General features: G+C 47.9%; 2 protein-coding genes across 2 annotated transcripts; one reads left to right on the top strand and one right to left on the bottom strand.

The window, feature by feature from the left end:
* The first annotated feature begins 36219 nt into the window (after nt 1–36219).
* On the top strand, nt 36220–53476 carry LOC100279764 (uncharacterized). The gene is made up of 7 exons (NM_001357197.1): nt 36220–36571; nt 37952–38049; nt 48313–49354; nt 49938–50447; nt 51141–51329; nt 51404–51537; nt 53051–53476. The coding sequence occupies exons 1-7, from the start codon at nt 36371–36373 to the stop codon at nt 53211–53213; spliced, it is 2337 nt and encodes a 778-aa protein (NP_001344126.1). The 5' UTR covers nt 36220–36370; the 3' UTR covers nt 53214–53476.
* Nucleotides 53477–57805: 4329 nt separating this feature from the next.
* Nucleotides 57806–58704, bottom strand: LOC100383748 (uncharacterized). Its single transcript, NM_001176384.1, has one exon. It carries the CDS (start codon nt 58532–58534, stop codon nt 58109–58111), a length of 426 nt encoding a protein of 141 aa, NP_001169855.1. The 5' UTR covers nt 58535–58704; the 3' UTR covers nt 57806–58108.
* Between the last annotated feature and the right edge of the window lie 13385 nt (nt 58705–72089).

Raw genomic sequence — 72089 nt, 5'->3', positions numbered from 1 at the left:
CAAACGACTTGGAGGATCACATAGCACTGTTGCTTCAAAGATGGAGGGCAAAGGGAGGGCTGTCCGGACTCCTCCCTAGTTAGCCGACCATCTAGCAGCCATTTGGCCTGCCACATCATACACTTTCAAATGACTTAACTCACTTACCGACCTTGTGAAGATATAAATGCCCCTGACTTTGGTAGGCTATAAATAGCCCTCCGGTGCTCATTTGAAGAGCGTGGAAATGTAGTGAAGCTACCCTTTGTATCAAGGTGGAGTAAAGAGGATAGTGAAGGAGTTGGAATTCTCTTGGTTTTCTATTCATAAAACTTGTATTCTCTAAGGATTGTTATTTAACTCTAGGCTTGAGTAAATATCCTTGTTATTCTATTACTTGCATATTATACTTGTCTTTCTTTCATACTTAGTTATTTTGCTTGGTTGATTATGGGACCCCAAGTGCATGCGCTTATAATTAAGTTGTACAAGTGCTTGCGTGTTATTCTGACTCGCAACCAGAGTAGTTGTGAAACCTTTGCTTAAACATGATGTTTATGCAAAACTTATTCTGTTTGACTTGGACTTTCTTGTGAGCTTCCCTACTGAAAGGGAAATGTGCCCTTGGGCCATTTCTAAGTATTTTGGTGATTGAGTGCCAACGCAAGTGATTTTTGTGTTGATCTATGCAATATGGTGGACAAAGTGCAAATCATGTCAAAAGGTATGTTTCTAGACTTAGTACATTGTTTTATGGACTAATGTATTGTGTCTAAGTGTTAGAAACAGGAAAGATTGAATTAGAAATGAGATGGCTCTGTCAGCTCGGTCTGGGTGCACAGGACTGTCCGGTGGTGCACCGGACAGTGTCCGGTGCGCCAGGCTGGCTCAGGCGAACTGGCCGCTCTCGGGAAGAATTTAATAGCATACGGCTATAATTCACCGGACTGTCCGGTGTGCATCGGACTGTCCGGTGAGCCAACGGTCAGCCGGGCTAACGGTCGGCTGCGCGATCCGCGCGGGACACGTGGCCGAGCCAACGGTCGGGAGGGGGCACCGGACTGTCCGGTGTGCACCGGACAGTGTCCGGTGCGCCAACGGCTCCAAGGCTGCCAACGGTCGGCTTCGCCAAATAAGGAAGGATATCCGCACCGGACTGTCCGGTGCGCCAGGCGACAGAAGGCAAGAATTGCCTTCCCGGATTGCTCTCAACGGCTCCTAGCTGCCTTGGGGCTATAAAAGGGACCCCTAGGCGCATGGTGGAGAACACTAAGCATCCCTTGAGCATTCTTGATCACTCACACTCCATTCTTGCGCACTTGTTCAACCTTCTAGTGATTTAAGCTCTGTTCTAGTGTGCTAGTCTTTTGAGCTTAAGTCTGGGTCTTGTGTGTGCGTATTTGCTGTGATCTTTGTGTCTTGTGTGAGTTGCTAATCCCTCCCTTACTCCGTGCTTCTCTGTGAACTTCAAGTGTAAGGGCGAGAGACTCCAAGTTGTGGAGATTCCTCGCAAACGGGATCAAGAAAAGCAAAGCAAAACACCATGGTATTCAAGTGGGTCTTTAGACCGCTTGAGAGGGGTTGATTGCAACCCTCGTCCGTTGGGACGCCACAACGTGGAGTAGGCAAGCGTTGGTCTTGGCCGAACCACGGGATAAACCACTGTGCCATCTCTGTGATTGATCTCTTGTGGTTACTGTGTTTTGTTGAGACTCCTCTCTAGCCACTTGGCGATTATTGTGCCAACGCCTAACCAAATTTTTGTGGCTTAAGTTTAAAGTTTTACAGGATCACCTATTCACCCCCCCTCTAGGTGCTCTCAATTGGTATCAGAGCCGTTCTCTTCAAGTAAGGGACTAATCGCCCGAAGAGATGGATCCTAAGGGCAAGGGGATCGTGATCAATGATAAGGAGAAGGAGTCCTTCGTCAACGAGCCAAAAGATGACAAGCCTACCGACTCAGGCTCGGGCCACAAACGAAGAGATGGGAAGAAGAAGAAGACAAGGCGCATCAAGGAGATCGTCTACTACGACGATAGCGATGAGTCCTATTCTTCCCAAAAGGACAACGACGACAACGACTACGACAAAAGAAAGACGGTTAACTCAAACTTTTCTTTCGATTATTCGCGTATCCCGCATAGCTCAAATGCACATTTGCTTTCCATCCCTCTTGGCAAACCTCCACACTTTGATGGGGAGGACTACGGATTTTGGAGTCACAAAATGCGTAGTCACATGTTCTCTCTCCATCCAAGCATATGGGAGATTGTTGAGAATGGAATGAAATTTGATAGCTCGGATAGTCCTATATTTATTAATGAACATATTCATAAAAATGCACAAGCTACTACTGTGTTGTTAGACTCTTTGTGCAGGGACGAGTACCATAAAGTGAGCGGCTTGGACAATGCCAAGCAGATCTGGGACACCCTCAAGATCTCTCATGAGGGGAATGACGTCACCTTGCTCACCAAGATAGAATTGGTGGAGGGCGAGCTTGGAAGATTCGCGATGATAAGGGGCGAGGAACCAACCCAAACATACAACCGGCTCAAGACCCTCATCAACAAAATAAGGAGCTACGGAAGCACGCGATGGACGGACCATGACGTCGTCCGCCTAATGCTAAGGTCCTTTACTGTCTTTGATCCACATCTGGTGAACAATATTCGTGAAAATCCCAGGTACACCAAGATGTCGCCCGAAGAAGTCCTTGGAAAATTCGTAAGCGGGCGAATGATGATCAAGGAGGCGAGGTACGTGGACGACGCGTTGAACGGTCCAATCCATGAGCCTCAACCCATTGCTCTCAAGGCAACAAGGAGCAAGGAGGCGCTACCTAGCAAGGTGGCGCAAGTTGAGGCGACCGGGCTCAATGATGAAGAGATGGCCCTCATCATCAAGCGCTTCAAGACGGCGCTAAAGGGTCGCAAGGAACAGCCAAGCAAGACCAAAACAAAAGGGAAACACTCATGCTTCAAATGTGGTAAGATTGGTCATTTTATTGCTAACTGTCCCGATAATGAAAGTGACCAGGAACAAGGGAGCAAGAGGGAGAAAAAGAAGGTATACAAGAAGGCTAAGGGCGAGGCACACCTTGGCAAGGAGTGGGACTCAGATTGTTCGTCATCTGACTCCGAAAATGAAGGACTCGCCGCCACCGCCTTCAACAAGTCATCTCTCTTCCCTAACGAACGTCACACATGCCTCATGGCAAGGGAGAAGAAGGTTTATGCATCCGGGGGTTCAAGCTGGATTATCGACAGCGGATGCACAAACATATGACGGGGGAGAAGAAAATGTTCACCTCCTACGTCAAAAACAAGGATTCCCAAGATTCAATAATATTCGGTGACGGGAATCAAGGCAAGGTAAAAGGGTTAGGTAAAATTGCTATTTCATCCGAGCACTCTATATCTAATGTGTTTTTAGTTGAGTCTCTTGGATATAACTTATTATCCGTTAGTCAATTATGCAATATGGGATATAATTGTCTATTCACAAATGTAGTTGTGTCTGTCTTTAGAAGAAGTGATGGTTCATTGGCTTTTAAGGGTGTATTAGACGGCAAACTTTACTTAGTTGATTTTGCAAAAGAAGAGGCCGGTCTAGATGCATGCTTAATTGCTAAGACTAGCGTGGGCTGGCTGTGGCATCGCCGCTTAGCACATGTGGGGATGAAGAACCTTCATAAGCTTCTAAAGGGAGAACACGTGATAGGTTTAACTAATGTGCAATTCGAAAAAGATAGACCTTGTGCAGCTTGTCAAGCAGGCAAACAGGTGGGAGGCTCTCATCACACCAAAAATGTGATGACCACATCAAGACCCTTGGAGATGCTTCATATGGACCTCTTCGGACCCGTCGCCTATCTGAGTATAGGAGGAAGTAAGTATGGTCTTGTTATAGTTGATGATTTTTCCCGCTTCACTTGGGTATTCTTTTTGCAGGACAAATCTGAAACCCAAGGGACCCTCAAACGCTTCCTCAGGAGAGCTCAAAATGAGTTTGAGCTCAAGGTGAAGAAGATAAGGAGCGACAACGGGTCCGAGTTCAAGAACCTTCAAGTGGAGGAGTTCCTTGAGGATGAAGGGATCAAGCACGAGTTCTCCGCTCCCTACACACCACAACAAAATGGTGTGGTAGAGAGGAAGAACAGGACGCTCATCGATATGGCAAGGACTATGCTTGGAGAGTTCAAGACCCCCGAGCGCTTTTGGTCGGAAGCCGTGAACACGGCTTGCCACGCCATCAACCGGGTCTATCTTCACCGCCTCCTCAAGAAGACTTCGTATGAGCTGCTAACTGGTAACAAACCCAATGTGTCTTATTTTCGTGTATTTGGGAGCAAGTGTTATATTCTTGTAAAGAAAGGTAGAACTTCTAAATTTGCTCCCAAAGCTGTGGAAGGGTTTTTATTAGGTTATGATTCAAATACAAAGGCGTATAGGGTCTTCAACAAATCATCGGGTTTGGTTGAAGTCTCTAGCGACGTTGTATTTGATGAGACTAATGACTCTCCAAGAGAGCAAGTTGTTGATCTTGATGATGTAGATGAAGAAGACGTTCCAACGGCCGCAATGCGCACTATGGCGATTGGCGATGTGCGACCACAGGAACAATTGGAGCAAGATCAACCTTCTTCCTCAACAATGGTGCATCCCCCAACTCAAGACGATGAACAGGTTCATCAGAAGGAGGCGTGTGATCAAGGGGGAGCACAAGATGATCATGTGATGGAGAAAGAAGCACAACCGGCACCTCCAACCCAAGTTCGAGCGACGATTCAAAGGGATCATCCCATCGACCAAATTTTGGGTGATATTAGCAAGGGAGTAACTACTCGCTCTAGATCAGTTAATTTTTGTGAGCATTACTCCTTTGTCTCTTCTATTGAGCCTTTCAGGGTAGAAGAGGCCTTGCTAGATCCGGACTGGGTGTTGGCCATGCAGGAGGAGCTAAACAACTTCAAGCGTAATGAAGTTTGGACACTGGTGCCTCGTCCCAAGCAAAATGTTGTGGGAACCAAGTGGGTGTTCTGCAACAAACAGGACGAGCACGGGGTGGTGACAAGGAACAAGGCTCGACTTGTGGCAAAAGGTTATGCCCAAGTCGCAGGTTTGGACTTTGAGGAGACTTTCGCTCCTGTGGCTAGGCTAGAATCAATTCGTATTTTGCTAGCATATGCCACTCACCATTCTTTCAGGTTGTACCAAATGGATGTTAAGAGCGCTTTCCTCAACGGGCCGATCAAGGAGGAGGTGTACGTGGAGCAACCCCCTGGCTTCGAGGATGAACGGTTCCCCGACCACGTGTGTAAGCTCTCTAAGGCGCTCTATGGACTTAAGCAAGCCCCAAGAGCATGGTATGAATGCCTTAGAGACTTTTTAATTGCCAATGCTTTTAAGGTTGGGAAAGCCGATCCAACTCTTTTTACTAAGACTTGTGATGGTGATCTGTTTGTGTGCCAAATTTATGTCGATGACATAATATTTGGTTCTACTAATCAAAAGTCTTGTGAAGAGTTTAGCAGGGTGATGACGCAGAAATTCGAGATGTCAATGATGGGCGAGTTGAACTACTTCCTTGGGTTCCAAGTGAAGCAACTCAAGGACGGCACCTTCATCTCCCAAACGAAGTACACGCAAGACTTGCTAAAGCGGTTTGGGATGAAGGACGCCAAGCCCGCAAAGACACCGATGGGAACCGACGGACACACTGACCTCAACAAAGGAGGTAAGTCCGTTGATCAAAAGGCATACCGGTCAATGATAGGTTCTTTGCTTTATTTATGTGCTAGTAGACCGGATATTATGCTTAGCGTATGCATGTGTGCTAGATTTCAATCCGATCCAAGGGAGTGTCACCTAGTGGCTGTGAAGCGAATTCTTAGATATTTAGTCGCTACGCCTTGCTTCGGGATCTGGTATCCAAAGGGTCTAACTTTGACTTGATTGGATATTCAGATTCCGACTATGCTGGATGTAAGGTCGATAGGAAGAGTACATCGGGGACGTGCCAATTCTTAGGAAGGTCCCTGGTGTCATGGAATTCTAAGAAACAAACTTCTGTTGCCCTATCCACCGCTGAGGCCGAGTACGTTGCCGCAGGACAGTGTTGCGCGCAACTACTTTGGATGAGGCAAACCCTCCGGGACTTTGGCTACAATCTGAGCAAAGTCCCACTCCTATGTGATAATGAGAGTGCTATCCGAATAGCGGAAAATCCTGTTGAGCACAGCCGCACAAAGCACATTGACATCCGGCATCACTTTTTTAGAGACCACCAGCAAAAGGGAGATATCGAAGTGTTTCATGTTAGCACCGAAAACCAGCTAGCCGATATCTTTACCAAGCCTTTAGATGAGAAGACCTTTTGCAGGCTGCGTAGTGAGCTAAATGTCCTAGATTCGCGGAACTTGGATTGATTTATAGCATACATGTGTTTATGCCTTTGATCATGTTCCTTATGCATTTTATTGCTTACTTGTGGTGCCCAAGTTGTACAAACACTCCCCGGACCTCACAAGTCCTTGTGCGAGTGATGCACATATTTAGGGGGGGTTGTGTTACAACTTGACCCTTTGAGACTAACCTTGTGCTTGAGTTTGCTTGATTTAGTCTCAAAAGAGGTTTGAAAGGGAAAAGGTGGACTTGAATCATGAAAGACTTCCACTGCACTCCGATGAGAGGGTAACTTATTCCAAGTTCATCTCATGTATTCCTATTGCCTTTGTATTCTTAGTTGAAGATTTTGGTGAGGCAATGGGGTTAAATGGCCAAGGTTGATCCCGTTTTGGTGCTTGATGCCAAAGGGGGAGAAAATAAAGGCCAAAGCAATAAATGGATCAGCTACCACTTGAGAGTTTTTTTTTTGAAAAATAAATAGTAGAATAGAGCTTTTGGTTTGTCAAAACTCTTTTATTGTCAAAAGTTGGCTTCTTGTGGGGAGAAGTGTTGATTATGGGAAAAAGGGGAGTTTTTAAAATCTTGAATCAATTTCTCTTGGAATGACTCTCTTTAAGTCTTAACATGTGTGTTTGACTTAGAGATAGAAATTTGAGTTTGATTTGCAAAAACAAACCAAGTGGTGGCAAAGAGTGATCCATATATGCCAAATATGAATCAAAACAATTTTGAGTTCTCATTTGCATTGATATTGCACTTGTTCTAGTTGCTTTATGTTGTGTTGGCATAAATCACCAAAAAGGGGGAGATTGAAAGAGAAATGTGCCCTTGGGCCATTTCTAAGTATTTTGGTGATTGAGTGCCAACGCAAGTGATTTTTGTGTTGATCTATGCAATATGGTGGACAAAGTGCAAATCATGTCAAAAGGTATGTTTCTAGACTTAGTACATTGTTTTATGGACTAATGTTTTGTGTCTAAGTGTTGGAAACAGGAAAGATTGAATTGAAAATGAGATGGCTCTGTCAGCTCGGTCTGGGTGCACCGGACAGTGTCCGGTGGTGCACCGGACAGTGTCCGGTGCGCCAGGCTGGCTCAGGCGAACTGGCCGCTCTCGGGAAGAATTTAACGGAGTACGGCTATAATTCACCGGACTGTCCGGTGTGCATCGGACTGTCCGGTGAGCCAATGGTCAGCCGGGCTAACGGTCGGCTGCACGATCCGCGCGGGACACGTGGCCGAGCCAACGGTCGGGAGGGGGCACCGGACTGTCCGGTGTGCACCGGACAATGTCCGGTGTGCCAACGGCTCCAAGGCTGCCAACGGTCGGCTTCACCAAATAAGGAAGGATATCCGCACCGGACAGTGTCCGGTGGTGCACCAGACTGTCCGGTGCGCCAGGCGACAAAAGGCAAGAATTGCCTTCCCGAATTGCTCTCAACGGCTCCTAGCTGCCTTGGGGCTATAAAAGGGACCCCTAGGCGCATGGTGGAGAACACTAAGCATCCCTTGAGCATTCTTGATCACTCACACTCCATTCTTGCGCACCTGTTCAACCTTCTAGTGATTTAAGCTCTGTTCTAGTGTGCTAGTCTTTTGAGCTTAAGTCTGGGTCTTGTGTGTGCGTATTTGCTGTGATCTTTGTGTCTTGTGTGAGTTGTTAATCCCTACCTTACTACGTGCTTCTCTGTGAACTTCAAGTGTAAGGGCGAGAGACTCCAAGTTGTGGAGATTCCTCGCAAACGGGATTAAGAAAAGCAAAGCAAAACACCGTGGTATTCAAGTGGGTCTTTAGACCGCTTGAGAGGGGTTGATTGCAACCCTCGTCCGTTGGGACGCCACAACGTGGAGTAGGCAAGCGTTGGTCTTGGCCGAACCACGGGATAAACCACTGTGCCATCTCTGTGATTGATCTCTTGTGGTTACTGTGTTTTGTTGAGACTCCTCTCTAGCCACTTGGCGATTATTGTGCTAACGCCTAACCAAGTTTTTGTGGCTTGAGTTTAAAGTTTTACAGGGTCACCTATTCACCCCCCTCTAGGTGCTCTCACCTACGACTTAGACAAACATAGTTATCACATAATCAAATTGACTAAGTATAGGAAACTCACCTTTTATTCATAGTTTATCTAGTATTTGAGTTATGCCTTAACCTAAGCCAAAATGCACTTTTCTCATATAGTTGAGTTAGACATCAAACTAAAGTGCATGCAAGAAACATTGTAATAGGCATATGTAACTTATCTAAAGGTTCAAACCTTAAAGTTTTACCATTTTACCCGAAGTTGCACTTTCTAGCTTCTTTTGAGCTTTTTGTACTTAGAACCTTCAAATTGTATATAAGTGAACCTGCTCTCATACACTTAGCAAATAAGTTAGTCCATGATGGTGTGTTAGACATTCAATCATCAAAACATGTAGAAATGGTTAACTAGTACATTTCCCTTTCACCTATTCACCACAACAAAATGGGGGTGGGTGGCGGAAAGGAAGAACAAAACTCTACTTGATATAACAAAGATCATGCTTGATGAGTACAAGACCTCCGATCGGTTTTGGGTAGAAGTGGTTAACAACGTTTGCCATGTCATCAACTGATTGTATCTACATCATCTTCTCAAGAAGACTCCATCTGAGCTCCTAACTGGTAACAAACCCAATATTTCATATTTTGTAGTCTTTGAAAGTAAATGCATTACTTTGGTAAAAGATGTAGAAATTTAAATTTTGCTCCTAAAGCTGTATAAGGGCTTTTTCTTGGTAATGATTCAAACACAAAATCATATCAAGTCTTCAACAAAGCCACTGGTTGTACTGAAGTTTCATGTGATGTTGTATTTGATGAGACTAATGGCTCTCAAGTAGAAAATTGATCTTGATGAACTAGATGATGAAGATGCTCCATGCACTGCATTGAGGAACATGTCTACTGAAGATGTGTGTCCATAGGAGCCAACTCAAGAACAAGATCAACAGTCCTCCACAAGAGCATCACCCCGCTGATTTAAAGTTATTTTATGCTTAATTAGGTTGGTATACACATATACTTAGTAATTAGGTGTTTGCTAATAAAACTTGACCAACTAAAATGCTAACCACATTAAACCTTAGCATATCCTTGTTAGACTTGTATTTTTCACCTCACTTGTTGAGTACCATGTACTCATCCTTGCTTATATTATTGACCAGAAGGATGTGAAGACGATGATTATATTGATGAATTTCATGGCTTCTGAAGCTAGCGTTACCCTCGACCATCTTCCTTTAAGAGATTACTCAAGTTCTGCTATGATATTATAAGCTACTGTTTTAAGATATTTAAGTCCATTCTAAGTGTAATCTTTATTTACAATTTTTAGTATTGACTTTTGATATATTACATTTATGATGTCAGCATACATGCGAAAATGGATCCCGACACACATATGCTATGAATTCAGTTTTGTTCCTAAAACAGAGTGTGGTAGAACTGATATCATAGTTTTTCTCACCATATGCTGATATAGTTAGAAATATAAAGCCAAATCTCTTCTCAAAACATGTCCTATTTTCTCTTATAAAACCTACTTTATACAATATAGTCTCTCTTATCTCAGCTCTTATAGGTCTATCAAGAGAACAACCCACATGAGTTCCCGATGACGCATTAGTATAAAAAATATTTGATAGTTTTTAGATAAATAAATTTAAACCATATGTTGATAGAATAGTTAGAAATAGAAAGCCAAATCTCTTCTCAAAACATGTCCTATTTTCTCTTATAAAATCTACTTTATACAATATAGTCTCTCTTATCTCAGCTCTTATATGCCAATTTGTTTAGTCACTATTACTACTACACCTTTGAAGCGTGAGTTGCTTCATGCGTCACCTCCCCCAGTAAGGGGCCGCGAATAAATTTCCCCTCCCCTCGCAATGGGGTGTAGAGGCTGCTCGCTCAATATAAATCACTTGGCTTCTACCATTACAACTCATGTTTGTTTATGTTATATGAAGAAGCAATATTGTATATATACACATATATCAATAATTTAAAATTAAAATGTATAATTATGTTTGAAGAAATATTCCATTTAAGTAAGATTTACCTATATTTTAAAATGGTTTGAGTCGGGTGCAGGCAAATAGAAACAAACCCGATGGCCCATTTCCAAAGTCATGTGTAAAAGGTAAAGGCCTGGGCAGAAACTTAAGTTAAAGTTTAGTAGATGTCATATTAAATGTTTTAATGTTTATTATGAGTATTAAATATAATAGAATTATAAAACTAATTAAGACTAAACGCGGAAACAAATTTATTAAACCTAATTAATCAATAATTAGCAAATATTTAATTAATCAATAATTAGCGAATATTTAATTAGCGAATGTTTTAACTCCCAAGGTGAATGGCTAGGGATTCACTACTAAGCCTTTACAAAGATTCCCTAAGGTTGTAGCCGCCCATTAGGTTTTCTAAATGTATTGCACTCCTCCCCAAGGGGCAATCACCCTCGGTAGAGCGAGCCGCATACACCGAGCCCCATTGACGGCACGACGGCGAAGCAAACTATACCTCAGTTCCTCTAATTAATTAGCTAAGGGTGTCCCATACCACCCTCATGGTTGCACTGTTTTCCCGGGCGGTCATCCAACGAACAGGTCCTTACGGAGAGGCACTCGAGAAACCGCTCGAGCCCCCTAAAGTATCACCAGTCCAACATCATAATCATAATGACAACATCGTATCATAAGTGTTCACAGCATGTTCATTGATTAAAGTAAAGCAATATCATGAATCTAACCACAGTAACCTGAAAGGTAATCAAGGACAAGGTAAATACAAAGCTAGTCACTCCTTAGGTTGATCATGGTATGCGGGTTGATGAATTATAAAGTAAATGGGACATAATAGGTCAGAGGACACTTGCCTTCACCAAACAGATGCTCAGGGTCTTTAACATGGTAGAACTCAAAGAACCTGATCACTTGGTCGCCGAAGCCTGACCGTCGATTCCTCGAAGCTCGGAAACGAATCGCGATCTATTCGCGATGTATAGCGAATACAAACAGGCACAAACAAACATATATATATATATATATATATATATATATATATATATATATATATATATATATATATATATATATATATATATATATATATATATATGCATAAGAACATTACACCATTTAAATAAAAATATAATAAAACATGCAGAACGAAATAGGTTTGTCTTGTTATTTAGTTCTCATATATGTAAATAGTTTTTAAATTACACTATATTTAAAATTCTAACTAGCATCCAAACATTCGATGCAATAGGAACTAAATTTTAGTTTTGAAAGTCGCCTAGAGGGGGGTGAATAGGGCGAATCTGAAATTTATAAACTTAAGCACAACTACAAGTCGAGTTAGCGTTAAAAATATAAACGAGTCCGAGAGAGAGGGCGGAAAACAAATCGCAAGCAAATGAAGAGTATGACACAAGGATTTGTTTTACCGAGGTTCGGTTCTTGCAAACCTACTCCCCGTTGAGGTGGTCACAAAGACCGGGTCTCTTTCAACCCTTTTCCTCTCTCAAACGGTCACTTAGACCGAGTGAGCTTCTCTTCTCAATCAAACGGGACACAAAGTCCCCGCAAGGAACACCACACAATTGGTGTCTCTTGCCTCGATTACAATTGAGTTGATGACAAGAAGAATGAGAAAGAAAATAAGCAATCCAAGCGCAAGAGCTCAAATGAACACAAATATCACTCTCTCACTAGTCACTATTGGTTGGAGTTGTCTTTCGACTTGGGAGAGGATTTGATCTCTTTGGAGTGTCTTGTATTGAATGCTATAGCTCTTGTAAGGTGTTGGAAGTTGGAAAACTTGGATGCAATGAATGGTGGGGTGGTTGGGGTATTTATAGCCCCAACCACCAAAAGTGGTCGTTGGGAGGCTGTCTGTCGCATGTGCACCGGACAGTCCGGTGCACCACCGGACACTGTCCGGTGCGCCAGCCACGTCAGCCGGCCGTTGGGTTCTAACCGTTGGAGCTCTGACAGGTGGGGCCTCTGGGTTGTCCGGTGGTGCACCGGACAGGTCCTGTAGACTGTCCGGTGCGCCTTCTACGCGTGCTCTGTCCTCTGCGCGCGCAGGCGCGCATTAAATGCGTTACAGTCGACCGTTGGCGCGAAGTAGCCGTTGCTCCGCTGGCACACCGGACAGTCCGGTGTGACACCGGACACTGTCTGGTGCTTCACCGGACAGTCCGGTGAATTATAGCGGAGCGGCCTCCCATTTTCCCGAAGGTAGCGAGTTCGGCGCCAAGTTCCCTGGTGCACCGGACACTGTCCGGTGGCACACCGGACAGTCCGGTGCGCCATACCATGGTGCCTTTGGGATGTCTTTTAGGTCTCTTTATTTGAACCCATCTTTGGTCTTTTATTGTCTTGTTATGAACCTTTGGCACCTATAAAACTTATAGACTAGAGCAAACTAGTTAGTCCAATTATTTGTGTTGGGCAATTCAACCACCAAAATCAATTTAGGAAAAGGTGTAAGCCTATTTCCCTTTCAATCTCCCCCTTTTTGGTGATTGATGCCAACACAAATCAAAGCAAATATAGAAGTGCATAATTGAACTAGTTTGCATAATGTAAGTGCAAAGGGTACTAGGAACTGAACCAATAAATGTTCTCATAAGATATGCATGGATTGTTTCCTTATTTTTAGCATTTTGGACCACGCTTGCACCACAGTTTTGTTTTTGTAAATTCTTTTCAAAGTCCTTTTGCAAACAGTCAAAGGTAAGTGAATAAGATTTTGAGAAGCATTCTCAAGATTTGAAATTTTCTCCCCCTATTTCAAATGCTTTTCCTTTGACTAAACAAAACTCCCCCTCAATTAAATCCTCCTCTTAGTGTTCAAGAGGGTTTTAGATATTAGTTTTGAAGAGGGTGTTCCAATTTGAAATTCTATCAAAAATAAGATACCAATTGGAAACACAACATGAAAAATCACCATTATTTGAAAAATCAGTGGTGGTGCGGTCCTTTTGCTTTGGGCTAATACTTTCTCCCCCTTTGGCATGAATCGCCAAAAACAGATACTTGAGTGAAATATAAGCCCTTATACTACTTGCTCCCCCTTTGGTGAACAAAATATGAGTGAAGATTATACCAAGGTTGGAGAGCTGCTCGGAGCGACGGCGAAGGATGAGTAAATTGATGGAGTGGAGTGGAAGCCTTTGTCTTCGCCGAAGACTCCAATTCCCTTTCAATCTATGACTTAGCATGAAATGTACTTGAAAACACATTAGTCATAGCACATGAAAGAGATATGATCAAAGGTATAATTATGAGCTATGTGTGCAAAACATCAAAAGAAATTCCGAGAATCAAGAATATTTAGCTCATGCCTAAGTTTGTTAAAAGTTTGTTCATCTAATGGCTTGGTAAAGATATCGGCTAATTGTTCTTTGGTGTTAATATATGCAATCTCGATATCCCCTTTTGTTGGTGATCCCGTAAGAAATGATACCGAATGACTATGTGTTTAGTGCGGCTATGCTCAACGGGATTATCCGCCATGCGGATTGCACTCTCATTATCACATAGAAGAGGAACTTTGGTTAATTTGTAACCATAGTCCCTAAGGGTTTGCCTCATCCAAAGCAATTGCGCGCAACAATGGCCTGCGGCAATGTACTCGACCTCGGCGATAGAAATAGCGACGGAATTTTGCTTCTTTGAAGCCCAAGACACCAGAGACCTTCCCAAGAACTGGCAAGTCCCAGATGTGTTCTTTCTATTAATTTTACACCCCGCCCAATCGGTATCCGAATAACCAATTAAATCAAATGTGGATCCCCGAGGGTACCAAAGCCCAAACTTAGGAGTATAAACTAAATATCTCAAGATTCGTTTTACGGCCGTAAGGTGAGCTTCCTTAGGGTCGGCTTGGAATCTTGCACACATGCATACGGAAAGCATAATGTCTGGTCGTGAAGCACATAAATAGAGTAAAGAACATATCATCGACCGGTATACCTTTTGATCTACGGATTTACCTCCCGTGTCGAGGTCGAGATGCCCATTGGTTCCCATGGGTGTCTTGATGGGCTTGGCATCCTTCATCCCAAACTTGTTTAGAATGTCTTGAATATACTTCGTTTGGCTAATAATGAAGGTGCCCTCTTGGAGTTGCTTCACTTGAAATCCCAAGAAGTACTTCAACTCCCCCATCATAGACATCTCGAACTTTTGTGTCATGATCCTACTAAATTCCTCACATGTAGATTCGTTAGTAGACCCAAATATAATATCATCAACATAAATTTGGCATACAAACAAATCATTTGCAAGAGTTTTAGTAAATAAAGTAGGATCGACCTTTCCGACTTTGAAGCCATTGGTGATAAGAAAATCTCTTAGGCATTCATACCATGCTCTTGGGGCTTGCTTGAGCCCATAAAGCGCCTTAGAGAGTTTATATACGTGATTAGGATACTCACTATCTTCAAAGCCGGGAGGTTGCTCAACATAGACCTCCTCCTTGATTGGTCCATTGAGGAAGGCACTTTTCACGTCCATTTGGTAAAGCTTAAAGCCATGGTAAGTAGCATAGGCAAGTAAAATGCGAATTGATTCAAGCCTAGCTACGGGTGCATAGGTTTCACCGAAATCCAAACCTTCGACTTGTGAATATCCCTTGGCCACAAGTCAGGCTTTGTTCCTTGTCACCACACCATGCTCATCTTGCTTGTTGCGGAAGACCCACTTGGTTCCTACAACATTTTGGTTAGGACGTGGAACTAAATGTCATACCTCGTTCCTTGTGAAATTGTTGAGCTCCTCTTGCATCGCCACCACCCAATCCGAATCTTGTAGTGCTTCCTCTACCCTGTGTGGCTCAATAGAGGAAACAAAAGAGTAATGTTCACAAAAATGAGCAACACGAGATCGAGTAGTTACCTCCTTTTGAATATCGCCGAGAATGGTGTTCACGGGGTGATCTCGTTGGATTGCTTGGTGGACTCTTGGGTGTGGCGGTCATGGAAGTTGTTCATCTTCCTCATCTTGATCATGGGCATCTCCCCCTTGGTCATTGCTCTCCTCTTGTGGTGGCTCAACTTCTTGATCTTCTCCTTCATCATCTTGAGCCTCATCCTCATGTTGAGTTGGTGGAGATGCTTGCATGGAGGAAGATGGTTGATCTTGTGCTTGTGGTGACTCTTCGGATTCCTTAGGACACACATCCCCAATGGACATGTTCCTTAGCGCGACGCACGGAGCCTCTTCATTATCTAGCTCATCAAGATCAACTTGCTCTACTTGAGAGCCGTTAGTTTCATCAAACACAATGTCACTAGAAACTTCAACTAGCCCAGAGGAATTGTTAAAGACTCTATATGCCCTTGTGTTTGAATCATATCCTAGTAAAAAGCCTTCTACAACCTTAGGAGCAAATTTAGTTTTTTCTAGCTCTTTTAACAAGAATAAAACATTTGCTACCAAAGACTATAAAATATGAAACATTGGGCTTTTTACCGGTTAGGAGTTCGTATGATGTCTTCTTGAGGATTCGGTGTAGATATAACCGGTTGATGGCGTAGCAAGCGGTGTTGACTGCTTCGGCCCAAAACCGATCCGAAGTCTTGTACTCATCAAGCATGGTTCTTGCCATGTCCAATAGAGTTCTATTCTTCCTCTCCACTACACCATTTTGTTGTGGCGTGTAGGGAGAAGAGAACTCATGCTTGATGCCCTCCTCCTCAAGGAAGCCTTCGATTTGAGAGTTCTTGAACTCCGTCCTGTTGTCGCTTCTAATTTTCTTGATCCTTAAGCCGAACTCGTTTTGAGCCCGTCTCAAGAATCCCTTTAAGGTCTCTTGGGTATGAGATTTTTCCTGCAAAAAGAACACCCAAGTGAAGCGAGAATAATCATCCACAATAACTAGACAGTACTTACTCCCCCCGATGCTTATGTAAGCAATCATGCCAAATAGGTCCATGTGTAAGAGCTCAAGTGGCCTGTCAGTCGTCATAATGTTCTTGTGTGGATGATGAACACCGACTTGCTTCCCTGCCTGACATGCGCTACAAATCCCGTCTTTCTCAAAATGAACATTTGTTAGTCCCAAAATGTGTTCTCCCTTTAGAAGCTTGTGAAGATTCTTCATTCCAACATGTGCTAGTCGGCGATGCCAGAGCCAGCCCAAGTTAGTCTTAGCAATTAAGCAAGTGTCGAGTTCAGCTCTATCAAAATCTACTAAGTATAGCTGACCCTCTAACACTCCCTTAAATGCTATTGAATCATCACTTCTTCTAAAGACAGTAACACCTATATCCGTAAAAAGACAGTTGTAGCCCATTTTACAAAATTGCGAAACTGAAAACAAGTTATAATCTTACAAGAAAAACATTGGAAATGGAATGGTCAGGTGATATAGCAATTTTACCCAATCCTTTGACCAAACCTTGATTCCCATCCCCGAATGTGATCGCTCTTTGGGGATCTTGGTTTTTCTCGTAGGAGGAGAACATCTTATTCTCCCCTGTCATATGGTTTGTGCATCCGCTGTTGATGATCCAACTTGAGCCTCCGGATGCATAAACCTACAAAACAAATTTAGTTCTTGATTTTAGGTACCCAAACGGTTTTGGGTCCTTTGACATTAGATACAAGAACTTTGGGTACCCAAACACAAGTCTTTGATCCCTTGTGTTTGCCCCCAACATATTTGGCAACTACCTTGCCGGATTTGTTAGTCAAAACATAAGATGCATCAAAAGTTTTAAATGAAATGTTATAATCATTTGATGCAATAGGAGTTTTCTTCTTAGGCAATTTAGCACGGGTTGATTGCCTAGAGCTAGATGTCTCACCCTTATACATAAAAGCATGATTAGGGCCAGAGTGAGACTTCCTAGAGTGAATTCTCCTAATCTTGTGCTCAAGATAACCGACAGGGTACAAAATGTAACCCTCGTTATCCTGAGGCATAGGAGCCTTGCCCTTAACAAAATTAGACAATCTTTTAGGAGGGACATTAAGTTTGACAGTGTCTCCCTTTTGGAAGCCAATGTCATCCTTGATGCCAGGGCGTCTCCCACTATAGAGCATGCTTCTAGCAAATTTAAATTTTTCATTTTCTAAGTCATGCTCATTAATTTTTGTATTAAGTTGAGCTATGTGATCATTTTGTTTCTTAATTAAAGCTAGGTGATCATGAATAGTATCAACATTAATATCTCTACATCTAGTGCAAATGGAAACATGCTCAACGGTAGATGTAGAGGGTTTGCAAGATTTTAGTTCAACAATCTTAGCATGTAAAATGTTATTTTCATTTCTAAGATTGGAAATGGTAACATTGCAAACATCTAAGTCCTTAGCCTTAGCAATTAATTTTCCATTCTCATTTCTAAGGCTAGCAAGAGAGACATTCAATTCTTCAATATTAGCAAGTAAACTAGCATTATCATCTCTAAGATTGGGAATTGAAACATCACAAACATTTGAATCAACCTTAGCAATTATTTTAGCATTTTTTCATTTCTAAGGTTGGCAATAATATCATGGCAAGTACTTAGCTCACTAGATAGTTTTTCAGATTTTTCAACTTCTAGAGCGTAAGCATTTTTAACCTTAACATGCTTCTTGTTTTCTTTAATTAGGAAGTCCTCTTGAGAGTCCAAGAGTTCATCCTTCTCATGAATAGCACTAATTAATTCATTTATTTTTTCCTTTTGTTGCATGTTTAGGTTGGCAAAAAGGGTGCACAAATTATCCTCCTCGTCACAAGAGTTATCCTCATCACTAGAGGTTTCATATTTAGTGGAGGATCTTGATTTTACCTTCTTCCTTTTGCCATCCTTTGCCATGAGGCACTTGTGGCCGACGTTGGGGAAGAGGAGTCCCTTGGTGACGGCGATGTTGGCGGCGTCCTCGTCGGAGGAGGAGTCGGTGGAGCTCTCGTCGGAGTCCCACTCGCGGCACACATGGGCATCGCCGCCCTTCTTCTTGTGGTACCTCTTCTTTTCTCTCCTCTTGCCCTTCTTGTCGTCGCCCCTATCACTGGCACTTGATAATGGACATTTTGCTATAAAGTGACTGGGCTTACCACACTTGTAGCACACTTTCTTGGAGCGGGATTTGTAGTCCTTCCCCCTCCTTTGCTTGAGGATTTGGCGGAAGCTCTTGATGATGAGCGCCATCTCCTCATTGTCGAGCTTAGAGGCGTCGATGGGGTGTCTACTTTATGTAGACTCTTCCTTCTTATCCTCCGTCGCCTTGAATGCGACCGGTTGTGCTTCGGGCGTGGAGGGGCCATCTTGCTCGATGATTTTCTTTGAGCCTTTGATCATCAACTCAAAGCTCACAAATTTTCCTATTACTTCCTCGGGAGACATTAGTGTATATCTAGGATCACCAGGTATTAATTGAACTTGCGTAGGGTTAAGAAAGACGAGTGATCTAAGAATAACCTTGACCATTTCATGGTCATCCCATTTTTTACTCCCGAGGTTGCACACTTGGTTCACCAAGGTCTTGAGCCGGTTGTACATTTCTTGTGGCTCCTCCCCTTGGCGAAGTCGGAAGCGACCGAGCTCCCCCTCGATCGTCTCCCGCTTGGTGATCTTGGTCACCTCGTCTCCTTCGTGCGCGGTCTTTAGCACGTCCCAAATCTCCTTGGCGCTTTTCAATCCTTGCACTTTGTTATACTCCTCTCGACTTAGAGAGGTGAGGAGTATAGTGGTGGCTTGGGAGTTGAAGTGCACGATTTGGGCCACCTTGTCCTCATCATAATCTTCATCCCCTACGGATGGTACCTGTACACCAAACTCAACAACATCTCATATACTTTTGTGGAGTGAGGTTAGGTGATATCGCATCATATCACTCCACCTAGAATAATCTTCACCGTCAAACGTCGGTGGTTTGCCTAATGGGATGGAAAGTAATGGCGTATGTTTAGGAATGCGAGGATAGCGTAGGGGGATCTTACTATACTTCTTGCGCTCTTGGCGCTTAGAAGTGACAGACGCGGCGTTGGATCCGGATGTAGAGGGCGAGGAAGAGTCGGTCTCGTAGTAGACCACTTTCTTCATTTTCTTCTTCTTCTCGCTACTCTTGTGTGATTGAATGCGTGAAGGGGATCCATCCTTCTTGTTGTTGGCGGACTCCCTCGATGGAGCCTTCCCGTGGCTTGTAGCGGACTTCTCACCGCCGATCACCATCTTCTTGGCGTGATCTCCTGACATCACTTCGAGCGGTTAAGCTCTAATGAAGCACCGGCTCTGATACCAATTGAAAGTCGCCTAGAGGGGGGGTGAATAGGGCGAATCTGAAATTTATAAACTTAAGCACAACTACAAGCCGAGTTAGCGTTAGGAATATAAACGAGTCCGAGAGAGAGGACGAAAAACAAATCGCAAGCAAATGAAGAGTATGACACAAGGATTTGTTTTACCGAGGTTTGGTTCTTGCAAACCTACTCCCCGTTGAGGTGGTCACAAAGACCGGGTCTCTTTCAACCCTTTCCCTCTCTCAAACGGTCACTTAGACCGAGTGAGCTTCTCTTCTCAATCAAATGGGACACAAAGTCCCCGCAAGGACCACCACACAATTGGTGTCTCTTGCCTCGGTTACAATTGAGTTGATCACAAGAAGAATGAGAAAGAAAAGAAGCAATCCAAGCGCAAGAGCTCAAATGAACGCAAATATCACTCTCTCACTAGTCACTATTGGTTGGAGTTGTCTTTCGACTTGGGAGAGGATTTGATCTCTTTGGAGTGTCTTGTATTGAATGCTATAGCTCTTATAAGGTGTTGGAAGTTGGAAAACTTGGATGCAATGAATGGTGGGGTGGTTGGGGTATTTATAGCCCCAACCACCAAAAGTGGTCGTTGGGAGGCTGTTTGTCGCATGGCGCACCGGATAGTCCGGTGCACCACCGGACACTGTCCGGTGCGCCAGCCACGTCAGCCGGTCGTTGGGTTCTGACCGTTGGAGCTCTGACAGGTGGGGCCTCTGGGCTGTCCGGTGGCACACCGGACAGTCCGGTGCGCCAGACCATGGTGCCTTTGGGATGTCTTTTAGCTCTCTTTATTTGAACCCATCTTTGGTCTTTTTATTGGCTTGTTGTGAACCTTTGGCACCTGTAAAACTTATAGACTAGAGCAAACTAGTTAGTCCAATTATTTGTGTTGGGCAATTCAACCACCAAAATCAATTTAGGAAAAGGTGTAAGCCTATTTCCCTTTCAAGTTTGAAGAACAAAACACCCTTTTTTGAGAGGTTACAAGGACACCACACACTCAGACCACTACACACCACACCACAAGCGCACACACGCGTGTGCGTCTAGCCGTCCAGTACACATTAGGAATGGATTGAAAGGCCTAGGGCGGAAGCACTATTTACCGGTGCCCTTTTGGCACTGCGCTTAGAGCAACTCTAGTAGTTCTATAAAAAATTCTCTAAATCAATAATTTAGGTAGCTAAACTAAAAACTCATCTCCAATAGCTCTCTAAATAAACTTTCTAATTTAGCTACTTCTCATCTAACCTCATTTTCTTCCTACATTTAGAGCAACTCCAATAGTTCTCTAAACATTTCTCTAAATCTTAAATTTAAGAAGTGAACATAAAAATGTTTCTCCAATGGTTCTCTAAATAGACTTGCTAAATTTACTTAGTTGCTATTCAACTCTATTTACTCTCCACATTTAGTAACTCGGTAGAATCTCCCTAAATGCACTTGACGTCAATTTCTTCACGCTAGCGTGATTATTTTTTTGCTTTCCCACACAGTGAGGTAGCCAGGTATAGCACACTCTTTTTTCACTTTCTAGCATAATGAGGTAGCTAGGTCAAACACGTGTGCACACAAGTTTCTCCTTCACTATCGAACCCAACTTCCTCATAGGTTGCGCCACCGGACCACCACTCCTCCATAGTTCATATCGACCAGCCTTTTCTCTTCTGCCCTCACATCCTCTGGTCTCAACCTTATTGTCAGGCAGATCTCATAGGGGCAGGGCCGCTAAAGCTAGATTTAAAATCGAACTACTTCCTAAATATGAGTAACTATTGGAGAATATGTTATTTTTTTACTTCCAATAGCTATTTAGCAACTTGCTAAACATGATTTTAGCAAGCTATTTTTTAGAGAACTATTGGAGTTGCTCTAAGCAACCATTTACCAACTCCCTACACAAAAAAAACATGATGATAATTTTTGTGTTTTTGTGCATTTTTCCACTTTACAGTAAAGATATATTAATAGAGCTCATGTGTGGGACGGCGGCGACGTACAATTACGACAGGTAGTCAGCCAGAGATTAAAAAATTGCCATGCAATAGCCGCATGTCCACATGTTGAAAATAAATGAATAAAAAATTGCGGTAGTAAATCAAAAGACCAACACAACTTACCAAGTTGAATCTATCATCGATGATGGCACTTAAATTGGTGACATGTTAATTTTAACTTATTTAGAAAGTACTAACTCCGTTCTTAAATATTTGTCGTACTCTAATTTATTTTAACTAAAACACGACAAATAAAAAAGAACAGAGCGAGAAATATATAGAGAACTGTTGGAGAAGATTTGTTGTTTCCTATATTATTTGAAAACTTGCTAAATCTAGGATTTATATAGTAGAATTATATTGTCGGGGACCATAATTAGGGGTACCCTCAAGACTCCTAATTCTCAGCTGGTAACCCCCATCAGCACAAAGCTGCAAAGGCCTGATGGGTGCGACTAAGTCAGGGATCTGTCCATTCGAGGGACTCGATCACGCCTCGCCCGAGCCCAGCCTCGGGCAAGGGCAGCCGACCCCGCAGGATCTACGTCTCGCCCGAGGCCCCCCCCTCCAGCGACGAACATACTTCCGGCTCGCTCGAGGCCTAGTCTTCGCCAAGAAGCAACCCTCGCCAAATCGCCACGCCAACCGACCAAATCGCAGGGGCATTTAATGCAAAGGTGGCCTGACACCTTTATCCTGACGCGCGCCCTTCAGTCGATAGAGCCGAAGTGACCGCAGTCACTTCGCCGCTCCACTAACCGGCCTGACAGAAGGACAGCGTCGCCTGCGCCGCTCCGACTGCTATGCCACTCGATAGAGTGAGGCTGACAGGCAGCCAGGCCCGGCCTCAGGCACCATAGGAAACTCCGCTTCGCCCGACCCGGGGCTCGGACTCGGGCTCAGCCCCGGAAGACGGCGAACTCCGCTCCGCCCGACCCAGGGCTCGGACTCGGGCTCAGCCCCGGAAGACGGCGAACTCCGCTCCGCCCGACCCAGGACTCGGACTCGGGCTCAGCCTCGGAAGACGACGAACTCCGTTTCTCCCGACCCTAGGGCTCGGACTCAGCCCTGGCCTCAGCCGACGGTCTCCGCCTCGCCCGACCTAGAGGCTCGGACTCGACCTCGGCCTCGGAAGACAGACTCGACCTCGACCTCGGAGGAGCCTCCACATCGCCCAACCTAGGGCACGGACCTACCACGTCAACAGGAGGCGCCATCATTACCCTACCCCAAGCTGACTCAGGCTACGGGAAACAAGATCGGCGTCCCATCTGGCTCGCTCCGCCAGACAAGCAATGATGGCGCCCCGCACGCTCTATGACGATGGCGGCTCTCAGCCCCCTTACGAAAGCAAGAGGACGTCAGCAAGGACTCGACAGCTCCGACAGTTGTCCTTCCGCCAGGCTCCAGCGCTCCTCCGACGGCCACGACACCACACGAACCGGGTGCCAAAACCTCTCCGGCTGCCATGATGGCATGTACTTAGGGCGCTAGCTCTCCTCCGCTAGACACGTTAGCACTCTGCTACACCCCCCATTGTACACCTGGATCCTCTCCTTACGCCTATAAAAGGAAGGACCAGGGTCCTCTTACAGAGGGTTGGCCGCGCGGGAAAGAGAACGGGACAGGCGCTCGCGTGAGGCCGCTCGCTCCCTCCCGCGTGGACGCTTGTAACCCCCTACTGCAAGCGCACCCGACCTGAGCGCGAGACAAACACGGAGGCCACGGGATTTCCACCTCTCTCTCTCTCTCCGGCTGCCTTTTCCCCCCTTCGCGCTCCGTCTCGCGCCGACCCATCTGGGCTGGGGCACGCGGCGACAGTTTACTCGTCGGTCCAGGGACCCCCCGGTCTCGAAACGCTGACAGTTGGCGCGCCAGGTAGGGGCCTGCTGCGTGTTGACGAACAGCTTCCCGTCAAGCTCCAGATGGGCAGTATTCAGCAACCTTTCCAGCCCGAGACGGTGCTCCGTTTCGGGAGTCTTGAGTTCATGTCCTTCGACGGCAGCTACGACATGATACTCCTTCCCCCGTCGTGCGACAACGATAATGGCGGCCGACAGCCCGCCCGCCGGTGGTGGAATCGACGACGTCTTCCCCGCGCGGTGGAAGAACAACATTCGAGCTCACCCCGCCCTCTCCCCCGCCAACGGAGGAGGAGGCGAGGCAACCAAGGCCAGGCAGGAGGCAGCACCTCGTCGGCTGTCGAGCGAGTCGACGGCGCCGGCGCCCCAACGGGGGGCACGTCGGGCATCGACCTCGCGTCTGAGACGAAGACGAGCGTCGTCTCCCCGCAACACGCCAATCCCAAGCAAACGGACGACGCCAGCACGCTCACGAAGACTTGCTGGGCGTCACCCTCGTACCTGAGACGACGGTGCGGTCCGTCCCTGACGTGACTTCGTCACCGCCCGTCGACCAAGAGGTACCCACAGATTCCCATCTCACACCTTTTGGATTCAGCCTCGACCCGCCAAGCGACTTCGCTTTGGCGGGCGCTCTCGTAGAGGCGAGTCCAAAGCCTCTGGGGTATCGTATGCGGTTGCCCTGGGACCGGCTGACGGACGCCTCGACCTACGGGCCCTCGGGGTCTGAGAAAGACGACATGCCCGACTTCTGTTGGGATTTCTCCGGACTTCGTAACCCCAGTGCCATGGGGGACTTCATGACCGCATGCGACTACTGCCTTTCCGACTGTTCCGACGGTAGCCGCAGCCTCGGCGACGAGGATTGCGGCCCAAGTCGTGAATGTTTCCACGTCGATCTAGGGGGTCCCTCCGAAGGCAACCATCTTGGTATGCCGGAGAACGGTGATCTCCCTAGGCATGTGCCTCGCGTTGACATCCTACGGGAGCTAGCTGTGGTCCCCGTTCAGGCGGGGGGTCATGACCCACAGCTCGAGCAAATCCGCGGGGTGCAGGCCAGGCTCGACGAGGGAGCAGGAACACTTGAGCCGATTCGCCGGGACGTCGGGCAGGAATGGGCGGGCCAACCTCCGGCCGGGGAAGTGCGTCATCTACCCCAGGGCTTCCAGCACCGCATCGCCGACGATGTCAGGGTGAGGCCGCCACCCGCTTCCAGTGGAGTCGGCCAGAACCTGGCTGCAGCAACAATGCTTCTCCGCGCGATGCCAGAGCCATCAACCACCGAGGGCGGTGAATCTAGGGAGAGCTCAAGAAACTCCTGGAGGGCGCCGCGGTCCGACGGGCCGAAAGGTCCGCCTCCCGAAGGCAGGGGTACCCCTCGGAACATCGCGCCGCGACTTCCCGATTCATGCGGGAAGCCTCGGTCCACACCGGGCGCACGGGCAACACAGCGCCTACGGCCCCGGGTCGCCTCGGCAACGAGCACCATCACCGCGACCGTCGGGCCCACCTCAACGAGAGGGTGTGCCGAGGCTACCACCCCAGGCGTGGGGGACGCTATGACAGCGGGGAGGATCGGAGTCCCTCGCCCGAACCACCCGGTCCACAGGCTTTCAGCCGCGCCATACGACGGGCGCCGTTCCCGACCCGGTTCCGACCCCCGACTACTATCACAAAGTACTCGGGGGAGCTAGACGAGACCGGAACTGTGGCTCGCGGACTACCGGCTGGCCTGCCAACTGGGTGGAATGGACGATGACAACCTCATCATCCGCAACCTCCCCCTGTTCCTCTCCGACACCGCTCGCGCCTGGTTGGAGCACCTGCCTCCGGGGCAGATCTCCAACTGGGACGACCTGGTCCAAGCCTTCACTAGCAATTTCCAGGGCACGTACGTGCGCCCTGGGAACTCCTGGGACCTCCGAGGCTGCCGACAGCAGCCGGGAGAGTCTCTCCGGGACTACATCCGGCGATTCTCGAAGCAGCGTATCGAGCTGCCCAACATCACCGATTCGGATGTCATCGACGCGTTCCTCGCTGGCACCACTTACCGCGACCTGGTCAGCAAGATGGGTCGAAAGACCCCCACCAGGGCGAGCGAGCTGATGGACATCGCCACCAAGTTCGCCTCTGGCCAGGAGGCGGTTGAGGCTATCTACCGGAAGGACAAGCAGCCCCAGGGCCGCCCACCGGAAGATGCCCCCGAGGCATCAACTCAGCGCGACACCAAGAAGAAGGGCAAGAAGAAGTCGCAAGCGAAACGCGACGCCGCCGACGCGGACCTTGTCGCCGCCGCCGAGTACAAGAACCCTCGGAAACCCCCGGAGGTGCCAACCTCTTCGACAAGATGCTCAAGGAGTCGTGCCCCTATCATCAGGGGCCCGTCAAGCACACCCTTGAGGAGTGCGCCATGCTTCGGCGCCACTTCCACAGGGCCGGGCCACCCGCGGAGGGTGGCAGGGCTCGCGACGACGACAAGAAGGAAGATCACCAGGCAGGAGAGTTCCCCGAGGTCCGCGACTGCTTCATGATCTACGGTGGGCAAGCGGCGAACGCCTCGGCTCGGCACCGCAAGCAAGAGCGTCGGGAGGTCTGTTCGGTAAAGGTGGCGGCGCCAGTCTACCTAGACTGGTCCGACAAGCCCATCACCTTCGACCAAGCCGACCACCCCGACCACGTGCCGAGCCCGGGGAAATACCCGCTCGTAGTCGACCCCATCATCAGCGACGTCGGGCTCACCAAGGTCCTCATGGACGGAGGCAGCAGCCTCAACATCATCTACGCCGAGACCCTCGGGCTCCTGCGTGTTGATCTGTCCTCGATCCGGGTAGGCGCTGCGCCTTTCCACGGGATCATCCCCGGGAAGCGCGTCTAGCCCTTCGGACAACTCGACCTTTCCGCCTGCTTCGGAACACCCTCCAACTTCCGAAGGGAGACCCTCACGTTCGAGGTGGTCGGGCTCCGAGGAACCTACCACACAGTATTGGGGAGGCCATGCTACGCGAAGTTCATGGCCATCCCCAACTACACCTACCTCAAGCTCAAGATGCCGGGCCCCAACGGGGTCATCACCGTCGGCCCCACGTACCGTCACGCGTTCGAATGTGACGTGGAGTGCGTGGAGTACGCCGAGGCCCTCGCCGAATCCGAGGCCCTCATCGCCGACCTGGAGAGCCTCTCTAAGGAGGTGCCAGACGTGAAGCGCCACGCCGGCAACTTCGAGCCAGCGGAGACGGTTAAGTCCGTCCCCCTCGACCCCAGCAGCGACGCCTCCAAGCAGATCCGGATCGGCTCCGAGCTCGATCCCAAATAGGAAGCAGTGCTCGTCGACTTTCTCCGCGCAAACGCCGACGTTTTCGCGTGGAGTCCCTCGGACATGCCAGGCATACCGAGGGATGTCGCCAAGCACTCGCTGGATATCCGAGCTGGAGCCCGACCCGTGAAGCAGCCTCTGCGCCGATTCGACGAAGAAAAGCGCAGAGCCATAGGCGAGGAGATCCACAAGCTAATGGCGGCAGGGTTCATCAAAGAGGTATTCCATCCCGAATGGCTTGCCAACCCTGTGCTTGTGAGAAAGAAAGGAGGGAAATGGCGGATGTGTGTAGACTACACCGGTCTAAACAAAGCATGTCCGAAGGTTCCCTACCCTCTGCCTCGCATCGATCAAATCGTGGATTCCACTGCTGGGTGCAAAACCCTGTCTTTCCTCGATGCCTACTCAGGGTATCACCAAATCAGGATGAAAGAGTCCGACCAGCTCGCAACTTCTTTCATCACACCCTTCGGCATGTACTGCTATGTCACCATGCCGTTCGGCTTGAGGAATGCGGGTGCGACGTACCAGCGGTGCATGAACCATGTGTTCGGTGAACACATTGGCCGGACGGTCGAGGCCTACGTCGATGACATCATAGTCAAGACGAGGAAAGCCTCCGACCTCCTTTCCGACCTTGAAGTGACATTCCGATGTCTCAAGGCGAAAGGCGTGAAGCTCAATCCCGAAAAGTGTGTCTTCGGGGTACCCCGAGGCATGCTCTTGGGGTTCATCGTCTCCGAGCGGGGCATCGAAGCCAACCCGGAGAAGATCGCGGCCATCACCAGCATGGGGCCCATCAAGGACTTGAAAGGCGTACAGAGAGTCACGGGATGTCTTGCGGCTCTGAGCCGCTTCATCTCGCGCCTCGGCGAAAGAGGTCTGCCTTTGTACCGCCTCTTAAGGAAGGCCGAGTGCTTCACTTGGACCCCTGAGGCCGAGGAAGCCCTCGGGAACCTGAAGGCGCTCCTCACGAACGCGCCCATCTTGGTGCCCCTCGCTGCCGGAGAAGCCCTCTTGATCTACGTCGCCGACTCGCCGCGACCACTCAGGTGGTTAGCGTCGCGATTGTGGTTGAGAGACGAGAAGAGGGGCATGCATTGCCCGTCCAGAGGCCAATCTACTTCATCAGCGAGGTACTGTCCGAGACCAAGATCCGCTACCCACAAGTTCAGAAGCTGTTATACGCGGTGATCCTGACGCGGCGGAAGTTGCGACACTACTTCGAGTCTCATCCGGTAACTGTGGTGTCATCCTTCCCCCTGGGGGAGATCATCCAGTGCCGAGAGGCCTCGGGTAGAATCGCAAAGTGGGCGGTGGAAATCATGGGTGAAACAATCTCGTTCGCCCCTCGGAAGGCCATCAAGTCCCAGGTCTTGGCGGACTTCGTGGCTGAATGGGTCGACACCCAGCTCCCAACAGTTCCGATCCAGCCGGAACTCTAGACCATGTTCTTCGACGGGTCGCTGATGAAGACAGGAGCCGGCGCAGGCCTACTCTTCATCTCGCCCCTCGGGAAGCACCTACGCTACGTGCTACGCCTCCATTTCCCGGTGTCCAACAATGTGGCTGAGTACGAGGCTCTGGTCAATGGGTTGCGGATCGCCATCGAGCTAGGGGTCCGACGCCTCGACGCTCACGGTGACTCGCAGCTCGTCATCGACCAAGTCATGAAGAACTCCCACTGCCGCGACCCGAAGATGGAGGCCTACTGCGATGAGGTTCGGAACCTGGAAGACAAGTTCTACGGGCTCGAGCTCAACCACATCGCCCGGCGCTACAACGAGACTGCGGACGAGCTGGCTAAAATAGCCTCGGGGCGAACAACGGTTCCCCCGGACGTCTTCTCCCGAGACCTGCATCAACCCTCCGTCAAGATCGACGACACGCCCGAGCCCGAGGCACCCTCGGCCCAGCCCGAGGTACCCTCGGCTCGGCCCGAGGCACCCTCGGTTCAGCCCGAGGTACCCTCGGCCCCCGATGGTGAGGCACTGCGCGTCGAGGAGGAGCGAAGCGGGGTCACGCCTAATCGAAACTGGTAGACCCCGTACCTGCAATATCTCCACCGAGGAGAGCTACCCCTCGACCGAGCCGAAGCTCGACGGTTGGCGCGACGCGCCAAGTCGTTCGTCTCGCTGGGAGATGGGAAGGAGCTCTACCACCGCAGTCCCTCAGGCATCCTCCAGCGATGCATCCCCATAGCCGAAGGTCAGGAGCTCCTACGAGAGATACACTCGGGGGCTTGCGGTCATCACGCAGCACCTCGAGCCCTTGTTGGAAACGCCTTCCGACAAGGTTTCTACTGGCCGACGGCGGTGGCCGACGCCACTAGAATTGTCCGCACCTGCGAAGGGTGTCAGTTCCATGCAAGGCAGACCCACCTGCCCGCTCAGGCTCTACAGACGATACCCATCACCTGGCCTTTTGTTGTGTGGGGTCTAGACCTCGTCGGCCCCTTGCAGAAGGCACCCGGGGGCTACACGCACCTGTTGGTCGCCATCGACAAATTCTCCAAGTGGATCGAGGTCCGACCCCTAAACAGCATCAGGTCCGAACAGGCGGTGGCGTTCTTCACCAACATCATCCATCGTTTTGTGGTCCCGAACTCCATCATCACCGACAAAGGCACCCAGTTCACCGGCAGAAAGTTCCTGGACTTCTGCGAGGATCACCACATCCGGGTGGACTGGGCCGCCGTGGCTCACCCCATGACGAATGGGCAAGTAGAGCGTGCCAACGACATGATTCTACAAAGACTCAAGCCTCGGATCTACAACAACCTCAACAAGTTCGGCAAGCGATGGATGAAGGAACTCCCCTCGGTGGTCTGGAGTCTGAGGACAACGCCGAGCCGAGCCACAGGCTTCACGCCGTTCTTTCTACTCTATGGGGCCGAGGCCATCTTGCCCACAGACTTAGAATACGGTTCCTCGAGGACGAGGGCCTACGCCGACTAAAGCAACCAAGCTAGTCGAGAAGACTCGCTGGACCAGCTGGAAGAGGCTCGGGACATGGCCTTACTACACTCGACGCGGTACCAGCAGTCCCTGCGACGCTACCACGTGCCGAGGGGTCCGGTCCCGAGACCTCCAGGTGGGCGACCTGGTGCTTCGGCTGCGACAGGACGCCCGAGGGCGGCAAAAGCTCACGCCTCCCTAGGAAGGGTCGTTCGTCATCGCCAAAGTTCTGAAGCCCGGAACGTACAAGCTGCCCAACAGTCAAGGCGAGGTCTACAGCAACGCTTGGAACATCCAACAACTACGTCGCTTCTACCCTTAAGATGCTTTCAAGTTATTCGTATACCTCGTTCCCACGCAAAGTTTAGTCATCAAGGAAGGGTCAGCCTTGCCTCGGCAAAGCCCGACCCTCCCTCGGGGGCTAAAAGGGGGGAACCCCCTCTGCGTCGAAATTTTTCCTCAAAAAAGATCTTTTCTGCCAGAATGTCTTTCGTGCTTTTCGACTACTTCGAAAGTGGATCCTAAAAACGACAGAGTACACGTAAGAAGCCAAGGCTGACCGAGCCGAGGGACTCCTACGCCTCCGGGATATGGATACCTCACTCATCACCTTCTGCGATAAGTAACTCGCGTTCAGATAAGTGATTCTGCGGACCGAACAAGTCTTCACGCTCGAAAGCTCCTTTGCCGAAGCGATTCTTCGGGCCTTCTTCGGTGACAGAACCCCATGGACGGGCAAGAGCGCGCGTAAGCGGCAAGGCCGACCGAGCCGAGGGATTCCTACGCCTCCGGGATACGGATACCTCACTCATCGCCTCCCGTGAAAAGCAACTCTCGCTCGCACAGACAATTCTGTTACCGACGAAAAAGTCCAGATACTCGAAACAAGAGGAAAAGAAGCGCAGCTTTACAACAAGGCGAGGGTGTGTTTGGGCCTCGGCGGCCGCAGAAAACACACACTACAAGATAATCCGATCCTACAGGCTCGGATCTTGACAGTTGAAGGGAGCAGCAGTACCCTCGGCGTCAATTACACCTTCGGCGAGATCCGACCTAGCCTCGGACGGCGATGCGGTCCGAGGATCTCCACTCTGAAGGACGACGTCATCATCACGACCGTGCCATCGCCGCCAGGGTCTTCTCCGAGAATCCGGCTCAAGCAGGCGGCTCGGCCAGTCACCCCGAGGCCTCGGCCAGCTGTCCCCCGAAAACATCAGCCCGGCCCGAGGCCTCGACAACTCAATTCCGGCGTCGGTCCCGCTAGTGGACGACCCGGCCAGGCTCTGGCCGACCAAGTCTTCTTTTAGAGCCAACTCTGCCTCTGTCCGTGCTGACACCGCTACCCCTGGCTTCGGCTCATCGAAGAGCGACCCAGGGGTTCCTTTAACTAAGCAAGAGAAGCCTCGGACAGCAAGGCTGACCGAGCCGAGGGACTCCTATGCCTCCAGGATACGGATCCCTCACTCGTCACCTTTGTACGGGGCGACTCACGCTTGGTGAAGCGGTTCAGACAACCAACAGGCGAGTCTTAGTGCTCGAAAATGAGGAAAAAACACGGCTCCGCGCCAAAAATACATACATGTTTAGGCCCCGACAGCCACAATGAACAAAAGACCGGCATTCAAGGTGCCATTACAAACGGAACTCCGGTTCCACCTCCGCAGGTACGAACAACCCCACACGATTGGGGGGCCTGCGGAGCAACAGAAGACCGACGAACGGCTCGCCGTCGCCCGCTCCAGCAGCGGCGACGACGACGACTTCTGCTCCGGGGGGCCGAACAACAGCAGCGATGACCTCAGGGCGGATGCTGCTGCCATGAGGCCCTCGCCCGTGCCCTCACTCGTGAGGCAAGGACGGGCAGAAGGCCATAGAGTTGGAGGTCGGTCCGTGGGCGGCCCCGGCTATCTCGTCGGCGGAAGAACCTCTTCCAGCTGCCATGGCGGAAGGCGGCGCCGGGAGCGGCTCTGAAGCCACTCGGGTCAGAGAGCCAGGCACGCGGTAGCTGCCAGCGCCACGAATGGCGAACGCCCTTCCCCCCGATCACTGAGGGAAGGAGCGGGCCGCCGCCCGCGCAGGGCCCGACCCCGACTCGGCACACTCCCCTCCCCAGCACTGATGATGAAAATCCTTGAGGCTGAGGGAGGGGCAGAGGCCGCAGCCCGGCTTGCTTTCCCCCGCCATCGAACTGGAGGTCACCGTCTTGGGTGACCGCCGGCGGAGGGGTGCAGCCGGGCTGCATGATGAAAATCCTTGAAGCCGAACGATGGCTGAAAGGTACCAACTTCCACGAAGTTGCGTTCCTCCAACGACAAGGCGGAAGCATTGCGGGTGTCCCCCATCCGGGGGCTCAGAAGGTGGAAAGACACGATGCATAAGGGAGCGCGAAGACATGGTCGCCTTTCAAGGGGGTCACCCTCCTTTTAAAGGCGACTCTCCCTACTTGCGTCCCCAGCCGTCGTGGGCTGAGTCTTCTCCAATACGCTCCAAGGTCCTACCCCTACAGCGCGGGGGCTGGGTCCCACGCATCATGCAAGTTGGCCCAAAGCAGAAGAAGCCAAACCGCCGCGCGCGGTGCATGCAACCACCCAGCGGTTACGAGCATTCCTCCACTTTCGCCCAGACCAGCGGGCGAAAGGGCGGGCAGCCATGCAGGCGGCATGCAACCGCGCCAAGTGGACGCGCCCCTCCGACTTCCAACGCACCCAGCATGGGGGCCCACGCCCACGCGTCATGCAACCAGCGCGCCGGTCGCTACGTGCAAGCAACTGCACCGCCACTCGCACCCACTGCCACGCCTCCTCGACTGCGGAACCAGTACCGCGACTCGAGGCAACCATACGTACGACCCAGCAGTGCCAGCCAGGCGCGACGGTCAATACAGCCAAAAATGGGCCGGCAGTAATGGCGGTGGCAGGCGGGCAGGAGCAGCGGTCACGTCGTCAGCCAAGCTCACGTCCCGTCCAGGGGCAGCGAGAGAACCCTCTCTCACGGCGTGAAGACGGCGTGCCCGCGTTTCGTTCCTCGAACGGCTCGCGCACGCGCAATGGCCGCCCCGCGAACTACTCGCCACGTCGCATTAACTCCGCGGCGGGACAGGCGGCGCCTCTGGCAGGAGAAGCAAGCGACGCTTCGCCTTCGCCATAATGACCGCGTCCAAAGAGGTACGCCACGACAATCGATTTCGTATCCTTTTCCTTTTCCTCTTTCTCTCTCTTACAATAGGGACCGGGAAAGGGGGATACCCCGAAAAGGATCCTTCTCCGTGAAGGAAACAGGCTCCGAGCCTCCCTACTGGTCAGAGGTTCGAAGGCCGGCCCCTCGGAAGGGTTCAACGGCCGCCTCAGGCTACTCGGGCTTCGCACCCACTACTGGTCAGAGGTTCGAAGGCCGGCCCATCGAAAGGGTTCAACGGTCGCCTCAGGCTACTCGGGCTCCGCGTCCACTACTGATCAGGGGTTCGTAGGCTGGCCCTCGATGGGTTCACAGCCGCCTTAGACACAGAGCGAGGGATGACCCTGGGTACGTTCGATACATAACCAAGGCTCGGGCTACGCTCTCGAGGTACCCTAGGACATTTCCGAGACCAGCGGGAATGATCTTGTAACGGAATCCCATCAGAGGGAGGCATCGAGCCCTCGGACCCCGTCGAAAGGGGACCGGGTCCGGCAGATCACCCGCAGGTACTTTTGAGCGCGCCTCCGGGCCTCTAGCGGACCCCTAACAAATGGTGCACGGGCGTCCACTCGGATTACCCGCCAGCAGCTCACCGGAGACACCATGTTCGGCGCCCTTCGAGGGCAACATGGCGCTTCCCCCCTCCTCCTTGCAGAAAGGCGACACAGGGGCGTATGTAAAAAAGTCGAGTCTGTCCTTGACCGTCCTCTCGCCCTGTGCAGAGGCTCGGGGGCTGCTCTCGCAAACCCGGCTTCGGCCAAACCGTTGATAGCGTCAACATACCAGCCCGAGAACTTGGGACCCGACCGTGCACCCGGGCTACGGCCAGCTCGCATGAGGGAACGACCAGACCAGCCGAAGCATTGCGCGAGGCATTAAGACCTCGGAGGAGTCAAACCACTCCTCCGAGGCCTCGGGGGCTACACCCGGCGGGTGCGCTCGCGCGCACCCACCGGAACAAAACGCAACCGAGAAAGGCTGGTCCCCTTGCAAAAAAGTGCGACAAAAGCCTCCAAGCGAGTGTTAAAACTCCCTTCGAGGCTCGGGGGCTACTGTCGGGGACAATAATTAGGGGTACCCTCAAGACTCCTAATTCTCAGCTGGTAACCCCCATCAGCACAAAGCTGCAAAGGCCTGATGGGTGCGACTAAGTCAGGGATCTGTCCATTCGAGGGACCCGATCACGCCTCGCCCGAGCCCAGCCTCGAGCAAGGGCAGCCGACCCCGGAGGATCTACGTCTCGCCCGAGGCCCCCCTCCAGCGACGAACATACTTCCGGCTCGCCCGAGGCGGCGAGGCCTAGTCTTCGCCAAGAAGCAACCCTGGCCAAATCGCCACACCAACCAACCAAATCGCAGGGGCATTTAATGCAAAGGTGGCCTGACACCTTTATCCTGACGCGCGCCCTTCAGTCGACAGAGCCGAAGTGACCGCAGTCACTTCGCCGCTCCACTGACCGGCCTGACAGAAGGACAGCGCCGCCTGCGCCGCTCCGACTGCTGTGCCACTCGATAGAGTGAGGCTGACAGGCAGCCAGGCCCGACCTCAGGCACCATAGGAAACTCCGCTTCGCCCGACCCAGGGCTCGGACTCGGGCTCAGCCCCGGAAGACGGCGAACTCCGCTCCGCCCGACCCAGGGCTCGGACTCGGGCTCAGCCCCGGAAGGCGGCGAACTCCGCTCCGCCCGACCCAGGGCTCGGACTCGGGCTCAGCCCCGGAAGACGGCGAACTCCGCTCCGCCCGACCCAGGGCTCGGACTCGGGCTCAGCCCCGGAAGACGGCGAACTCTGCTCCGCCCGACCCAGGGCTCGGACTCGGGCTCAGCCTCGGAAGACGACGAACTCCATTTCGCCCGACCCCAGGGCTCGGACTCAGCCCTGGCTTCAGCCGACGGTCTCCGCCTCGCCCGACCCAGGGGCTCGGACTCGACCTCGGCCTCGGAAGACAGACTCGACCTCGACCTCGGAGGAGCCTCCACATCGCCCAACCTAGGGCACGGACCGACCACGTCAACAGGAGGCGCCATCATTACCCTATCCCAAGCTGACTCAGGCTACGGGAAACAAGACCGGCGTCCCATCTGGCTCGCTCCGCCAGACAAGCAATGATGGCGCCCCGCACGCTCTATGACGACGGCGGCTCTCAGCCCCCTTACGAAAGCAAGAGGACGTCAGCAAGGACTCGACAGCTCCGACAGCTGTCCTTCCGCCAGGCTCCAGCGCTCCTCCGACGGCCACGACACCACACGAACCGGGTGCCAAAACCTCTCCGGCTGCCACGATGGCATGTACTTAGGGCGCTAGCTCTCCTCCGCTAGACACGTTAGCACTCTGCTACACCCCCCATTGTACACCTGGATCCTCTCCTTACGCCTATAAAAGGAAGGACCAGGACCCTCTTACAGAGGGTTGGCCGCGCGGGGAAGAGAACGGGACAGGCGCTCGCGTGAGGCCGCTCGCTCCCTCCCGCGTGGACGCTTGTAACCCCCTACTGCAAGCGCACCCGACCTGGGCGCGGGACAAATACGAAGGCCGCGGGATTTCCACCTCTCTCTCTCCGGCTGCCTTTTCCCCTTCGCGCTCCATCTCGCACCGACCCATCTGGGCTGGGGCACGCGGCGACAGTTTACTCGTCGGTCCAGGGACCCCCCGGTCTCGAAACGCCGACATATACATAACTATTGCCCCTTTGATAACACACCCCTTAGGCCCTGTTTGTTTCAGATTATAATCTCTCTAGATTATATAATCCAGCACAAATAATCTAGTAGGTAAACAAACACCTAGATTATGAGTTCAGATTATATAATCTAAACTCCAGATTATGATAATCTTATAATCTTCTCAAGAGTAGCTTATTTGAGATTATTTTGGTAAAAGACCCACTACCCATGGTTATATAAATAGAAATTACAATATATGCCATCCTTCTTTTCTCACATTAAATAAATAAATAAGGGTATTGTTGTCTTTATGAATAATCTACATTTGTATAATCTAAACTATCAAACAACTACATATAGATTATAATATATCTAGATTATAATCTAAATTATATAATTTAGATTATAATCTATATTATATAATCTATAAGTTGAAACAAACATGCGCAAATCCCACGCACAAAATCATCATCATCTATTTCCGCACAAAAATAATACAAAAATTAGTCGTATTCTTTAAGAACCAATCCAAACCCAAGCAAAGCCGACCCGCCCCAAATCATTCGTCTCCCTCCCCTTCGTTGGTTCGTTTGATTGATTGGGGAGCAACAACTCCCACCACCCGCAACCGCAGCAATCTCCCCTCGCCAACTCCGTCTCGGCCGCAACCCATTCGCCATTGCCGAGGAGGAGGAAGCCCGGTCGTCTATTCTGGATCTCGGATGGCGTCGGCCAAGTCGTCGCGGTCGCGGCCCGCGGGCCACTCGGGGGTGTTCCCGGTGGGCAGCGCCGCCGCGGTGGGGAGCGGGGGCGGCGGTGGCGACGGCGGGGTGCAGCTCGCCGACAAGCTCAAGATCTTCAAAACCGACAACTTCGATCCCGACGCCTACGTGCAGTCCAAGTGCCAGACCATGAACGAGAAGGTGAACCTGCCTGCCTGCCTGCCATCTCTGATCTGGCCGCGTTGCGAGGTCCAGCTCGTTCGGCTCTATCCTGCTGCACCTGTTGTCAGGGTGTGTTGGGCCGCGGGGGTGGAGAGGTCCCATTTCGTTTTTGCATGGTGGGGCGTCTATTGGACTAGGCGAATGTGACCTTTGGAACAGTGGTTAGTGTTGGAATTCAGGCTAATTGTGCAACAGGGGTGATTATGTTCTCGGGACGATTGGTCATTCAGGGAATGCACTTTACAATTTGCAGGAGGGTGCTTGATCGACATCTCAATGTGTGTGTTCTTAGCCAAATGGGTACTTTGCAGTGAAAAATGATCTCACATAACTTGTGGGGATGATATCGGGATTTGGATGCTTCACTCGTCTAGACGAAGAATTTTTATAATGGTGGCATATATTATTATTGTTTTTGTTTTGTTGTGTTGTGTTCAAATTAGAAAACTGAGTATGTCCGAAAACTGAGTATGTCCCAAGCAAGGGGAGTACTGTATTATAATTTTATGTGCACATTTGACTACAAGCCAGGATTTTTGAAATACTTGAGTTGACAGTTCGATATGTTGCCATTGCATCATGATATGGTTGTGTCCGGTTTTATTTAGAAATGAAATGTGGTTATGTTTATGCTTCCATTTAGAAATGAAATGCGGCCATCTTCAATTTTCTGGTGGACATGGGTAATTCATGACATTGTTTTTGGAAATAGTCCAAGAATACTAAGGGTGTTACTTCAATGTTTGCTTTTTGTGGCAACTGAGATAACTTGCCTCTAGCCTAACAAGATCCATGTGAGTTTAGAATATTTAACAGCCATCCCTTTGTATGAGTCTGAGTATTTTACATTTCTTGCCTGAATCGTATGAAAGGCTGCTGAACTTTTTTGTTTTGTTTTGACATTTCAGCAAAATTCCTATTTTTTCTGGTTTAATATAACCACTGCATAATATGCCTAGTTTGTTCTTACTAACAAAATAAAATCTCTCCGTGTGACTTTCATGTTTGGACAATGGATTTGGTTCATGAGAATAATTTGGACTGAGTTTATTGCTCACTTTTCATATCTTTTAAATGTATCATTTTTCAATGTCTGGGATGCAGGTATATAGTAATGCATTTCCATGGATTTTTTATGGATTCTTTATGATGCACTAGCTAATGCTATTTACTGAGACACGATTACATTAGCATTGGCCTTTCTACTTGGCATTTCACAATTATGTTTCTTAAGACATCTGCATATTGTTGTTTCCTATGCTGCTGAGTGCTAACATTGTTGAATTCCACCTGAGCAATCAGTACATTGTTAGAGTGTGCACCATACATAACTGACAAGGAAAGCCAAATTCATTTCAGGAAATAAGACATTTGTGTTCTTATCTCCAAGACCTAAAGAAGGCTTCAGCTGAAGAAATGCGTAGAAGTGTTTACGCAAATTATGCTGCATTCATCAGGTACACCATTCACCTATTTTGCTAATTTTCTTTAAATGTGCTATGCTATTTAGGGATGACAACAAGTTGGGTTAATATGGGTGGCTTGGGTGCATTAAACAGCTCTCTGCCACAAATTTTGGGACATAAAACCAAGCACACACCTGCAGCACCCACACCCACGACTAATAAGCACCTGAGACTCAGTTGTCACCCAATGGCTCTCACCACAGCAAGAGAAACTCCAAATGCAATAAATTCAAGAAATCCATTCAGCCAAGCAACGATTACAGTGCATCCATCAAGCAACAAGAATTGGTTAATCATGGATCTGACTGGTTGCCATGACTGCTCTTGCTGTCCTCAGCATTTCATGTGGTCACCATCAATGCCACATCCATGGTTGCGAAGGGGCCTGTCCCTGTGGCCATGGTAGCTATGGCATGGCCAGAATAGGGAGGTCAGGAGGGGGCACTGTCCATAGTGGGTGGTGAGGTCAGTAGGGGTGCCATCCTGGCGTCACCTGCAGTGGACTGGGGAGGTTGGGAGTGGACCTCAACCATTTCGCCGCAGGGAGATGAGTAACGACATTGCTGGCAAACAGTGACATGCACTGTTCATGGTGATTTTGGGGTTGCGGCTGGGTACGTTACGGAAGGGGCTGAGTGAATAAGGTGGCAGACGAGGGCGTGCCTGATGGTTGTAGTGTTTGAATTGGGCTAGCTGTATATGCGGCACTCGTGGCTTGTTGTGTATAGTCTGTGTAGAAGTGTAAAGTGATTGTATTGCATAGAGGTGGACTACAATATATAGACACAGGAAACCCTAACCCTAATGGGCCGGCAGCCCAACAGTGGTGCCGGCCCACACACACTCACACACACATAGTCTAACATCCCCCCGCAGTCGCAACGGGGGCACCACACACGATAAGACTGCAGTAGAGGCCGAAGGTAGAAGCCGACGGGTTGAAATCCCCCCCGCAGTCGCAGCGTCGTGATGGTGCGAATGTTGCAGCTAGAGTAGAGACCGTTGTGTGCTCCAAGAAGACGAAAGCCCCTAGATGCCGAGGTAGCCGAAGTTGAGGTGGTCGCGGTCGGAAGACGCGCAGCAAAAGCCTGATCTTCGGGAGGGGTCGACGTTCGAGCGTCAACGATCGGCAGGGCGACACAGCAAAAGGGCACCGGCAGGCCGACCTTTCTGCTTCTTCGATCATCCGGGCCTCAACGAGCCCCGCCAGGGAGGCCGACAGCAGCGCACGCGTCTGCGCCGGTCATGGTGTCCGCGCCCGCGGCAGCCAGTGAGGCGGCATGCGTGCAGCCAGGGAAGGGGAGGGCCTGGCCGGCATGAGGGGAGGGGCGTCCACGACGCCGGGCTGCAGGGAAGGAGGAAGGGGAAGGCCCCGGCGGCGGCGGGGGAGGGCGCGCTGGCGCCCATGGGCGCGGCGGCGTGGTGGGAAAGGGAGAGGGCGCCGGAACCAGGGAGCTGCCGGCTGCTGAAGGTGGTGGTCGGCGGCTGGGAACTTGGAGCCGGCGGCTGGGCAGGCAGGGCGATTGGAGCCCAGCCACGCGCGCTGGCCGCAGCGGCTGCAGTAGCGGCGGCGAGAGGGGAGGAGGGAGGAGAGGAGGCTCGGCGGCCGGCTGGAGAGAGAGAGGGAGGGGAGGAGGCTCATCGGCCGTGGCAGAGGGCCACCGGCGCGGGCGCCTGCACCGGGCGCGCGCTCCAAGGCGACCGCGGACCAGTGGCTGGCGCGGCGCTCTGAAGCCAGGTGTCGGCGGCCGCAGCAACCTGCAGGCCCTGGCGGCGCGCAAGCACAGCCGGCACGCAGAGGCGGCGGTCATGGCGCGGCCAGGGTCGGCCACCACCGCGCTTGACCGGCGCTCGGCCCCGGCGGCTGGGGCGCGTGCCTGGCGGTCGGATCTCGCCGCGCTCCTCCAATGGGGGCGTGGTCCCTGCGTGTGAAGCCGGAGAAGAAACTGGCGGCGCCCGTGGCGGCTGGCAGCCTGCTCCCTGGCGGCTGTCCTTGGTGTTAAGGCCCATTAGGCCCAGGTCTACTGCCTATATATATATTATATAGTCCTTAGGGACTAATCATCATTTGTCAATCCTAAGGTTAGTAACATGGTATCAAGCAGGTTACGATTAGGGTTTTTCCTAATTTTTTAGCCGCCGTCGCGGCCTTCCCATCCTCAGCCGCCGGCCGCCGTCGCGGCCTTCCCATCCTCAGCCGCCGGCCGCCGTCGCGGCCTCCCTATCCTCAGCTGCCGTCCGCCGTCGCGGCCTTCCATCCTCAGCCGCCGTCGCGGCCACCCATCCTCCGCTGCAGTCGCGGCGCCGCCGTCTCTGCGCGGATCTCCGTCCCGCGTTGCGGCCCGCGCGGATCTTCGCCCTGCGCTGCGCCGTCGGCTGCTGCGGCCTGCTGTCGCGGCCACCCGGTGCCGCCGCTCCTGCGCGAACTCCGCCCCGCGCTGCGCCGTTGGCTTCTGCGGCGCCATCTCCTGCACGGATCTCCGCCCCGCTGCTCTGCGTCATCCATCTGCGCTGGTCGCCTGCACCGTTGTGGATCTGCCCCGCCACTCTGCGCGGATCTCTGCCCCTGCGCGGATCCTTCTTTCTGCGCGGATCCTTCTTTCTGCGCGGATCTCTGCCCGTCTGCTGCGCCGTTGCTGTCGCTGCAGTCTCCTGCGCGCTGTCCCCGCAGGCTCCTGCACGGATCCGTCCGGACTCCTGCGTGCCATCTGCCGCACACAGGCCTGTGCACTGTCTGCAGCGCCGGTCAGATCTGCTGCTGCAGCCCCGGCCAGATCTGCTGCAGCAGCCCCCGTCAGATCTGCTGCTGTCCTGTGACTTCGCACAGTCTCGGACTCTCGGTACCATCAAGCCAGTTTTTTTTTCAGATCTGCTAATCTTCAGCATTTTGTTGCTATTGACTATGTCGACCAACGCTATTGTTGTCAATATTGTGCTTGATGGGCAGAATTATCCAGAATGGGCTTTTTGTGTCCAGACTGCATTAAGAGGTCACGGATTACTATTTCATTTGACTGAAGATTCTCCAGTTTTAGCTGCTGATAGAAGCAATGCTGCTGCAATCAAGACTTGGCAGATAAATGATGGCAAGGTAATGGCTGCAATGGTCAACAGCACTAAACCAACTATGATTATGAGTCTGTCCAAATTTACCACTGCTAAGGCTATCTGGTCACATCTGAAGGATCGATTTGTTCAGGATAGTGGTGCTCTTCTACATACCCTTATGCAACAGACTCATGTGATTGAGCAACATGATATGTCCATTGATGAATATTATTCAGCTTTTGATCGGATTATGAGTGCATTGACCTCCATGGTGCCCGCTTGTACCGCTGTGCCTTGTCCAGCCCACAAGTTCATTGACAAGTTCTTTACCTACAGATTTGTTATGGGAGTTCGACCTGAATTTGATTCCCTTCGTGCAAGGCTCCTTCACAGTTCAGATACTCTCACCATGGCTCAGGCTTTGTCCGAATTGCTTGCTGAAGAGACTCGTCTGAAGTCTATGTCCTCTATTACTGGTGTGAGTTCTCATAGTGTGTTGGCTGCTACTCAGAGGTCTAGGAACACTTCCTTTCCGCCTTGTGAACACTGCCAAAAGACCACTCATCGGTCTGAGAACTGTTTTGCTAAGTTTCCAGAGAAGCTGGCTGATTTTCGTGTCCGTCGTGCTACTCGTGGTCGTGGTACAGGACCATCTTCTAGAGGCTCAGTTGCGGTTGCTGCTACTTCATCTGCTGGTGCTTTGTCATCATCTTGGGTTCTTGATTCTGGAGCTTCCTTTCATGTGACATCTGATAAGTCACGGCTGACGTCTACTACACCTGTCACCGAGGGTACTTCTGTTCAGACTGCTGATGGTACTTTATGTCATGTCACCCACAAGGGTTCTCTTTCTGATTCAACTTATACTGTCCCAAATATATTTTTTGTACCTCAATTATCCATGGATCTACTATCAGTTGGTCAAATTACCGATCACAATTGTTTTGTTGGATTTGATGACTCATCTTGTTTTGTACAGGATCGCAAAACAGGGGATGTGATTGGGACTGGCCGTCGCCGTAAATCTTCGCCTCGCCTTTACATCTTGGACACCTTGCGCCTTCCTTCATCCCCTACAACTACACCTCATGTGCTCGCTGCTTCGGGCCCCACGACGTCATTCGCCCAGTGGCATCATCGTCTAGGTCACTTATGTGGATCCCGTCTGTCTACTCTAATAAAGTCAGGATGTTTAGGCTCTACTCATGTTGAGTCTAGTTTTCATTGTAAAGGTTGTCATCTTGGAAAACAAATACAACTTCCATATTTTACTAGTAATTCCCATTCTGCTAAACCTTTTGATCTAATTCACTCTGATGTTTGGGGTCCAGCTCCGTTTGTTTCTAAAGGTGGTCATAAATATTATGTCATTTTTATTGATGATCATTCTCGTTATACTTGGCTTTACTTCATGAAACGTCGCTCGGAATTGCCTTCTATTTACAAGTCCTTCACTCGCATGGTTCACACCCAGTTTTCTGCTACTATTAAAGTTTTTCGTTCAGATTCTGGTGGTGAATTCCTATCTGATCATTTTCGCCAGATATTGACCATAGAGGGTACTCTAGCTCAACTTTCTTGTCCTGGTGCTCATGCCCAAAATGGTGTTGCTGAACGCAAACATCGTCATATTATTGAGAGTGCTCGTACTCTTTTGATATCTTCTTTTGTGCCTTCACACTTTTGGAGTGAAGCTGTTTCCACTGCCGTGTATCTCATTAATAGACAACCTTCATCAAAACTTTCTGGTAAATCACCGGGTGAAGTTCTTTTTGGGACTTCTCCACGATATGATCATCTTCGAGTGTTTGGATGTATATGCTATGTCTTGTTACCACCACGTGAGCGGACTAAATTGACTGCTCAATCTGTAGAGTGTGTATTCCTTGGATACAGTCCTGAACACAAAGGCTATCGTTGTTATGATCCATCTACTCGTCGTATTCGGATTTCTAGAGATGTGAGTTTCAATGAAAATCGCCCCTTCTTTCACAACCAGTCTACTCACTCCACCTATTATCCCACAGAATCTACTTCTTTCATGTGTCTTCCTTCCATTCCTCCATCTGAACCATCATCTTCTACATCCACATCTGATATTCTCATTCCCATAACACCACCTTCCACCTCCACGTCATCCACCTCTTTCTCTTCCAAACCACCTATCATCCAAACCTACATTCGTCGTTCCCGCTCTATCCCTACGGCTGGTCCTGATACTGATCCTGTACCTGAGTCTTGTACTAACAACTCTGAGTCTAATGATGTTTTTAATCAGGGATATCGTCTTCGTGATCGTGGTACTATTGAACCTCTAGATCGTTATGGTTTCCCTCGGACTGCTGTGGCAATTGTTGAACCCACTACTTATCAGGAAGCTTCTGGGATTCTTGAGTGGCAGCTAGCAATAATTGATGAATTGGCTGCTCTTGAACGCACTGGTACATGGGATATTGTTCCTTTACCCTCACATGTTGTTCCTATCACATGTAAATGGGTCTTCAAAGTTAAAACAAAATCCGATGGTTCCATTGAGAGGTATAAAGCTCGTCTTGTGGCTCGTGGTTTCCAACAGACTCAAGGACTTGATTATGATGAGACTTTTGCACCTGTTGCACATATGACTACTGTTCGAACCTTGATTGCAGTTGCAGCCTCATCTTCTTGGACTATCTCCCAGATGGATGTTAAGAATGCTTTTCTCAATGGTGATCTACATGAAGAAGTTTATATGCATCCTCCTCCGGGGGTTGATACTCCATCAGGGCACGTTTGTCGTCTCCGTCGTGCATTGTATGGGCTGAAACAAGCTCCTCGTGCTTGGTTTGAGAGATTCATCTCTGCCATCACAGCTGCTGGTTTTTCTTCTAGTGAACATGATCCTGCATTGTTCGTTCATGTCTCTCCAAAAGGCCGCACTTTACTTCTATTATATGTGGATGATATGCTGATTACAGGCGATAACTCAGAACATATTTCTCATGTCAAGCAGCATCTTAGTAAGGAATTTCAGATGTCTGATTTGGGTCCACTTAGCTATTTCTTGGGCATTGAAGTTCAGCAGACTCCAAAAGGTTTTTACCTGTCGCAGTCCAAGTATATACAAGACCTTCTTGATCGCTCTGGAATTACTGATACTCGCACAGCTGCAACACCAATGGATATTCATTTAAAACTTCGTCCGAAGGATGGGACACCTCTAGCAGACCCCACTCGATATCGTCATATTGTGGGTAGTCTTGTTTATCTCACCATCACCAGACCTGATATTGCTCATGCTGTTCATATGTTGAGTCAATTTGTATCTACACCAACTTCAGTTCATTATGGTCATTTGCTTCGGGTGCTTCGATATTTACGTGGGACACAATCCAGATGTTTACTCTATGCTTCTGATAGCCCCCTTCGGCTACATGCGTATTCTGATGCCACTTGGGCAAGTGATCCTGTTGATCGTTGTTCTACTACTGGTTACTGTATTCTTCTTGGATCCTCTCCTATTGCTTGGAAATCCAAGAAGCAAGCGGCCATATCTCGTTCCAGTGCGGAAGCCGAACTTCGTGCCCTTGCTACTACCACTGCTGAAATTATTTGGCTCCGCTGGCTATTGGCTGATCTTGGTGTCTCTTGTGACACTCCTACACCTCTGTTATGTGATAACTTGAGTGCTATACAGATTTCTCATGATCCAGTGAAGCATGAACTTACTAAACACATTGGTGTTGATGCATCATTTACTCGGTCTCATTGTCAACAGAAGACTATTGATCTTCAATATGTACCCTCAGAATCTCAATTAGCAGATTTCTTCACCAAAGCACAAACAAGAGCACAACATCAGTTCCACTTGATCAAACTCAATGCTTCAGATCCTCCATTTCCACATTGAGTTTGAGGAGGGGTGTTAAGGCCCATTAGGCCCAGGTCTACTGCCTATATATATATTATATAGTCCTTAGGGACTAATCATCATTTGTCAATCCTAAGGTTAGTAACACTTGGGAGGTGATGGGGAGCGCCGACGGCGCAGGGAGGGGAGGAGGGCTCCGGCGGCTGGGCGGCGGCGCAGGGAAGGGAAGCAAGCTTCAAGGTTGTCGGGTGCGCGCCTGGGGAGCCGCCCCGGGAGGGAGGGATGAGCCTCCCGGGGCGGCGGCTGGACCTGGGTAGCTGGCGGGCGGCTGTGGGGTGAGGGAGTCGCTGCCGGCTGTGGGATGAGGGAGGAACAAAACCCTAATCTGATACCATGTAGAAGTGTAAAGTGATTGTATTGCATAGAGGTGGACTACAATATATAGACACAGGAAACCCTAACCCTAATGGGCCGGCAGCCCAACAGTGGTGCCGGCCCACACACACTCACACACACATAGTCTAACAGTCTGTCCTTGTATTCAGTTACCCATGGGTCAAGTGGCTGACCCAAACCCAACCTCCTTCATTTCGGGTAGCTGACCTGCCATACCCATCGCTGAGATTTTGCACCCACACTCACAACCATTCAGTACAAAACCTGAGTGTACCCACACCCACATCCAACCATCATCTGGGACATCGGGTCTAGTTTGAATTTGGCCCATAGTGACCCATATTGTGTATTAGGGTGTGTTTGGTTTGGCTTTGGCCCTCCTAAAAGCCAAACCAAAGGGCTGGATCTAGGAAGCAACTTTTTTTCTAAAAGCCGACTTTGGGTCCGTTTGGAAGCACCCAGTTTTTAAGAAACTGGTTTATGGAAATTGAGGTGGTTTCAAACATACTGATTTATGACTCAGTTTATAGAAATTGGATTCCCAGTTTCTTAAAAACCAAGAAGCTAACCACTCCTAGCTAAAAGATAAAAGCTAGTTTCTTAAAAACCGAGTTGCTTCCACACAGAACCTTTCTCGCAGTGCAAAGCTGAAAGCACATGTGGACCCTAAAACCCTAAACCCTAAACCCTGAAAGCACATGTGGACCTACTTTTAGCGGCTTTCGGATGGAACTGTGAAAATATATATGGAAGAACTTTTAGCGATTTTTAGTGGTTTTCACCAAACAATTTTTAGTTTTTTAACAGCTCACAGTCCACAACAGTTTTTTTTCACAGCTCACAGCCCACAACAACTTTTTTCGCAGCCACAACCCAACCAAACAGACCCTCAATCTGGCTGGGATACAACAATATCTGCTGTTATGGGATACTTTGGGGGAGGTAGAGTTATCCCAAGAGGCCAAGAACCCGATCAACATATGTGGAGGCATGAAGCCTCGGGGCAGTTCTCTTCCAAATCATGTTGCAAGATATTATTCGTGGGATCCACTATCTTTGAGCCATGGAAAAGGCTTTGGAAGACATTGGCTACTCCAAAATGCAAATTCTTTCTTTGGTTGGCTATGACGAATAAGTGTTGGACTGCTGATAGATTAGAAAAGAGAGGGTTGCCACACCCGGAAGTTTGCCCCTTATGTGATCAAGAACAGGAAACAATCCAGCACCTCCTGAACACATGCATCTTTTCCAGTCAGTTTTGGCACAGTATTTTATCCTCATTTGGCCTTGGCCACCTAACTCCTGCTGTTGATGAATCCTCTTTCGCGGTGGAGACAAGTGGGTAATCGAGTGCAGAGTGCACAAAGACAGTAAAAAGGGGCTAATCAATGTCCTCATTCTGGGGGCGTGGTGTTTATGGCTTCATCGTAACAGGGTGGTCTTTGATGGGGAATCTCCTTCCATAGGAAGACTGCAAAGAAACTTTTTAGATGAATTAGTGTGTGGGTTATGGCTGGAGCTAAAAATCTAGAGAGTCTTGGGCCCTGAATGTAGTCGTGTCCAATCCTATCGCTACTATGTAGCTTTCCCTCTGTTTAGGCTTATTGCCTAGCAGGTTACATGCTTTGTAAGTTTTTTTCTTCTCTATATTTATATAAAGATGTGCAGTTTTCCTGCGCGTTCGATAAAAAAATTGAGATTGTAGGGGTTTAGTCCCACCTTGGTTGTTGAAGGTGGGTAGTCCTTACCACTACCCTTTTATGTGAAGTGAAGATGAAAACATAAGTTGCTTGGGGGAGGTGTATGGTTGACTAAGCATGCAGACTGCGGAGTAGATCTGAGCCATTTGGACTCTGGAGCATTACACCATCCCTAGTGCTGTTGTCACCTTAGTTTGAGATATCGACACTCCCTTTAATCATGGTGATGCTTGTACCCTTCATAAACCATCATATGTGTTGTGCAGTATCTTTTTATTATCATTTATCACTTTCATCCATGGTTTTCAAGTCGTTGCCTAGGCGTCCAGGCGTTAAAAAATCCTGGGCGTCCTTGTCGCCACGACCAAAATCCAGCAAAACAAGAGAGGAGGTAAGGGAGAAGAAAGATGAAGAACTAGAGAAGGCCAAGCTCTTATCTCCGCCCCAGCTCCATTGGTTCCTGTGGCCATGTCAGCTTTCCTCACCGGCCAACTGCAGCATCAGGGATGTGAGAGGGGCAGTAGCAGGCCAGAAGCTCTTGATCTGCATAGAGTGGAGAAGGATCTGCAAGGGGCAGTACCGGCATGGGAGAAGGGGAGGGGAAGCGGCAGGGAGGACCAGAGGAGAGGTGCCGGCGGCAGCAACAGATGTATGGGCTGCTTGGTGGTCTCTTGGGCTGGGCTTTGTTAGTTCCTTCCCCTTTCTTTTTCTTTTTTATTTTCCTTTTCCTACCTTCTTCACGCGCAGCATTGAAGTTCTTCATATTCATATGGCGTCGCCTTGCCTCGCCTCGCCTAGGTGTCGCCTTGTTAACTCAAGATGGTGGCTCACCACGTCCCGCCTTACCGCCCTAATAACCGTACTTTTATCAAACTTTTGTTTTCCTTTCTCATAAGAGCTGTTAACGATCATCATGCTGAATGCTGCCTACAAAAAACAGCTATTAATTTTTTTAGTAGTTCATTGCTATAGCAAACCTTTTTCTTTATGAGCTGAACCATTTAATCCATTAAACCAATGTGTATGCGGAGATATTTACCTACTTTTATTATTGTGTTGATAATATCTTTGCTCTTATTATATGTACATCTGGTTTTGTTTCTCCCAAATGCTTTGACAATTCCAAAGTTCATTTCCTTATCTAGTATTAGCGTACCTGTTTTTATTGATTGAGGGTTGTATCAGTGTTATCTTTTTAAATTCGTCCTGAACTGTTCGCTTGCTCAAATAATTACTTTTTATGGATTTTCTTGTAATCAGAACATCTAAGGAGATATCAGACCTTGAAGGGGAACTGTTGTCAATTAGAAATCTGCTTAATACACAGGCAGCTTTAATTCACGGTCTATCTGAAGGAGTTCAGATAGATTCATTAACTTCAGGCCCTGAAGGTTCTGCAGAAGACGACATATCCAAGGTTGAAGATCAGGAGCCTTCAGAAATTCAGAAATGGTCTGCAGATTTTCCTGACATGCTTGACGTTTTGCTAGCTGAGCGAAGAGTGGATGAAGCACTGGATGCACTGGATGAAGCAGAACGGGTTGCTGTTGATGCAAAACGAAAACAGACTCTAACTGCAGCTGAAGTTTCGGCTTTGAAAAGATCTATCTCTGATAATCGGCAGAGGCTGGCAGATCAGCTTGCTGAAGCTGCTTGTCAGTCTTCTACTCGTGGTATTGAGCTTCGAGCTGCAGCTTCTGCCCTCAAAAGACTTGGTGATGGCCCCCGAGCTCACAGCCTCTTACTGAGTGCACATAATCAAAGGCTTCAATGCAATATGCAAACTATACATCCATCTAGTACTTCATATGGTGGGGCATACACTGCGGCACTTGCCCAACAGGTTTTTTCAGTCATAGCTCAGGCACTAAGTGACTCTGTGGATGTTTTTGGTAATGAGTCATGTTATGCATCTGAACTGGTAACGTGGGCTACCAAGCAGGTTATGTCCTTTGCGCTCCTGGTGAAGAGGCATGTGTTGTCCTCTTGTGCAGCTGCTGGAGGCTTGAGGGCAGCTGCAGAATGTGTTCAGATATCACTTGGCCATTGTTTTTTGCTGGAAGCTCGTGGTCTGTCTGTTTCCTCTGTTCTCCTCAAACAATTCAAGCCCAGTTTAGTGCAAGCATTAGATGCTAACTTGAGGAGAATTGAGGAGAGTACTGCTGCACTAGCAGCAGCTGATAACTGGATACTCACATATCCCCTAACTGGTATTCGTCCATTAACTAGATCGTCTGCTGCTAATTTGGCACTTCAGCCAAAGCTCTCTAGTAGCGCACACCGTTTCAATTCAATGGTTCAGGTAGTTGTCACCTCTTACGGTTAAATTACGAGAATGAATGTACCTTTTTGTTGTGTTCAAACAGATGATAATAATCATTTTTTAAATCTTTTATCAACAAAGCTGTAGTATATTAATGGCATGGCATAGCGACGTGTCTACGACCTAATATTTCTTTTGCCACTATGTCAGGCGTCCTTCTCAACTCCATCTTTGTTTTCTGTTCTTACTTGCATTGTCTGTTGAACTTACATTCCCATCAAAGATGCCAGTTTCAGCAAATGTTGCATTATTTTATATTTTTATCAGAAAATCCTTAGATGGCCTTTGTCTTATGTCCTTTTTATGTATTTCAGAGTAGTATTGTGTTGAACTGATACAGTAGGTGTGCCATCACTAGATTGATTGATGATGCACGCAGAGCTGTCCTGAATCACTAGTTGAACCATGAAAGTTTTGCTTAAACTAGAAACAGATTTATGCTTGTCCTTCTGCATTCATGAAATATTTGGCTATACACTACTTTCATTGCGCTCAGCTTCTTTAGAAGTGATGATTAGCTTGTATCTTGGTTCTATATTAAGCCTGTCTTGTTGAATTTCAGGATTTCTTTGAGGACATTGCACCACTACTTAGCTTGCAATTGGGTGGTTCATCAATGGATGGGATCACACAAATTTTCAATTCATATGTAAACTTGCTTATAAGTGCTTTACCTGGTTCTATGGATGATGAAGCTAACTTAGATGGTTTAGGTAATAAGATTGTTAGAATGGCAGAGACTGAAGAGCAGCAGTTAGCTTTATTAGCTAATGCATCTTTACTAGCTGAGGAGTTGCTACCTAGAGCAGCTATGAAGTTATCGTCAATAAACCAGTCTATGGATGATTTGCATAAAAGAGGAACAGATAAACAAAACCGTGTGCCTGAGCAACGTGAGTGGAAAAGAAAACTACAACGAATGGTGGACAGGTTGAGAGATAATTTTTGCAGGCAGCATGCTCTTGAACTTATATTTACAGATGAAGGTGATACTCATCTCAGTGCAGAAATGTATATCAGTATGGACAATACTGTTGAAGAACCAGAATGGGTTCCGTCTCCAATTTTCCAGGTACTTACTGGAACGGCTCGTTTGGGTCTTCCTCATGCAAATACCTGAGATTTTAGATAATTTTCAGATTATTAACATATGCTATTGTATACTTCTAATTCCCTTTCCAAACTAACATCTCAGTCTATAAGATACCAACTTTTTGAGGCCACTGTACATATTTTCATTCTATTGCTTGGATCAAATCCTTTATGCATTATAACCAGTCATTTTAACATGATCATATACCTAAAAGCGGACGTTTGGGACTAAATTAATTGAGCATATGGACACAAGTTAATGCTTTTGGGAACCATGTGTTCAATTCACTAGAATGGATTGGGTTTCATGTAGAATTCTGAAAGAAAAACCTATATTACCCACTTTAATTTTGATAATTCTTCTAGTTGATCCCTGGAATATATTATAAAAATCATATTAGCACAATTTTAACAGCCCAAGGCTGCACTATCAAAATTTGAGTGACATAGTCACACACACACACAAAGGTAAAAAAGAGAGTCATATGATCTTACCACTTTGATAAATAGGCCTTCTCTGTTGCTTATATCCTTCATATTGGATGTAATTTGTTAAGGTAGCAGGTTTCATGGCGAAGATTCTTTTGTCTTCTTTTTTTCTTTTTTTGCATATGGCAAGTGTATCATAGATAATACTTGTATTTGGATGAATGTCATCTGCTGTTTATTACAGGAACTGTATGTAAAGTTAAACAGGATGGCAAGCATTGCCGCAGAAATGTTTGTTGGTAGAGAAAGATTTGCTACTTTACTGATGATGCGCCTCACTGAGACAGTCATACTGTGGCTCTCAGAAGACCAGGCCTTTTGGGAAGAGATTGAACAAGGAGCAAAGCCTTTAGGCCCCCTAGGTCTGCAACAGGTAAGGTCATTTCCCCCTTTTTTTACTTTCTTTGCTTCCCAAGTGTTATTTTTCAAAAATTTCATTCTTTGCAGTTCTACCTGGACATGCAATTTGTCATCATATTTGGGCAAGGTCGTTTTCTCTCTAGACATGTACATCAAGTCATTTTGGATGTCATTGATAGAGCAATGGCTGCATTTTCTGCTACTGGAATGAACCCTGATAGGTACACTACTCACTTTTGCTCTTCTTTTGGCTCAGAAATAAATGCTGATTCTTTTATTTGCATACTTCATTTTTTTTTGCGAATTTCCTTATGTAACTTTGTTGTATTTTGCCTTGTGTCATTTGGATTACACCGTGTTCCCCCCTCTAGAAAAAACAAGAGGATGAAGAATAAAGTTATATGTCCCTGTAGCCTGCTGCCCTCTAGCCTACAGTAATTGCAACTGGCAGTCAGTAGTAACCTAAATAAATTACCCTACTGGGTTGGTTTTGACTTTTGAGAAAAAATGGCTATTAGAGAAGACTTTGATGAATTATTCAAATAGATTTCAGAAAATGAAAAGGAATTCAATGTTAGCTGCTGCATGTTTTTAAAAGGTGGTAAGGTGAGGCATGGCAACATTCCCCCCATAACGCCTAGGGCCTAGGGGCTTTCATAAGACGTGGTGATGGGATGCCTTACCATCCTAAGAACTAGGAAAACACCATCAGGGAGGAAAGAAGGAAATAGAAAAACTAGAAGAGGGCAAATGAAAAGATTAGTGGTTGGCTGAGCTCGCTCACGAGGTCCCTTCTGTTCATATCCTTCTCATGCTGTCCACAACGTTGTTCACAACAGATCGTGTAAAATAGGAGAATTAGATGATATTATTTACATATTGAAGTTTGAAATAGGGAACGTGATACGATATAGGGTAGGAGAGCTGTTGGAGACAGCCAGGATACACGCTCCCGTGTCCACGCAAGCCACCTGGGCCCACCTTTCTGCTTCTCTCTCACATAGGTGCAGCACCGCCGCATCTCCTTCCCTCACACTGCTCTCACTTGAGCACCGCCGGATTTGTGGCTCCGCTCCTTCCCTCTCTCTTGCTGCTGCTCCCTTGGATCGATCTCTGTCGTGTCCCCCTCCTGGATCAGCCGCTGCTGCTGCAGCTGCAGATGATCCAGGCGGTGCTGCGCGCTGCCCGCCGACATCTGATTTGACGGGGATGAGAGGGGAGGTAGCTCAATGGTCTTCCTGGTTGGTTCCGTACCATTTTCCTCTGTTTCACCTCCAATCTCTTTGTATCTGACTACTTTTGTCTCATCGCCTAGGCGTCTTAGAAACATTGAGCTGCTATACTTGAACACTAACAGGGCATCTACCTACCCTTAGTTCGATCATACTTCCTGAAAATTTTTGCAAGGATTCCCTTACGTTTTTTGATACATGAGGCTGTGCCTTTGAGTTTCTAAGGCTGTTTCCAGTAGCCTTACCTAGCCTTACCTATCTTAGCTCGTATTTCAAACTCCAATATGTAAATAATAAAAAATGTAAAACAATATTTTACATGACCAATCTGTAAATAATAAAAAAATGTAAAACAATATTTTGCATGGCTATATATACGGTCTGCTGCTCACGGTCTAATAGAGCTACAACTGGTTTTTGCTTGCCCATGAGGCCATGAGGGAGTTTCTCACAGATTTTTGCTTCTACTATCAACAGACCAACACTCGTGCTTCTTTTGCAGTGTCCTTCCGGGCGACGATTGGTTCATGGATGTCTCCCAAGAAGTTGTCAGCATGATCAGTGGAAGGGGTAGAGTTGCTAATGGTGACAGGGAAGTAAACAGCCCAACGGCCTCAGTTTCAGCGCACTCCATTTCTTCGTTCAAATCCCATGGCAGCTCCTAGTTTGCAAGTCGGTATTCTTTGTAGGCAGGTCATTGTATAATAATCATTAGTATATTCTTTCAACCTATTCCTCCACTCATTTGTTTTTTCTTTTCTTTTTCAGAACTTTTGTGATAGTATAGTATAGATGGATAATTGTTTGACCTAGGAAAATAAATCTTTTTTAGTAATTTTGTTTTAGGGTGTGTTTGGTTGAGGAGTGGTTCCATTCCATTTTTTGGTTGTTCGGTTTTCAATAAAAATAATAGCGGAGTGGCTCTTGTATCTTTATATGAAAATTTACTATAAATAGTTGGAACGCTATCGCTCCATAAAAACGACCGGATGTGAGCGGTCGCTCTCGCTCCATAAAAACGACCGGATGTAAGCGCTCTCTCGGACGCGAGTGCTCTCTCCCCTCTCCTTCCCTCTACACTCATATGACTCTCCAACTAAACAAAGAATGGAGTGACTCTGTTTTATTCTACTCTTTAACCAAATAAAAAGTTGAGCGATTGTTCATCTTGCCAAACGTAGGATAGAACAGTTTCATTCTTAAATATTGGAATGAAACCACTTCTATTTATTTGACTCTTCAACCAAACGCACCCTTGTAGAGTTGATTCATGCAAGTGTTGCATGGCCACATTGCACGAGGTCTGCACGGATATGTATCATTCTTTCAGCAGTTTTTACTTGCCAGCCGGCACATCGCATTTCATGGATCAAGATTTTGCGTTTGAAATTGTTTGAAAAGATGTTTTTATTTTTATTGTGTGTACAGTAAGCCCATTCTGTCCTAACATTAGAGTGTGTCCAGCAGTTCACCTATATGTTCACCTAAAACATTGTTTTGCATTATTTTGTCATGTAGACCGAACTGTTCATAGAGTGGAGTTTGACTATGGGGTTGTGGACAGATAAGCTGCTAGAGTTAGTCTTAGAGGATAGACAATTCTTTTCGATCTTTATGAACATTGTCAATGCAACATATTGCTTTAGACTGAATTGTTCGTAATTTGGAGTTTGAATATGGGGTCGTGGACGAATAAGCTATTGGAGTTAGTCTTAGAGGATAGACAATTCTTTTCGATCTTTGTGAACATTGTCAATGCTACATATGGCTTCGTATGCTCAATGAACTAGTTTGACGGCTATCCGTTCAAGTTTTATGAAGAATTCAATCATGGCACGATTGATAGAAAAACATTTGCAGAGTTAATCCTATATATGAGGCTTGTTTGTTTCGTTTTTTTTCTAACGATCTTTTCCAAGAATCTGGCTGGGGATTACATACGGAGGAAGATGAAGGGTCCATAGGGTTTAGGATCTAGGAAGTGACTGATTCTTTCTATCGCGACACAACCGGTTAAGTGTTCATGTTGATCTTGAACGGTTTTCACCAAAGCGATTCTTATTAAAGCGAGTTTAAAAGTTAGGTGCTTGGTAGCTCGCAGCAGCTTCTGGTAGGCAGAATCGGCAAAAAAGTTGAAACAAACGCCCATTGTATGTAATCTTTTACATACCAACTTTTCACGACTGTGCATAATCATGTTTTGGTTTTCATTAAATGTTGATTTGATGACAAGAGAATTGTAGGTGATTCATGAGAGAGGAAGTCCCTTGCTATTTAAAATTGAATAGTAAGAGGTTTTCTTCCCTATGGATCCCATCCAATTCCCTTGTTAAGGCTGATTTGGTGCCCTCGCCCATGGATCCCCTCGTGATCCCTGTCCATCAAATCAACCCTAAGAGGGTAATTTTCCATACCAGCTCTTTGGAAGAAAACCATCTTCTGGTTGTTCAGTATGTGTACCGCATTAGTCTTGTTCAAGCACTCAAAACATAGAGTATATTATTTTGTCTCTTTGCTTGACAAGCAACCTCGCCCTGATATGTGAGTGATATGTTCTTTTTTCTACTCATCCAAACATCCTTCACACCCTCTTCCCACATATTTAGTAGATCATTGACCAATGGTTCTAGAACATATCCATGTCATTGTCATGTTGTTTGGTGCATTGGATCAGTAGTGGCATTTAGATGTATGAACGCTCCATACCAAAGCCAAGGTGGGAGGTTGTATAAACAAAGTGTATTGGTCATTTGTTATAATTGGTTCTAACTATGTCAAAAGGTTCATCCCATCTATGCTCAACCAAACCAAAGGTGTCTTACATCTTTTTAATGTTGTTATAGCACATCTAGATGATCATCCTCCATTGCGACCCATTAGTGGGATGCATCAACGCTATATCTTTCTTACGCTCTTTGCCACATCAACAATTTGGATGACTTTGCATTTGCAAACAACCTATTCACACAAGAAAATATAGGGAATACAAAACAACCTTTAAGGGCCCTCCTTTGGTCTTATTATTCTTATTTGAGAGGCATTGCTTGTATCGTGGAGCTTTACACTGTGGGCACACATCCAAGTCTTCATATTTATCTCCAAAGTACAATATACAATAATTGTAACACACATGGACTTTTTCAACATTAAGTCCGATTGGATAGCTCATTTGCTTGCTTAGGTGTGCCTTTTCTGGCAACTCATTAGGGACAAGGTGCAATTTCAACACTAATAGCATGATGTTGGCTTGTAATTTGCTCATTATACAACCTAGACACAATAGTATTTCCCCTCCTTTCTTATTATCTCTACCTTTTTCAACTATCAAACACAAAGAAATCTACCCTCTAGATTCATGTAGCCGCTAAAAAAGTCCATCATCATCATTATCGTCATCTAATGTAGTCCAAAACACATCAGCACTGGTAGCCAAATGTTGCATCTTGACATATGTTTCCTCGTTGGTAATAGCCTAAGGGGCTACACCAGACATAATAACATCATTAAATATTTTTTGCAGAACATTCTCACCAATCTTCACATGCTTATTTTATATCATGTAGTCTTTCACAAACCCTTTGTTAATCAAGTGACATCATATATGTTCCATGTTACCAAATTGCCTTTGATTTTTGCAATATCTGCATTAGCAGAACACAGAGTATTGATCTCCTGGATTACGTTCAATATAAGCTTTGGCAACCATGATAAAGATGTTGATTCCCGTCAAGTACCGCATGTCCGTAGATATTAGACCATACATCCACCCTTGAACCATCTTTGCATAGAAAATTTATTCTACTTCATGGAACATAAAAATGCAGGGAATAATTATAGAAAAGTAAAAAACTAAAGCTTTCATGAACAAGAATTGTAGCTCAAAATAATGGGTTGCTAGGTGTAACACGAATGTGCTTATCAAAATTTAAATTAGTAGCCCCCTCTTGAAGAATAATTATTCCAGTTCATGCTACATAAAAATGAAGAGACTAATCATAGGAAAACAAAATTGGAGCCTACATGGACAACATTTGTAGATCAAAACAATGGATCGATAGGTTTCACATGGATGTGCTCATCAAAATTGAATTTGGTAGCCCCTCTTAAAGAACAATTATTTTACTTAGTGTCACATAAAAATGGAGAGAATAACTATAGGAAAATAAAATTGGATCCTTCATGAACAACATTGTCGATCAAAACATTGGGTTGCTAAGTGTCACTTGGATGTTCTTATCAAAATTGAAATCGGTAGCCCCCTCTTGAAAAACAATTATTACACTTCATACCATGTAAAAATGTAGATAATGATTCTATCAGAGAATAAAAATCGGAGTCTTTGTAAACAAAGTTATAGCTAAAAATAATAGATTGCTAGGTGTTATATAGATGTCCTCATTAAAACTAAAATTGGTAGCTCTGTTAAAAAATTTGTACTCTACTTCATATAGGAATTAAAGCAACACATACTAACAAAATAAAAAACCACCATGAAAATTGTTAGGAATTGAAATAAGTTCATAGGCACTAACTTTTAGAAGATGGATTCACCATAATCTGAATGCCTTCCTCAAGATTCAACCAAAAAGTACTCTCTACAATAGAGAAACAACTAGCATGAGAATCAAGTATTCTAGTAATTAAAACAATTGAAAAGTTAGAAACAAAGCATTATATGGTTGTTACTAACCTTAAAGAAAAGAAGGCAATGCCCTTACTAAAAAATCCAAGACCCATAAGTGTTTTGGTGAATGGAGAGTGGATTGTGAAAAGACATCGATGTCCTTATTTGAGTGCTCTCTGGATAGGGAAGAGGAAGGCACGGACATTTATACTCGATATTATTGTTGGCTCAAGCCATAAAACAACATTGGATATATCACAATCGATTCAAACCACCAGCCATCAGTGATAGTGACCTTCGCTTTTGGGTTTTAGGGCCTCTGATTATTTTACAAGTTAAAAACCGACAATGAACAATTGTTAGGTTTCAGAGCAACCGTTAATGATAAACCTGCGGTGAAGGGTTATGACATCCAGTTTTAAGTTACACAAAGGTGTTGTTTGGTTCGGTGGAATGTAACATGATGTGATTACAGCGGCAACTGATTACATTGTATCGTGTTTGTTTGAGCCACAACATAATCTGCTATCGTGAAATCGAATACGGTCTATAGAAAATGGAACGTTATCCAATACCCCTCCAATTAGAGTGGGATAGAATACCAGGACTTGCCTGATCCGAACCAAACAATCTAAATAACGGCTTACTTTTTTTCCATTTACATCGTTATCAGATAACGTTTACGTTACCGTTCAAAATCCACAATCAAACAGCACCAAAATTGAAGCCAGGGCCTCGCGCAATTGATATATCCTATGACATCCACAGAAAAGAGGGGAGAAAAATCTTACAGCAAGTACGGTCTCACGCGTAAGCACAAATCACAAATGTTTGTTGCATAGCAAGAAAGAGAGTGAGAACCCCAGGCCGCGCGTCAGCCATTCCCCACGACGGACCGCATGCAGCTGGTAGATTTGAGTACGCACCGTAGCCTGCCTACTGCTGCGCGTGCGACGCCGGGGGATGCCCCATGCAGGCGCAGAACGCGGACGAGATCCTCCGCCGCAGCTTCTTGGGCCTCTCCTGGCGCTCGCCGCCGTCTGCCCTGGTGACGCCGACGCTGGCCGCATCAGACGGGGACGCGGAGGCCACCACGTCTGGGCTCTCCACTATGATTCCTGCCGATGAGGCGCCGGCGCCGGCGTGGCGCATCAGCAGCGAGCGGGACACCACGCGGGGCGAGGGGTCCCCCGCGAGAAGGCTGGCGTCGGGGTGCAACGGCGCCGCCTTCGGCGTCGTCGTCGTCGTCGTCGTCGACGACGACAGCCCCTTGAGGTCCAGGCCCCGCAGCGGGTCGTCCCAGATGCGCCCCGACGAGCCCTGACGCCGGAACGACACCGACGATCTCTGCAGCTTCGACATTGACGACGGCGGCGGCCGGTCTGTCTGTGTCACGAAAGGTTAAGTTGGTATGTCGCGATGGACGACTCCAGCTCAAAGACTTGGGTTCTTCAATTCTTATAATATAGCGCCGCGCCGCCGCGCCGGCGGTGAGGCTCTGCTGGTACGCATGGATGGACGTCCGTGCGTCGTTGCTCTGGGTGGTTAGCCTAACATAGGAGCCAGTTTGGCGCGAAAACATATATAGGGTGGCGTTGCTGGGGATGGGAGTTGAACGGCGCACGTCTAAGAAGTTCAACGCCAATCACATGGTTTCCTTTCTTTTTTTTTCTTTTTACCGAGAGCGTCTTACATGAAGTCAGCAACTCTTTATCTTTGGGCTGAAAACGATCGGGAACTTATATTGGGAGTCTTGTTATGTGTTCTTGAAAGTCTACTTGGTCATTGTTTTTTTTTCAGTTTTGCTATTTGGGTTTTTGGGGGTTTTTGGGAGTCTTGTCATGCACATTTTCAGGTTTTTCAATCTCACTCGAAGCAGCTCTTGTCAGATGTAATACTGGATGAAATAAATTAATTGTGTGCTCTGTATGAATCGAGGAATCCTAGCTTTGTTGTAAGAGAGCTTACTATTTCAGAGGTAGGGTCAGATGACATCGAAGTAGAGGATAATGCATATTTTCAGCACAAAGTTCTCTATGCAGACAAGTAATTTGGACTGATTTTTTGTTGCTTTTTCTGACTCACCCTATGGTTTAGACAATCGTTCACAACACGCTACAAAAATGTGTTGATGGAAATAAGTTTGGACCAGCTTATCAAATACTAAAGAAAATATATGCTCAACGGTTTAATTAACCCGAGTGCTAATTAAATGACAGCCATGGTCATTTCTTTGAAACTTGTTTTTTTTTTGTTTGTTTGTTGGTATTATGCTGTATATTCTATTTAAGGTATGCCTTATAGACATTATTCATTCCAAACTGTGGCGGTACTATGGTAGGATCGCATATTTTGTTTTCGACATAAGCTTAGGATAATCTAGAAATTTCAATGGTTACTATATTAGTTTCTTTGCCTTCAAAGTTGCTGTCTGATTGGTACTCTGTTCTGTTTTGCAATAACTTATGTATATCTGTGTGCTTCAGTAGAACTTTGCTTACACCGGTCTGTGCCCAACTCTTCATAATTATATTATTTAAATGCTATTGTTGACAGGGAGGTACCAGTTTTCAATCGTATGCTCTCAAATCTTTTTGAAGAATATAACTTCTTCCCCACGTATCCTAATAAGCAGCTTAAGATACCAGTTGTTTTGTTTGGTAAGCACATCTTTATTTTCATTGGTCTTCACAAGCCTTTTACTCTGGATGAGGCAAACTCTAACCCGATGTTGCCAACCGGTTCAGCCGCATCAGGTCCGAACCGCCTATAAAAGAAGCTCCAGATCGCTAGGGTTCAGTTTTGGCGACGCCGACAGTTACGCCCCCACCCTGAGAGGCGCGCGGTAGCGGATCTTGGGAGCAAGCGCGCACCGACGGATCTAGGGGACACGCTCGTAGCGGCGGATCCCTGAGGCCAGCGTGCGGCGATGACCCCCCTGAGGCGCGCACGGCAGCGAGGTGGGAGCGGCTGCGGCATCGGATCCCGAGGGCACACACGCGGTGGTGGCCCGTGAAGTGCGCACGACGGCGAGGTGGCAGCGGCCGCGGCAGCGTCTCCCTGAGGTGCACGTGGCAGCGACCCCTTGAGGTGCGCACGGCGGTGAGATGGGAGCGGCTGCGGCGACGCATGGCAGATCTCGGGGGCACATGAGCAGTGACGACACCCCTAAGGTGTTCATGACGGCGAGGTGGGAGCGGTTGGTGCAACGGATCTCGGGATGCACGCGCGCAAGGGCCGACCCCTGAGCGCGTACGACTGCGATGCCATCCAATGTGGGAGCAGTGATGGCGGACTTCCATAGGCGCGAGCGACGACGACAGCCTCCCCTAGGCACGAAGTGGTGGCGCATCCCAGATGCGAGGCGGCGGTTCCGCAGGACGACGGTCCTATTTTTATGCTATTTTGTATATATATTTATGCCAATGTCAATAGGTTTTTACGGCCTATATTTCAGTTCATGGCTTCGCTTCCATCTATTTGTCTGTTTATGATATTTCTATTCACATTTTACGCAAACAATTTATTGATTTTATGCATTATCTCTTTTACTTAATCCAGTGTGTATTGGGTTCCTACCATTTATGCCATATGTATAAGATATATTTACGACCCACACATTTACGCGACAAAATAGAAATTTAGAAAAAGGTAACCGCTCTAAGAAATGAGGTCATTTGCCACGATTCCATAAATCTCGCATATGTTGATCCATTTCCTTTTCAACTCACATTCTTGTCATCCTAAATTTGTGCACATGCTGTAGAAAACAGAATTTTTACGTAATCTACCGTAGTGCATAAATAACTTCAACGTGTAGTATAATTACTGTCAGTATATATCATAAACTGGTTCTAACGAGCCTTGATACATGGATGTTGGAGAGATCCTATATTTATGGAGGAAATAAATCATTTAAATCAGTTTTTTGTTTCCATACATGTTTTGTTATGAAATAGATTGATGATTTACACTAAAATTCATACCCATTTACGTTGTTTTGGTTCACGTTTTACGCTGAAATCCTTCTGAGCTCCCACACACGATCGACTCCATATCTTCTGTTCCGATATATACGGTAACTTCTAGCTTCGTGGTCGCGCTAATCACGGTGGTGTGTGGACCCACTTGAACGAACCAATAAAAGGTTTGTTGCCGCTCTCCTATTATGCAAGTCTGGACCATTAAATATGCTAGCATAAACACGAGTAGAAACCAACTACCCGACCAGCGAGACACGACGCTGGCCCACCTTCGTCCATCCTAAATGGAGCCCACCACGTGCGCACCTTCTGTTTACGCAAAACATAACACATGTTTACACATGCATAAATGTGCCCCACAATCGCGAGGACGCACGCGCCCCACTGGTCCGACCTGACCACACGCATCCGACCGTCCGAAGAGGCTAATTATCTAGCTGGATAGTTTTTCGGATATCCGCAGAATTTTCGGATTTCAGATAGTACAGTTCAGATATCATATACGAATATGAGATGACTGATATCCGTCGGATTTCAGACATCCAGATATCTTCTCGGATACCTATCCAGATTTCAGATTTTGGATATCCGGACATCTACCCAGATATCTTACCAGATTTCGGATATTCAGATAGTTACATGTGGAGTCACCCTAAATATCTAAGTTTCTACGTAATCAATACTTCACTTTATCATTTTCATATGGGAACTTAAGGTTATGTCCTTATATAATGTTTATTGGTCCTGGTAACCTATTTGCAATTTTCGGTCGATAGTGAAATATTTTATGAATTTAATTGTATTTTAATATTTTTCTGTAGAAAAATAATAATAATACACAAATAGTCTCAAAAAATCATGAAATTTGACGGAGGGGCAATATATGCCCATATAGCATCCTCAAAAATGTTTGGGCCATAAAATCTAAAGATTATCAACGTTTCTTTCAATTCACTTTCACTTGTTGTGTAAGTTACATGTGAAATCACCTTAAGTATCTAAATTTTATCATAATCAATACTTCACTTTATCATTTTCGTATGGGGACTTGAGGTTATCTTCTTATATGATGTTTGGTAACTTATTTGCCATTTTCGATCAACATTATAATATTTTATGGATTTAATTGCATTTTAATGGTTTTGTACAAAAAAAGAAAATAATAATACACAAATAGCTTAAAAATTCATGAAATTTGACAAATGGGTAACATATGTCCACATAGAATTCTAAAAAATGTTTGGACCATAAATTTCGAAATGTGTCAGGGATTCTTTCATTTCACTTCCACTTATTGTGTGAGTTACATGTGAAATCATCATAAGTATCCAAGTTTCAACATAATCAATACTTCACTTTATCATTTTCACATAGAGACTTCATATTATCTTTCATAGAATGTTTATTGGTCCTGGTAACTTATTTGCAATTTTCGGTAGACACTAAATTATTTTATGAATTTAATTGCATTTGATGAATTCTGTAGAAAGAAATTAATAATACACAAATAGCCTCGGAAATTCATAAATTTTGACTAAGAGTTAACATTTGTCCACATAAAATTATAAAAATGTTTGGACCATAAAGTCCATAAGATGCCAGTGATTCTTTTCATTTCACTTACACTTGTTGCGTGAGTTACACGTGAAATCAGCTTAAGTGTCCAAGTTTCAACATAATCTTTATTTCACTTTATAATTTTCATGTAGGGATTTGAGGTTATCTTATTATGGAATGTTTATTAGTCTTGGTAACTTATTTGCAATTTTCGGTCGATACTAGAATATTTTATGGATTTAAATGCATTTTGATGATTTTCTGCAGAAAGAAATTAATAATACACAAATGGTCTAAAAATTCATGAAATTTGGTGTAGGGGCAACATATGTCAATATAGCATCCTCAAAAATGTTTGAATCACCAAATTCACAAGATGCCAACAATTATTTCATTTTATTTCCACTTATTTGTGTGAGTTACATGTGAAACCACCATAAACATCTAAGTCTCAACATAATCAATACTTCACTTTTATAATTTTCATGTGGGTACTTGATGTTATATTCTTGTAGAATATTTATTAGTCTTGATAACTTATTTGCAATTTCCGGTCGATGCTAGAATATTTTATGAATTTAATTGCATTTTAATGATTTTCTACATAAAGACATTAATAATACTCAAAATAGCCATAGAAATTCATGGAATTTTATGGAGGCGTAGCATATGTCCACATATAATCCTCAAAAATGTTTGGACTAAAGGAGGGGCTAAATGATTACAACTATGAAATGTGTGGAATAGTGTCTTACACGATATCTGACAAAAATATTTGCTACCGATGCTATCCGTGTCCGACTAGTTTCGTGGTCGACCCACGACTATCCATATTTGTATTCGAGAACATCTGTATTTGTATTCGTATCCGAAGCTATCCGTATTTAAATTCGAATCCGAATAAAAAATGAAAACAAATATGTTTTCATTGATATTCGTTCGTATTCGATCCGATTACACTCCTACCTAGCCACTTCCCTGGTTGCCGGGCCAGTTGGGCATATTCCCTCTCCGCGAGTAGTGCTTGCCCCCACATAACACATTCATGTTGTTTATTACATGTAGTCGCTCCTTCCTTTGAAAAGGCAAAACATAGATGAACATTGGACATTGCCTTGTTAGTTGGCCATTGGTGAGTAAACTGAAAGACCTCGACAGTCTAGGGATCATTAATCTTGATAAATTCGGACGTGCTCTCTGAAATCATTAATCATGCCATAAATCTAGTTAAGAACAAATTGACTATATGTTTGATTAATAAATTATGATCAAGGATAATTAATCTATTAATTATCTTTAATTCTATTGTAGGAACAAATGATCTAATTCATTAGAAAGGAAATTATGTATAAACTATCATTTTAGTTTATAAAAGCAATGACCCTTGTTATCTTTTAATTAAGAAAATATAAATAATCTATTAATTGGACATATATTTATCTTCTATTTTTATTAAGAAACATATGGTCTACATATTCTTTTAAGTTTCTATTTAATACGGCTATACTTAAACATCTATAACGAACCTTGTTAAATATGATATCTATTAAAATGTCATTTTAAACTAGAAACAAGTTATCTAATTCATTAGTAAGAAACCCATGTTTACCAACATAACTATCAATTTCTTTATTAGAAAAGTTTGAGTGCCTAGTTAAGTCATTTTAACATTATTATAAATTCTACTCTTTCGGTTTTCTCCTTTCTTTTCTAAATAGAATTTATACGTATAACTAAAAATTGTTTATTTATAATTCTTCTGACATTAATATACTAAAAATTAATTGTATATTACTAAATGTGACTTTTAATAACATAATCATGGTTGTTATGACATAGATAAATATCTTACTAATTCTAAGTAATTTAAGTGCTATACTTATGAATACATTTATTATGAATAGTAACATCTATATTTTCATTTGACCGGAAATACGTGGCTTAGTACCTATTTCAATTTTCCTATATCACTAAAATTATACTTATATCAATACTAACCAATTATCGTTCCACACACTAAAGCGAAATCAAATATGTAAACGTTTTCTAGTATGAAAATCACCGAGGTAGTGAATATTGACCGTATTCATTTTTAAAATTATGAAATCATACACATCTTCAAAGTATTATCGTGGGGTTCGATTTTGGCTACACATATACATCAAAATTTCTAAAATCATACACGTGAATCGCCAAATCACATCAATATTACAACAATAATTCACAAGATTCATAAATTAATTCAAAACATGATTTAGAAAATAAATCAACGTTTTGGGGTTGTCTTCAACCTTGAGTTCTTGCTCATGCGTAGGGATGAGCGTAGCTCGGTAGGAAGATGTCGCGGCAAGGGAACGGGAGGTACAAGCTCCAGCGAGGCTCTATGGACTGCGAGGCGGACTGCGACGGCGTGGACGAACTCCGGCGACGGTGTGGATGAGCAAGGAGCGTGAGAGAGAGAGAGGGGGGAGCTCAGGGAGGAAGAGAGCTCGTGTAGGGAGGAGCAAGGGCTCGCGGATTTTATAGAGGAGAGGGAGGGAGAGGAAAGGGCGTCGGGTGCTTCATGGCCATCAATGGAGGAAGGGAGTAATGGAGGAGAGTGGGGGAAGGAGAAACAGTGCCAAAGACAAGCGGATGGCTGCAGGGTCGGCGTCTTGGCTTGCTCGGGCGCGGTCGATTCCTGGCCGCGCGCTTGGCGCGGCTGGGCTTCCTGGGCGCGGGGTGTGCGGGGTGGCGCGGGGAAGGGGCGTCGGGGCGGCGTCGAGTCTGGCCGGTCGGGGCTGGGCAGGGGCGTCGGGGCGTGGGGTCACGCGGCACAGGGGCGCGAGGTCGCGCTCGGCTGGGGCGGCGTGGGACAGGGAAGGCCGGGTGGGGCCCACTGAGAGAGAAGAGGGAGGGAGAAGGAACCAGGGGGCGGCGGCGGTCAGCACGGGAGGCAGGGGGAAGAGGGAGTAGGTGGCAGCCGACTCTTCATGGGCCCCTAGTGGGCTTTAAGGTTAGCGTTTAGTTAGGTTTTCCTTTTTTTTCTTTTTTTCTTTTTTATTTTCTAATTTCAAAAACATATTTTAAATAACCCTAAAATTCATAATAATTATACCAAAATTATTTATAAATGAAATATTTATTTTTGGACTAATAATTATTATATTATTTATGTGAATTTTTATTTAAGAAGAAATGCTATTAAATATCCAAAAATCAAACATGAACATTCAAAAATTATTCCAAATGAAATAAATAACAAACACTAAAAAGAAAAATTTATTACCATAATTACCATTAATAAACTAACTGTATTTTTTTATTTGATAATTTTTATAGTGTTACAGTCTGGAGTGGTTGACCGTTGAAGTCCTTTGTCTTCTTGCGGCACCGGACAGTCCGGTGCGTTCTGACTTGGCAGTTCTAACTTCTGCACTATTCACTGTAGCATCGTCAGCACAGTCGACCGTTGGGCGCAGTTGACCGTTGCTCTGTTTACTCACCGGACAGTTTGGTGCACACCGGACAGTCCGGTGAATTATAGCGGAGTGATTCTCAGAAAACCCGAGAGCGGCCAGTTCGCGAGGTGCCTCGACCTAGGCACCGGACAGTGTCCGGTGCGCCACTAGCTGCACCAATACTTGTTTTTGCTCCAAACTATGTAGAGTTCCCCAACTCATTTTCTTTGTTGGTTTATATTGAACTTTATGCACCTGAGATAAATGACAACTAGATAAACTAGTTAGTTCACGTGGTTTGTGATGGACGTCAAACACCAAAATCGATTATTAGGAAATGTATAAGCCCATTTCCCTTTCACACACTCCATATCATTTATAGTTTTATACGACACTTATGGCTTCCTTATGGTGTACTATCCATCCAAGGTCCTTTCTTTAGTCCTTGTCTGTTAATACACAATTATGTGTTGTAGAGAGATCTCCCATGGATGATATTGATGTTGAGATATGAGGGATTCCATGTAACACCCTAAATTTGGGGGTATAAAATTTCTTCTCTAAATGTCTACCAAATCCAGGTGTTACCTCTTGTCTCTGTCTAGACTTCCTCTCTTTTCTTTTTATTAGAGTTAAGTCAATTAGGTGAGGGATTAACTACTTATTTTATCAAAACCAATGTGGGTCATGAAATGATGCATCATGCTAAGCCTAAATTATTCTTTTGTTTGATACACATGTATGAAATGGTTTGAATTTGAATTTGGTTTGAATTTGATTTGAAATCCATAGGGAAAATAAAAAGAAAAGCAATTCAGAGAAAATAGAAAAACAGAATTCGGTTCGTTAAGCCCAATCTAGACCAGTCAGGTCGCGCGCGCGCCCGCTCTGCCTCGCAGGTGGGACCCAGCTGTCAGCGACGCCCGCGTCCGCACCCTCACTCCCTCTCTCCCTCCCTCTGCTTGGTGGGGCTGACCTGTCGGCGCCGTTCCCCTTGCGTGCGTGCGCCCACTCCCTCTATGCGCTGCGGGCCTGCCTCGTCAGCGCCACGAACCGTTCGCCCATGTGCCCGCTCTCTCTCGCTACGCGGTGGGCTAGCCATGTCAGCCCCATCTTCCCCGCAACCGCCGCTGGCCCACGTCCGCGCGTTCGTCGTGGAGATTGCCCATGTCGCTCGCCCACGCGCCCCAGCTCCCTTTTGAGCCTCGCCCGCACCCGCTCTCTCTCCCCTGCCTCATTTCGCACACGCTCGCCCTCTCTCGCGCTCTGTCATCGTCGCTCGCGATCGCCGGTGATCCACAGTCACGCTGTCGACCGTCCAGCCCGCCAGAAGCCATGCCAAGCCACCCCGAGCTCCGTCTCGAGGTGAGGATCTCGCTCCCGTGCCCGGTTTACCTTAACCCCGCCTGCTTTAGCTATTTTCGGCCTCACTGGAGTTCGGCCGCGTCGGTTCGCCGCGCTCGCGCGAAGATCGACCGATTTAGCCTCGCGTCGTGCCCCTGCATTGATCAGTGAAGGTTCGCTTACCCTACCGAAGCCTGACCCGCCCGGAGCTCCCTCCTTCGTCGTTCTCCCATTTTCGGTCCTGTTCTCGCGGCCAGAGTCCCACCAATTAGTTCGCTGGACCTTCCTAGCCCGTTCCAGCCCTCACGGGCAACCCCAGGTCCCCCGCCGACCGCGTCTGCCTTGTCTTCGGCGACTTCGCCGCCACGGACAGGCAACACCGGTCACCGAGCTGCAAAGCCTCCGCGCACCCCATCACAATCGTCCGTCCCAGATCCAACGGTTTGGATCCGTGGATGTCGGTTCGCGTCTGCGCTCTGCCCTTGGGCCCCGCCTGTTAGTGCCTGCGCCCCCTGGCGTTGGGTCCAACTGGTTAGCCTGTTTCCCCCTCCTTGGTCGTTGACATCCCTAGCCCGCTTGTTCGTGCTCGCCCACGCGCATGCTCGCGCTCAGATCTAATCCTGACCATTGATTCGCGATCACACGGCCGAGATCAGCCGATACCCCTTCGCGCGGTAGATTTGGTAAAAAGACCATTGGCTTTCCGAGATTCAACCCGCAGTCCCTAATTTTCGCGCGCAGATCCCTGTATTCTTGCAGAAAGACCCCTAGCCTTTTGTTTAATCGCAGAATTAGACCTAATTTTGTATTTTGAATTCCAAAACTTGCGTATTTCATATCTTTTGCATATGAACTCCAAATTGAGTGATTCAAATTGCAAAATGTTCATAAGATTATTCTATACCTGTTTAAATTATAACCTTTTACTATTTGCATGTATTGATTTTATGCCTAGACTATAGGTTAGTGTAAGTGATGATTTATTTAAATAAAAGGGAAACCCCAATGGTAATTAGATGTTTAACTTTGTGAGATTAATAATATGTGAATCTATCTCTGCTATAATTTTTGTGTTTCATTAAGATAAAGGGAATTAAGTTATGTAAGCTATTGAGATAGATAATACTTAGAGATTCACGAACCTCTATGTGTGTTAGTTCACCCTAGACCCTAAGTTTACCTCATGTGTTTATACTGTTCTGTCGAGCTTGTGTTCACTTGATTGTACATGTTTGGTGTATTGTTCATTTGTATTTATCCAAATGTATTGAATGTATTGTTGGGGACTTGTTCTCAAATGCTATGAATTAAGAACAAGGCAACACAAAAAGAGGTTAATGGTTAATGCCCTTAGTCCTTTGAAGCATTATTTCCCTTAGGATATAACGATTGTCGGGGACCATAATTAGGGGTACCCCCAAGACTCTTAATCTCAGCTGGTAACCCCCATCAGCACAAAGCTGCAAAGGCCTGATGGGTGCGATTAAGTCAAGGCTCGGTCCACTCAAGGGACACGTCTCGCCTCGCCCGAGCCCAACCTCGGGCAAGGGCAGCCGACCCCGGAGGATTTACGTCTCGCTCGAGGACCCCCTCCAGCAACGGACACACCTTCGGCTCGCCCGAGGCCCAATCTTCGCCAAGAAGCAACCTCGACCAAGTCGCCACGCCGACCGACCGTATCGCAGGAGCATTTAATGCAAGGATGGCCTGACACCTTATCCTGACACGCGCCCTTCAGTCGACAGAGCCGAAGTGACCGCAGTCACTTCGCCGCTCCACTGACCGGCCTGACAAGAGGACAGCGCCGCCTGCGCCGCTCCGACTGCTGTGCCACTCGACAGAGTGAGGCTGACAGCAGCCAAGATCGGCCTCGGGCGCCATAGGAAACTCCGCATCGTCCGACCCCAGGGCTCGGACTCGGGCTCAGCCCCGGAAGACGACGAACTCCGCATCGCCCGACCCCAGGGCTCGGACTCGGGCTCAGCCCCGGAAGACTACGAACTCCGCCTCGCCCGATCCCAGGGCTCGGACTCGGGCTCGGCCCCAGAAGACGACGAACTCCGCCTCGCCCGACCCCAGGGCTCGGACTCGGGCTCCGCCCCGGAAGACGACGAACTCCACCTCGCCCGATCCTAGGGCTCGAACTTGGGCTTGGCCCCGGAAGACGACGAACTCCGCCTCGCCCGACCCCAGGGCTTGGACTCGGGCTCGGCCCCGGAAGACGACGAACTCCGCCTCGCCCGACCCCAGGGCTCGGACTCAGCCCTGGCCTCAGCCGACGGTCTCCGCCTCGCCCGACCCAGGGGCTCGGACTCGACCTCGACCTCGGGAGACAGACTCGACCTCGACCTCAGAGGAGCCTCCACCTCGCCCAACCCAGGGCTCGGACCAACCACGTCACAGGAGGCACCATCATTACCCTACCCCAAGCTAACTTAGGCTACGGGGAACAAGACCGGCGTCCCATCTGGCTCGCCCTGGTAAACAAGTAATGATGGCGCCCTGCATGCTCCATGACGACGGCGGCTCTCAGCCCCCTTACGGAAGCAAGGAGACATCAGCAAGGACTCGACAGCCCCGACAGATGTCCTTCCGCCAGGCTCCAGCGCTCCTCCGACGGCCACGACATCACACGAACAGGGTGCCAAAACCTCTCCGGCTGCCACGACGGCATGTACTCAGGGCACTAGCTCCTCTCTGCTAGACACGTTAGCACACTGCTACATCTCCCAATTGTACACCTGGACCCTCTCCTTACGCCTATAAAAGGAAGGTCCAGGGCCCTCTTACAGAGGGTTGGCCGCGCGGGGAAGGACGGGACGGCGCGCGCATAGGCCTCTCGCTCCCTCCCGCGCGGATGCTTGTAACCCCCTACTGCAAGCGCACCCGACCTAGGCGTGGGACAAACACGAAGGCCGTGGGTTTCCCCTTTTACGCCTGTCTCCCTCCGGCTTTCTCCCCCTTCGCGCTCCGTCTCGCGCCGACCCATCTGGGCTGGGGCACGCGGCGACAATTTACTCGTCGGTCCAGGGACCCCCCGGGGTCGAAACACCGACAGTTGGCGCGCCAGGTAGGGGCCTGCTGCGTGTTGATGAACAGCTTCTCGTCAAGCTCCAGATGGGTAGTCTCCAACAACCTTTCCAGCTCGGGACGGTGCTCCGTTTCGGGAGTCTTGAGTTCATGTCCCTCGACGGCAGCTACGACATGATAATCCTTCCCCCGCCGCGCGACAGCGACAATGGCGGCCGACAACCCGCCCGCCGGCGGCGGAATCGACGACGTCTTCCCCACGTGGCGGAAGAACGACTTTTGGGTTTGTCCCGTCGCCTCCCCCGCCAACGGAGGAGGAGGCGGGGCAACCAAGGCCAAGCAGGAGGCGGCACCTCGTCGGCTGTCGAGCGAGTCGACGGCGCTGGCGCCCCAACGGGGGACACGTCGGGCATCGACCTCGCGTCTGAGACGAAGACGGACGTCGTTTCCCCGCAACACGCCAACCCCAAGCGGACGAATGACGCCAGCACGCTCGCAAGGGACTTGTTGGGCGTCACCCTCGTACCTGAGACGACGGTGCAGTCCGCCCCTGACGTGACTTCGTCACCGCCCGTCGACCAAGAGGTACCGACCGATTCCCGTCTCGTGCCTTTTGGATTCAGCCTCGACCCACCAAGCGACTTCGCTTCGGTGGACGCTTTCATAGAGGCGAGTCCAAACCCTCCGGGGTACGGTATGCGGTCACCCTGGGACCGGCTGACAGCCGTCTCGACCTATGGGCCCTCGGGTTCCGAGGAAGATGACGAGCCCGACTTTTGTTCGGATTTCTCCGGACTTGGCAACCCCAGTGCCATGCGGGACTTCATGACCGCATGCGACTACTGCCTTTCCGATTGTTCTGACGGTAGCCGCAGCTTCGGCGACGAGGACTGCGGCCCAAGTCGTGAATGTTTCCACGTCGATCTAGGGGGTCCCGGCGAAGCCAACCATCTTGGTATACCAGAGAACGGTGATCCCCCTAGGCCTGCGCCTCGCGTTGACATCCTACGGGAGCTAGCTGTGGTCCCAGTCCCTGCGGGGGGTCAGGACTCACAGCTCGAGCAAATCCGCGAGATGCAGGCCAGGCTCGACGAGGGAGCAGGAACACTTGAGCCGTTCCGCCGGGACATCGGGCAGGAATGGGAAGGCCAACCTTCGGCCAGAGAAGCGCGTCATCTACCCCAGGGCATCCAGCACCGCATCGCCGACGATGTCAGGGCAAGGCCGCCACCGACTTCCAGTGGGGTCGGCCAGAACCTGGCTGCAGCGGCAATACTTCTCTGCGCAATGCCGGAGCCCTCAACCACCGAGGGGCGGCGTATCCAGGGAGAGCTCAAGAATCTCCTGGAGGATGCCGCGGTCCGACGGGCCGAAAGCTCTGCCTCCCGAAGGCAGGGGTACCCCTCGGAACATCGCGCTGCGACTTCCCGATTCATGCGGGAAGCCTCGGTCCACACCGGGCGCACGCGCAACATAGCGCCTGCGGCCCCGAGTCGCCTCGGCAACGAGCACCATCAGCGCAACCATCGAGCCCACCTCGATGAGAAGGTGCGCCGAGGCTAC

This window comes from Zea mays, chromosome 2, assembly GCF_902167145.1.
Source record: "Zea mays cultivar B73 chromosome 2, Zm-B73-REFERENCE-NAM-5.0, whole genome shotgun sequence".
In the NCBI taxonomy this organism is placed as follows: Eukaryota; Viridiplantae; Streptophyta; class Magnoliopsida; order Poales; family Poaceae; genus Zea; species Zea mays.
The sequence above is the reverse complement of the archived record's forward strand: the minus strand, read 5'-3'. Positions and strand labels throughout refer to the sequence as shown.

Excerpts from the sequence above, each read along its gene's own strand:
- LOC100279764 (NM_001357197.1), top strand. The coding sequence starts at position 36,371 with ATGGCGTCGGCCAAGTCGTCGCGGTCGCGGCCCGCGGGCCACTCGGGG. Across the intron at positions 36,572-37,951 it reads GCCAGACCATGAACGAGAAG|GAAATAAGACATTTGTGTTC; the intron begins GTGAACCTGCCT and ends AATTCATTTCAG. Across the intron at positions 38,050-48,312 it reads AATTATGCTGCATTCATCAG|AACATCTAAGGAGATATCAG; the intron begins GTACACCATTCA and ends TCTTGTAATCAG.
- LOC100383748 (NM_001176384.1), bottom strand. The coding sequence starts at position 58,534 with ATGTCGAAGCTGCAGAGATCGTCGGTGTCGTTCCGGCGTCAGGGCTCG.